We start from the raw sequence: 72,089 nt of genomic DNA on the forward strand, positions 1-72,089 counted from the left end.
ACAGACCCTCAACTCAGCCAGAAGAACTGGAACTGAACCGGAGCAGCTGCAGCCTCAGTACCGAACACACAGCGACCTGCTGGGACACGCTGAGAGGAGAGGGCGCCACCTGCTGGTCGGATCAGCAGGAAGGTACCAAACGCGTAGTTTTAAAGGATTATTCCGCAAAAAAAATACTACTCTTTATCCAATTAGAGATTTAAAGGTTTGTTCAGCACAATACTAGTACTTCCTGTCCAAATACTTATATTTTAATGTTTATTTAGCAGAAAATACGACTTTCTATCCAAATACTTCTAGTTTTAAAGGCTTAATCCGCACAAAAGCACTACTTTTTGTGGATACATGAAGTTTTAAAGGCTTATTTCACCCAAAATACTACTCTTTATCCAAACTCTCGTAGTTTCAAAGATTTATTATACCTAAAATACTACTCCAAATTCTTATAGTTTTAGAGGTTTATTCCATCAAAGTGCTACCTTTTTATCGGATCACTTATAGTTTAAAAGGCTTATTCTCCACAAAATGCTGCTTTCTGTCCAAATTATTAAAATTTTGAGTTTATTCTGCAGAAAATACAACTTTATGTTCAAATATTAATCTTATACAATTTTATTCCACCAAAATACTACTTGCTAGCCAAGTACTTATAAAGTTTTATTTTGCCTGAAGTACTATCTTTTGTCCAATATTCAGTTTTAAAAGACTTTTCTGCCTAAAAATACTGCTTTCTGTCCAAATGCTTATAATTTTAGAGGTTTATTCCACCAAAATACTACATTTTGTCCAAATACTTTTTGTTTTTAAGGTCTATCCTGCACAAAATACTACTTTCTATCCACATTTTAATGGTTTATTCCACCAAAATACTACTTTTTATCCAAATACTTCTAGTTTTAAAGGTTTATTCTGCACAAAATATTATTTTCTCTCCAAGTTGTTATAATTTTAAAGGTTTATTTCACCAAAATACTACATTTTCTCCAAATACTTATAGTTTCAAAGGCTTGTTCTGGACAATAATACTCCTATTTGTCCAAGTACTTTAAGTTTTAAAGTTTTTTTCCCATGCAAATTATTGTTTGGTCCAAATACTTATAAAGCTTTATTCCACCAAAATACTGCTTGCTGTGCAGATATGTATAGTTTTATAGGCATATTGCGCACAAAATGCTTTCTAATGAACAAGTTAGTTTAAAAGCATATTGCAGCCCAAACACTACTTTTTGTCCAAGTACTTATCATTGTAAAGAGTTAATCCACAGAAATAGCACTTTGAAACGACAACACATTAAATAAAATGGTTTATTTTACCCAAAGTTAGCCATTTCTAACACATATTGTGGTTTTAAAGGTTTATTCCACCGCAAATACTACTCTTTATCCAAACTCTCGTAGTTTCAAAGATTTATTATACCTAAAATACTACTCCAAATTCTTATAGTTTTAGAGGTTTATTCCATCAAAGTGCTACCTTTTTATCGGATCACTTATAGTTTAAAAGGCTTATTCTCCACAAAATGCTGCTTTCTGTCCAAATTATTAAAATTTTGAGTTTATTCTGCAGAAAATACAACTTTATGTTCAAATATTAATCTTATACAATTTTATTCCACCAAAATACTACTTGCTAGCCAAGTACTTATAAAGTTTTATTTTGCCTGAAGTACTATCTTTTGTCCAATATTCAGTTTTAAAAGACTTTTCTGCCTAAAAATACTGCTTTCTGTCCAAATGCTTATAATTTTAGAGGTTTATTCCACCAAAATACTACATTTTGTCCAAATACTTTTTGTTTTTAAGGTCTATCCTGCACAAAATACTACTTTCTATCCACATTTTAATGGTTTATTCCACCAAAATACTACTTTTTATCCAAATACTTCTAGTTTTAAAGGTTTATTCTGCACAAAATATTATTTTCTCTCCAAGTTGTTATAATTTTAAAGGTTTATTTCACCAAAATACTACATTTTCTCCAAATACTTATAGTTTCAAAGGCTTGTTCTGGACAATAATACTCCTATTTGTCCAAGTACTTTAAGTTTTAAAGTTTTTTTCCCATGCAAATTATTGTTTGGTCCAAATACTTATAAAGCTTTATTCCACCAAAATACTGCTTGCTGTGCAGATATGTATAGTTTTATAGGCATATTGCGCACAAAATGCTTTCTAATGAACAAGTTAGTTTAAAAGCATATTGCAGCCCAAACACTACTTTTTGTCCAAGTACTTATCATTGTAAAGAGTTAATCCACAGAAATAGCACTTTGAAACGACAACACATTAAATAAAATGGTTTATTTTACCCAAAGTTAGCCATTTCTAACACATATTGTGGTTTTAAAGGTTTATTCCACCGCAAATACTGCTTTCTGTCCAAATACATAGTTTTAAAGGTTTATTTCACCCCAAATTATACGTTGTTTTTTTGCCAGCGTCTGTGGACTCAAAAAGCTTTGGAGTAAAAAAGTGTCTGATATGTTATCTGAACCAAAAAAGGACTTAATAGAAAAGAAGCGTCCTGAAAATGCAGCCTCCTCTGCTGCAGACACACATTTACACAGCTTATTCACACAAACTAAACACAACTGTCTTCTACTGAGACACTTTAAAATAAGGAAAAAGTCCAGTAAAATGATTCTTTTAGTGCTGTTTGAAGGTGAGTAAAGCAGTTGTCACCCAAGAAGAGAGCTAGAATGAAAACTCGTCTGAATTTTGTGTTTTCTTTACATAAAGTTTTTTTTTTTTTTAAATCAGAAATTGACAAAGAAAATGCACGAAGTGAAGAAAGTGTTTGATTAATAAAAAAAAAAAAAACAGGGTCGATATTTCATTTTATTATTAACGTGCTTATTTCTCGGTTTATGTGATCCCAACAGGTTTGGTTGCGATCAGCTGCTGTTTAGAAAAAGAAGCTCTGATCGCAAAATATCGCTCATCAGTATTACTGAAACAAACTAAATAGACCTGAGTGAATTTAGCCTTTCACTCCATGTACTGTTAAAGTCTGCAAAATAACTAAACAAAAACACAATGCTATCAGCTCCTGATTCCTAAAGTCCAGAACTGTGGGCGTCAACTGAAGAACAAAGACTTCACTTCCCACAATCCTCAGCTCTTCAGGGAGGACGCCAGCTTCCTGCGGGCGTCCTTGTGTTTCTTGCGGTACTCCTGTGGAAAAAGATGAGAAAGTAGAACTGTCTTTACTAAACATATTATTCCCAAATCAGTTCATGTCTTCACTGAGTCTGAAGTCAGCAGTAAATAAGTTTAAAAAAAGATAAAAACATCCAAGGAATAGACGAGTCTTATGATGAGTCCATGTGTCTAAAAACATAAACAATACGTGTAAATGTTTGATCACTGAACCCTAAAACCTCCTACATGTTTAAAGGGCATCTTATCTTTAAAAAAACATCCACAGAATTATACTATTAATCAGCCAGAAAGCGTAAAAACAGAGAGAATCGTTGGATTTTTAACTTTCCCAGGGTCTTTCAACTGCTCACTTTATTCTACAGGTCTCATTTATAAATTTTGCCAAAAATAAACAATTTGTTCTAATCAGATTCTGTAAAAAACAAAAAATTCTGAGCTTCTCAACACAACCAAAAAGTTTTGATTGACTGAGTTAAGACCAACAGTCATGTGACAAAAATTCAAAGACTTCACGGCTGAACTGCAGGATGTGTTTACACAGAGCAGAGAGGAGACGTATGGAAACTGGCAAATACTGAAATATTAATGTTTATTTGGCACAAAATATTACTTTCTATCAAAATACATATAGTTATAAAGGTTTTGTCTGCACAAAATACTACTCTCTATTTAAATTCTTATAGTTTTAAAGGTTTATTCCACCAAAATACTACTTTCTGTCCAAATTTTAACAACTTATTCCACCAAAATGCAATTCTTTGTCCAAGTACTTATAGTTTTTGAAGTTTTGAATATCATTTTGTCCAAATACTTGAAATAAACCAAAACAATACTTTCTAACCAAATACTTCTAGTCTTAAAGCTTTATTCCACCAAAATACTACTTTTTGTGTTCATACATATTTTTAAAGGTTTATTACACCTAAAACACTACTTTCTGTCCAAATACTTACAGTTTTAAAGGTCTATCCTGCACAAAATACTACTTTCTGTCAAAATTTTAGCGGTTTCTTCCACCAAAATACTACTTTTTGTCCTAAGACATAAGTTTTAAAGATTTATTACACATAAAATACTACTTTCTGTCCAAGAACTTATATTTTTATAAAAAAAAAGTGGATTAAGTTATGGGTTATGTGGTTGTTCTTGAGGAAGTTCAACCTTCATCCTGAGAAGTCCATCTGCTTCTTATTGAAGCTTCTCAGGTTAAACGTGGATGTTTGTGGCAGGTTGTGAAGGCGTCCAGGTAAACGTACCTGTCTGAGCTCGGTCCTCCTCTCCTCCCACTGCTCCCTCTGATCCTCCAGCTGAGACGTCCGACAGAACAACCTGGGACCCTCTGAAGGACAAAAACCACCCATGAACAGATTCACCCACTTTAAAGACACACAACAATGCTGGGAAAATATTATTACAATCATGACATTATATCTGAAGATTGAACCTGCAGCTGGATAACAGTCAATCCTCTGAACTGTCAATTTCTGCAAAAAACCTGGAAAACATCTCCAGCATTTTTCCAACAGGTGTTACTAATTCTGGAAAAACGTTAACTGAACATACTGCAGATATTTAACTGTTTAAATCTTTACAGCCTCTACAAACTGTTCCTCTCGACTCTGTTCATTAGCTGTAGAAAGATGTTTCACCATGCTGAATGTATCTTCAACAACCTGCTCCTCTGTTCTGTTTTTCTGAGCCATGCCGCATTTATTTTATTCATCCAGTAAGTTTTATTTTCCTCTTTGTCTCTCTGTGGAAACACTGCCTGCAATTCAACCTGAAAACTCTCAGAATTTTTGTCACCCGACTGTTGATCGTAGCCGAGTCACTGATGGTTTCACGGTAGCTGTGAGGAGCACAGAATTTTTAGTTTTTTTTACAGAATACGTTTAGAGCAAACAGTTGATTTTTGGCTAATTTTTAAACGACACTTGTAGATTAAAGTGATTTTGATGAAATATTGCAATTTTAGGCTCAGATTTGGTTATTTACTCCTGAATGCAAAGTGTATGAGTGGTTCAAGGACCATCTGAAAGTTGAAAATCTGACCAATTTTTATGGTTTTACAGTTTCTAGCATTTATAAATTGGTTTATTCTGGTAATTAAAAAAAAAGATAACACCTTCCAAACATACTAGCAAGTTTTGGAGTTCAGAAGACAAACAAAAAGATGTTTTCATATCTCAATGTCAGCGCAAATGGTTTATTTTTTTCTAGAAGCAGCTCTATGTTACAGATGAGTAGTTCAAGGACTGTTGGAAAGTTTTAAAATATGACATTTCTTTGAGTTTTTACAGTTTCTAGTTCTGACAAATTGTGGAATTTTGAAGGATTTCTTCCAGGACAACATTCATTTCAAACCTCCTGGTGACTTTTGAGGTTCAGAGAGTTAAAATAAAAGTTGAAACATTTTTTAACCACAGAGTGCTCAGATCACTAGAGAAACTCAGAGGAAAGTAAAAATTAAATCAGTTTCTTTCTAGAAATCGCCGTCCTACCTGTTAATCTGCTGTCGTTGAGGTGGAAGAAGAATAAATCCATCTTTGAAGGTGTCTCGTCTCTGTGAGCAGCAACACAAAAACACACAAGTGCAGATGGATTCCAAATTGCTCTGTACAAAGCAAACTTTATGTGTTCGATGACCTAAATAATTTTCTAAAACAACCATGAATTTATTATTTCACACATTTTATCTCCAAACTATGTTTTAGTTTATGCATTTTTGCACTTTCTCATTAACAAATGTGTAAAATTGTCAGGATCTGCTGCTTTTCTTTGTTTTAAACTGAATATACCTCAGATTTAGACCAGTTGTTGAATAAAACAAAGGATTCCAAGTCATTTTCAGTCAATTTAAGTCAATTCATATCCTAAACAAAACATGAAGCTGATGCTGACATGCAGCAGTACAAAGAGTTTATTCTGAAGTTTTCTTACTCTGTAGTTTTGGTGATGGGGCTGCTTTGCTCTTCATCCTCCTCCTCTTCCTCCTGCTCGTCTTCATCCTCCTCTGAGCTGCTGTCGTTGAAGCTCAGGTCTTGTTGCCATGACACCTTTGGAGCCTGAATCATCTCCACCTTATATTCTGCTGTTCAGACACACAAACGTTAAAGAAACTGAGCTGCCAGAGACACAACAGAACCCCCTAAATCTCTCTAACCCTAACCCTACAGTAATCAGATTACATTTAAGCAGAACTGTAGAGCTTCTGCTCTGATGTCACATTAAAAACTAAAAGCTTAGATTTACTGTATTGCAAAATTCAGGCCCCATGTAGGAACTCGAGTCCATCTTTCATTACCGAGATTCTAACCTTTGATTTCTTCAATATTTCAGGTCCATCTTTATTCTCAATCCTCTCATGGCCAAAGTTGTTCTGTTGGATTCAAATCAGGACATAAACGTTTTCACTTTGTTCTTGTGTGATTTAGTTCTTTGGATGGTTCTCTTGTTAGAACATTTCTCTTCTTTCAACATTCATCTAGTCAGTGAAGTATCTGATCTGATACTTGGTGCTTATCATATGGAACTTGGGATATGTGGGTCATCACAATGGAATGTGTTATTCTGTTCCAGAAACCCAATGCAGTGTTTAGATAGGCGCTCCCACTCCAGGAGCTTGATGGACGCAGCTCTTTAGGAGCCGTAGAGTTAAGGGGGTTGGTTGAAGATGCTCCCTGCATCTTTATGTAATATGAAACATCCTAGGAACCTGACTACCAAGCTATTATGGAAAAGTATGGACAACCTATCTGGTAGGAAAAATAAGAGTTTTGAGTCTCTACAACTTAAAGTAAATGGATCCATCCTAAACAATAACACAGAGCTAGCATTATATTTTAACCAATATTTTCTTAACTGTGCATTGGATTTGGCAGGCTCATTCTCTCAAATAAGCTGTGTCTCTAAAATTCAGTGTGATGAGTCTTTTTTAAAATTGCACACAGTTGATCAAAGCAATGTTTTAAAATGTATATCTATGCTAAATAGCAGTAAAACTAAGGATATTTTTGGTATAGATACAGTATTTTTAAAAGAACATAAGGAAACTTTCACACCAGTTTTAACCAAAATGATTAACCAGTCTATACTTGAGAGCACCTTTCCCACAGTTTTAAAAACAGCCATAATCAAGCCTATACACAAGTCAGGAGACAAGCTTCAGGTCTCAAACTATCGGCCAATAAGCATTCTTCCCTCAATCTCAAAAGTCTTGGAAAAAGTAGTAGCAGAGCAGCTCATGGATCATCTTAATTCACTGGAGATGTTACACCCACTCCAGTTTGGGTTTAGAAAACAATATTCCACAGAGACTGCCTGCTGCTATCTAACGGAGGAGATCAAGTCCAGACTTGATGGGGGAGGAGTGGTAGGAGCTGTCTTTCTTGACTTGCGTAAGGCATTCGACACCGTTAACCATAAAGTATTAATAAACAAATTATCACAATTTTGCTTACATGAAAATACAATAAACTGGATTCAGTCATATCTCTGCGACAGACAACAGTGTGTCACAGTTAACAATGAAACATCTCCACTGCAAGCCTGCAGCATAGGTGTACCGCAGGGCTCTATTCTTGGGCCACTGCTGTTCACACTATATATTAATGACCTTCCAAACATCTGCAATGCCAAAATAATAATGTATGCCGATGATACTGTAGTGTATACACATGGTGATACTGTGGAAGAGGTGGCTCAAAAACTTACAATAGAGATGAGAAAAGTATCAAACTGGTTAAAAAACTCTTGCCTAACTTTAAATGTTGAAAAAACGGTTTCTATGTTTTTTACAAAAAGTTTTAAACTACAGAATTGTCCTAAAGTCATGATAGAAGGTCAACCTATTCAAAATGTCGAACAATACAAGTATTTAGGTGTAATTCTAGATCCAAACTTAAACTTTAAGAAACATATTAAAAGGTTAACAAATACTTTAAAAGTTAATCTTTCAACCTATCGGTATATTAGAAATTCGTTAACCACTGAAGCATCATATGTGTATTTAAATGCTATGATTTTACCACATTTACGATACTGTATGACAACTTGGTCACAGGCCTGTGTTACTACTCTTAAGCCTCTTGAATCTTTATACAAAACTTCTCTTAAAATTCATGATAAAAAACCACGAATATATCATCATTGCAAAATTCTAACTAAACATGGTATTTTAAGCTTTGAAAATTGTATTAGATATTCTAATCTATGCTTATTGTTTAGGATAATTCATGACACTGTTGCGCCACCGCTAAAGACTTTTATCCCTCTGTGTTCTGAAGTCTCTTCTCGAGACACTCCGACTTCTCTTCGGGGCGAGTGTTATATACGAAAACTCGACTCCGCTTTTGGAAGATCAGCGTTCTCCTATGTTGCAATGAACCAATGGAACAAATTACCCACAGAGCTTTTAAAATGTAAGCACTTCAATGAGTTTTCACGCTTGCTGAAGCGATGGCTGCTCTCGGATCAATCTTGTACCCATTAATGATGATTTTGAAGGTGCTTTGGTGTCAGCACTTTTTTGTAGAGGCTTTGGAGTTTGATCTTATGAATTATTTGTGTTTAATGTTTGAAATGTTTAATCTTGTGTCTTTTTTCTTTTAACATTGATGTAACCCAACACATCTTTGGCCTGCTCTGGGACTACAGGTGGAAATTAGCACTTGTGCTATAACCTGGCATAATGCATCTCTCCCCACGGGGTTAATGTTGTTTGTGCGCTGTCCCATGGATCAAATAAATAAAATAAAAAATAAAAATAAAAAAAAAAAACTAGTGGGGGTCTTTGAGACCCACAGAGCCTAGAGCCTTGATTGGAGGAGGTATCCTGTACTTTGACTTCTAACAGAGACCAGATGTTGTAATTCTATCCTTTACCAGAGGGTATAAAATGACCACCAACCCTTTGTTCAAAGGGGAGATTCATATTGGCTGGGGAACTCTCCACAGGCAAACCACAGTGCCTGATCAGATGCTGTCTTTTTATAGAATAAATTATATCAAGCAACAGTGTCAACGGACATTTTCTTCAACATCTGCACATCCTTGAGGTCTAAGAGAAACTACGACATCAGTTAGTATTTTGGTTTATCCTCAGACATTCATCTATAAATATCATCTCCACAACACATTATATGTTCATGTAGCCTCATTTTATCACCCTCTCACCTCCGTGCTTCACTGTCAGGACTATGCATTCACTGTGGTAGAACTGGTCAGCTTCACACCAAACATGTTGGACTCATCTGAGTCCAACAAATTCATCTTCATCTGACCAAAGAATCCCAACATTTGTCAGTCTTCTTTTCACGTTATTTAGTAAAGTTTACGATGGATGTGTGCAAGCAAGAGTTTAATTAGAATTTCTTGTCCTCCGTCCAGAGAGGTTGATGTTCTGAATTGTCCTTCACTGTCTGAACTTCACAGAATGATTTCCATTGATAACTCCTGTACCAAGTCTGAAACAGCTGCCGTCGGTTTTTCACAGCTAGATTGTGAAAGTAGTTCACTGTCTGTAGAGTCATTTTAGGAGGACGACCACTGCAGCCCTGATTAGTGGTACTATGACTCCTTCTAGACCTCCTGATTACTGCTGACTCTGTGGTTCACTGATGTTTAGTTGATCTCCATGGATCATTTTCCACCTTTGTGAAGTTTTCAGTTCCTCTGTTCAATTCTTTTCCATGTGGAGCCATGATCAAGACATAGATACAGCTCAGAGGTCCAAAACTGAGAAAGTTCTGCTGTTCACAGCTCATTTTAGAACTTATGGACCCCAGGGGTATACAAGTACAGTATATATACTATATAGTTGTCATGTTTTTTATTTACAAATTGGATTTTTCAGTCCCTTTAGGTAGTTTTCACCCACATAGCTGCCATCATATACACCAAAGCTCATTTGATTCCAACCAGGTTTGATAGATAGATAGCTTTATTTGTCATTGCACACTTTCATATACAATGAAATTACATTGAGTTGCCCTGCCAATGACAGCTCTGGCTGCTGCGCAGTGCTGCGCCTTTCTTCAGGAAAAAAAAAGAAAAAAACATGTAGGGATCTGGGTAGGGATAGCAGAGGGTAAAAGAAAAAAAAGGCTCATATCAAATGAAACCTCCAATTATTGGGAAATTCGATTTGAGATTTGTGGTGTATATATATATAGAAAAATCATTTGGGGTCCATGGAGACCCCAGCCAAACCCCAGCCGGACTGTGCATCTTTTATTTATGTATATATGTGTTGCTCTTGTGATGACTGCTTCAGTTGCATTAGGCTTCATTGCAGTTCAGGAGTTCTTAAACTAATACTGTAAGCAATACATGTCAGTGATCATCAATAGTAAATTCATTATTTCTTTCATATTTATATCTACAGATGACACACATTTTAGGAAAATATATATTGAGAGGATATGGACAGGTACAGAAATGTGAAACAGATGAAATACTACTGGGTCCAGCTGGACCCCAAGTGTACAGATGAAGCAGGTTTTGCCACGTGTACTGATGAGGGTTAAAGGAGTTATTGGTTTAGTTTCAGTCATTCCAGCTGGTTTCACTTTTGCTGCTTTCAATAAGAATTTTCAATGTGTTCTTTCTAAAGTATTAGTTTTTTAGGGTTCATCAGAATACCGTTCTGCATCTTCTGTGGTTGTTTTGTGGTTATTTTCTGTCTCTTTGTGGTCGTTTTGTTACTTAATGCGTCCATTTTATGTCTTTTTTTATACTCTATTTTTATATTTATATTTTTGCCTTTACAATACAAAAACAACAAAAATTGTACATTTATCAACAAAAAGATGCGGTCATCATAACAGTCAGGGAGTTCGCCAGCATGTAAAATTAAGCTTGCAGAGGTATAAAACAATATATAAATGGAAAATGAGGTGGGTTACATCAGGATCAGGGTATACAAGACCATGTTTCTTTCAGGTCCTTTCTTTTGAGTCCTCAATGGTCAGTTAAATCCAGAAAAACAAATAACATAGATAAACTAATCAAAATATATTTTAAAAAAGGAGAATGGGTTTTTGTAAACGCGGTTGAGGTAAACCAAAGCAGGAACATCAACATCCCTCCCGGTTGTAATATGACATCCGGTTTTTCCAATATTTTTCTCCCTTTTTGTTGGTGTATCTCAAGGAAAATGTCATTTGTTCCATACTATGGATGTCCTGAATTATTTTTTCCATTCAGTGATCGTTGGAGATTCTTTATTCAGCCATTTTTTAGTGATTGCTTTTTTACTACCAGCCAATAAAATTTGCAATAAATATCTCTCCCCTTTCTTGAGCCCACCTGCTAAATTTCCTAAATATATTACGTCAAAGGTAAAATTGATCTCTGGTGTGATGATAAGTCTAATTGCAGTCACAACATCCATCCAATAGGAGGAAATAACAGGACAATCCCAGAATATATGGAAATGCCCTGCAGAGTTAGCACCACACAATCTCCAACACTGTCCATATTCAGGTTTATTATTTTGTAATTGCTTAATTTTGGGGGTGATAAAGAACCTCAAAATATTTTTCCAAATAAATTCTCTCCACAAATGCAAACTAGAGGTAGTGGACTGTGTTTTACAAATATTTAACCATTCCTCTTCAGTTAACTTTACATTTGCCTCTTTCTCCCATCTGGTTTTAACATACATTGTAGAGAACCCTCTTTCTTGTTGCAGGGATGAGTAGATTCTAGAAATCATTTTTTTTGTTAGTTTTACCATTAATAACATCAACAAAAATATTAAACAGGCATTTTCCTCTCTCCTCAGTATTTTTAATATGTTTGTCAAAGTAAGATCTTAACTGTAGATATCTGTAGAAGTCTTGCTTCTCTAAGTTATAAGTTTTTATAAGTTGTTGAAAAGTCTTCAGATCCCCCTTGTTGGAAATAGTGCAGTAAGACGTGATCCCTCTGCTGATTCATTGCTTAAATCTACTGTCCATTTTAGCTGCTTCAAAATCAGAATCATAAGCAATCCAGCATAATATTTTTGTTGATTCTTCAAATTTTTGATCTTTACATTTTTTATACCAAATGTTTAATGGGACGGTACTCCAATTGGGGAGTTTATGCCATTTTATGTCTTTTGTGGTTATTTTCTGTCATTTTGTGTTAATTTTCTGTCTCTGTGGATGTTTTGTCACTTTGTGGTCACTTTGTGTCTTTTTCTGGTCATTTTGTAGTTATGTGTTTCTTAGTGTTCAATTTCATTGTCTTTGTGGTAATTTTCTGTCTCTTTGTGGTCGTTTATGGTTAGTTTGCCTTATTTTGTGGTCATTTTCTGTCTCGTGGTCGATTTAAATATCTTGTATGAAACCTGGTTCATATAAATTGTTCATACGAGTAAACACTCCACTGTGTAAGTTTGCAGTAATTGCAGTAATCTGATTACTGTATGTATGTTCATACTTTTCACAGGAATGTTCTCATTTCTTTTCTGCACTATACAAGAGATTAAACCCACCGGTCTCTGTTGTCGTCGTTTCTGTGTCGTCTCCAAAGAAGGAGAATTTGAATCCAGATGAATCTTCTTTCTCGGTTTTTGGATCAGCTGATATCGTCGTCTCTTCTTCTTTCTGTTCTTCTTCTTCCACTTGGTCCCAGTTTGTCGTCTCTTCTCCTTCAGTGTCGCCGTCCTTCGTCTGTCCAAACACAGCCTTCAGGTCTCCAGAAACGTCGTAATATATCTCCTTAGAAACCTCTGGAAGCTTCTGAGCCTCCTCCTTCTTCTTCCTCCGGGCAGCTTTACTGTAAAAACAAAACGGAAGATGGTTTAATGAGAACAGGTGCAGCTGAGGAGGTCCACGTCATGAAAGGTTCTCTAGGTAAGGAGGGATTTTCTACATTTTAGCACCAATGTTGGTTCTAAAACACCACAGAGAATTTATTTTATCTCTATTTTTAAAAATCTTTTTTTCTTTCTACTTTATTAAGATCATATGAATCCTGCTCAGACAACAGCAGGATTCATAAGAGAGACAGCTGCACACATTTATACACAACAGCAGTAACTTCATTTAAGTCATTTTTTGTCTTTTTATGGTTGTTTTGTGCATCTTTGTGATAGTTTTGTATCTTTTTGTGGTCTTTTTGCTTCTCTGTGGTTGTTTTGTGTCTCGTGAACGTTTTGTGACTTTTTATAGTCATTCGATGTCTCTTTGTGGTCATTTCTAATTTGTTTTTGATCATTTTATGTCCCTGTGCTTGTTTATTTCATTTTGGAGTTGTGTGTCTATGTGGTCACTTTGTGCGTCTTTGTGATAGTTTCATATCTTTTTGTGGTCTTTTTATTTCTCCCTTTGGTTGTTTTGTGTCCTGTGTGCCTTTTTATAGTCATTTTGTGTCTTTTTGCGGTCGTTTTGTTTAATTTTGTATCCGTTTTGTGTCTACTTGTCTTTGTTTTCGATTTTAAGTGGTCACTTTGGGTCTCTGTGGTTGTTTTGTGTCTCTTGATTGTCACTTTGAATCTTTTTATGATTGTTTTGTGTCTCTTTGTGATCATTTTGAATTCGTTTTTGATCATTTTATGTCTCTATCCTCGTTTTATTTCATTGTGGTAGTTTTGTATCTTTTTGCATCTCTGTGATTGTTTTGTGTCTCTTTGTGGTCATTTTGTGTTTGTGATAATTTTGCATCTCTGTGGTTATTTTGAGTCTTTTTATAGTCGTTTTGTGTCTCTTCATAGTCACTTTGAATCTCTGACCATTTTGTGTATCTTTCTGGATGTTTTTTTCCTTTTTATAGTCATTTTATGTCTCCTTGCGGCCGTTTCATTTCATATTGTATTTGTTTTGTGTCTCGTCCTTATTTTTGACCTTAAGTGGTGATTTTGTGTCTTTTTGTGGTTGCTTTGAGTCTTTCTATGATTGTTTTACATCTTTTAGTGGTTGTTTTGTCACTTTGTGGTCAAACAAGCTCTTTGTTTCCATTCATAGTTGTTTTGTGTCTCTTTCTAGCCTTTAATAGTCATTTTGTGGCTGAATGGTGTATATTTTTGTAGTCGTTTTGCATCTTTTATTGGCCATTTTGTGTCTTTGTGATCATTTTCAGTTTTGTTGAAATCATTTTGCGCGTCTTTAGAATCATTTTATGTCTTTCTGCAATTATTTTGAGTCTCTTTGTAATAGATTTACATCTTTTAGTGGTTGTTTTGTCTGTGATCAGTTTGTATGTCATGTAAACATTTTTTGTCTCTTTGTGGTGGTTTTGCTTCTGTTTTTAGCCATTATGTGTATTTTTGTGGTTGATTTGTGTATTTTTGTAGCCGATTTGTGTACTACATTCTGTCCCATGGAACAGTGTGCCTCCCTCTGGATATTATTATTCCTTCTGCTGAGTTTCGGTGCAGAAACTTGTACCTTTCCTTCTTGGTGTCATCTGTTTTGGTCTCGAACGCAGCGTGTTCTTCTCTGCTGGGGTCGTAATGAAGCGCCGACACGTCTCTGCAAATACATTTTAACATCTTCATTTAGTCTCGTTGAACATCAGAAGAGTCTGATTCAGTTTGCTTGAGTCCTACCTGAACTTCTTGGTTTTGCCGGCCGTCTTGCTGTTGCAGGTTTGTTCAGAGCTGCCGAGGACGCTGTTCAGGATGGACAGGTTCCTCTTCCTCTCCTCCTCCAGAGCTTCGTCTTCCTCCACTGGGCTCTTTTTCGTCTCTGAATCACAGCCAGCGGATTATTTCACCAGTTAGAGAAGCTCACAGGTTCGGCTTCAGTGCAAACAACAGACAAATATCAGGCATGTAATCGTGCTACTGATAAAACCATGTGGAAACGTTGACCAGCGTTTTAAAATCTGTGAGTAAAGTGAGCAAACATAGTGGAAATTTATTGATAAGCTTTCTTAATAATCACAAACTTAAAACTGTGTATAGAAAACTTCTTTTAATTATGCTAAATGTGTATTTTCAGACCTTTTGAAGAAAATTACTTCTCAGACGAAAACAGATGTTTTCAGATCTACAGGAGATTTTCGAGTAGAATAAATGAAAAAAAAAAAAACTTATGTTACCTCTACCTCTTTGAAAACTTTAAAAAACTTTTTTTTTTTTTTTTTTTTTTTTTTAAGTTGATCCTCGTCTCATTTTTCCTGATCATGACGTCATTCTTGTAGTTGCTGTTGTTTGCATACCTCAGTTTACTGTCTGGTCTGAATTCAAATTCCAGGAACTCGTGTCCAAACTTCCCCTTGTGTCCCACATAGTATCTCAAATAAAAGTCACTTGTTGACATATCTAGGCTCCAGAAAGGCCTCTTTCTGGTGAAGTCTGGCGAACAAAACTCAGCTAGCAAGAGCAGCCCTGCAAGCTGTCATCTATAAATAGAAACTAACTCAGATTTATTCCAGATTAGTTGACAAACTGTTTCAACCCTCTAAACTCCAAACAACAGTTTCAGGGTGTTTTTTTAAATTGAGCCTCGTCTCATTTTTCCTCACTGTGGTTAATTTTTCACTGCAATCTAAAGCCCTGCACCTCTATGGAAACTGAACAACCAAGGAGACAGAACTCAGAAATGTCTTCTGTACACAGCTAGAATGACAGAAATCAGACAAAAGTGTGGACCTGGGTTTGAGCCCCACTAAGTTTCTGGACTACTGATCTGAAGTTCAGAGGTTCAAGCCCCGATGCGGTGACTGTAGGGCCCTTGAGCAAGGCCCTTAACCCTTCCTGCTCCAGGGGCGCCGTACCATGGCTGACCCTGTGCTCTGACTCCCCCAATTGGGGGGATATGCGAAAATCTGAATTTCCCCTTGTGGGATTAGTAAGGGATAATAAAATAAAAAAAAGAAAGATTTTGTTGATTATAGTAGTCCAGAATAATTCACAACTTGCCCAAAATGCCTCAAAACTGACTCAGTTTGTCCAAAATGATTTTAAACTTCTCTAAAATTACTCAGAATCTACCTAAAATTACTTAAAAATTTGTGCAAACTGACTTGAAACTAAATATTTCTTTGCATTTTTCTTCACTGTGGGTTAATTTTTCACTGCTATATAAAGTCCTGAACCTCTATGGAAACAGAACAACCATGAAGAAGGAGAGGGAACTAGAATGACAAATCTGAAAAAAAAAGAATTTCTTTAATTATTTATTTTACACAAATAAAAAAAACTTGGAGTCAACATAGTTCTGCTGCTACAGGCCTAGGCTGCTGGAGGACCTCTCTGGATGCACTGAGCCCTTCTCTATCTACCATTATATTTAATATATATACCATTACTGCATTACACTCACTCTGTTTCTCCCTGTGTCCTTTCTCTGAGTGTCCCTGATCCCAGAGCTGGATGCTTCAGATGTGTGGTTGTTCTCCCACCTCCAGCTGCCCATTTCCACCAATCTACTCTGCATCACCCTCACTATACTTGATTTGCTCATCTACATATTTTTGAGTTTACCACCAGCTATATATGTAGTATATTTAATGCCAGAGCCATACACCATAGCAGTAAACTATAATTAGTTTCCATGTTAGTTGTACTTTGCATGTATCATCTGTCTTATCATGCATGTATTAAACTGTGTGTTTTATGGTCCTTGTGTCCCCCCCTCCACCTCTCTATCTCTACCTCTCTACCTCTTCTGTCCCTCTCAACCCACCCGGCCAGCAGCAGATGGTTCCCCCACATAAAGAGCCAGGTTCTGCTCGAGGTTTTTCCCTGTTAAATGGTGTTTTCCTGCCACTGTCTCCTTAGGGCTGCTCTGGAGTTCAGGCATATGGGTTCTGTAAAGCGTCTTGAGACAATTTGACTGTAATTGGTGCTATATAAATAAAATTGAATTGAACTGAACATGTCCAACCACAAGTGTGCTACCAACACTGGAAAAAAAATATGTTGACTCTACATAGGTACATATTTAACAATTTACATTTTTTAATAGTTTCCGTACTTGTCTCCTCTCTTCTCTGTAAAAACACAACCTGCAGTTCAGCCAAAAAAATCCCTGAATTTTTACATCTGTTGGTCGCAGCTGAGTCACTGATGGCTTCGTGGATATGATGAAGACCGCAGAATTTTTAGGTTTTTTTTTTACAGATGAGTAGTTCGGGAACAGGCGGAAAACAGCTGAAAGTCTGAATTTTCACCACATGACTGTTAGTCGCAGCTGAATCACTGACAGCTTCATGGTTGAACAGGGGAGCTCAGAATTTTCAGTTTTTTACAGAATCTGGTTTGAGCACAAAGTATCGTTTTTGGTGCATTATTAAATGATACATCATTTTGGTAAAAAAGAACAAATTTAAGCCCAGATTTAGATTATTTTCCTCCAGAACAGCAGACAGATGAGTAGTTTAAGGACTGAACTCTTAATTTTTTAAGTGAGACATGTAGAATAAAGTGAATTTGATGAAATATTTCAAATTAAAGCTCAGATTTATTTAATTTTTTATTTAATTTTATTATTGTTTTTAACAGAAGAGTAGTTCAGGAACAGTCGCAAAACAGCTGAAACTCTGAGTTTTCACCACAGGACTATTGGTCTCAGATGAGTCAACTGATGGCTTCATGGTTGAACAGAGAAGCTCAGAATTTTTGTTTTTTACAGAACATGGTTAAAGTTTGTTTATTTTTCACAATTTTTTAAAAACGGAAACATATAAAATAAGGCAATTTTAATGAATAATGGCTATTTTTAGGGTTAAATTTGGTTTATTTTCCAGAAGGAACTGAAAGTCACTAATGATTAGTTAATTTTTTGTAACTTGTCTGTTGGTTGCAGCTGAGTCGCTGATGGCTTCACAGTCACACAGAGGAACTCAGAATTTTGAGTTTTTTTCAGAATCTAGTTAAAACAAACTGTATGTTTTTGGTGAATTTTTAAATGAGACATGATTTTAGTGAAACAGAACAACTTCAAGCTCAGATTTGGTTAATTTTCCTCGCAGATTAACAGTCATAGATGAGTAGTTCAAGGACTGCTGGAAATCTGATGATTGTACAGTTTCTGACTGATAAATGGTGTAATTCTGGTGGTTTTTAAAAACATAGCGTGTCTTTTATATCCGTGATGAGTTTGGTGGTTCAGACAGTTAAAGTATAAACCTCAGTTAAAATAAATCTTCCTCACCTGACTCCTCGTCTTCATCTCCGTCCTCCTCCAGGAAGCGAGAGTCCATCTTGAAACGCTCGTCTATCCCAAAGTGACACTGCAGCTCCATCAGCTGAAAAACAAACAAACAAACAAACATACAGAGAGGTTCAGGACTTTAGATTGCAGTGAAGAAAAATGAGACAAAAGCATAAAAAAAGAAGAAAAAGAACACCCAAAAACTTCTTTTAGTTCAAAGAGTTTAGAAAATTATCCAGGAAATTAGTCTGAATATTTTAGGTTTCAAGATATAAAATCTATATATGATGTAGATGATGATATTAAAAAATATAGGTGAACATATCTTTGTGTTGCCTTACTGTAAAAACAGAACATAAGATAGTTTAATGAGAACAGGTACAGCTGAGGAGGTTGTGAGTAGTTTTCTATGTCAGGAGGGATGTTTTCACATTTTTGTGTCTCTTTGTGGTAGTTTTATATCTGTTTGTGGTCTTTTTGTTTCTCTCTGTGGTTGTTTTGTGTCTCCTTGTGAACGTTTTGTGCCTTTTTATAGTCTGTGGTCGTTTTGTTAAATTTTGTTTTTATTTTGTGTCTCGTCTTTGCTTCGACCTTAAGTGATCGTTATGTGTCTCTTCATGATCGTTTAGTGCAGTGGTATTCAACTAAAATTCAAAGAGGTCCAGTCAGAGAAAACGTATTAAAGCAAAGGTCCGGAACATCATAACGTCTAACATCAATTAGTGCGATATATGATGATGTAACCTAGAAGTTTTATTAGCGTGTGAATGTAATCAATAACTGACCATCAAATCAAATAAATTCAGTACGGTTCAAAAACATTTTGACAACATTTATTAACAAATAACTTTTGATATAACTATACATCTTAAAATTAAGTGCAGAACTTGAAAAAATAATGACTAAACAACCCGAATCAGTTTATATACATCGTTAAATACCTAAATCTCAAAAAATGTAAACAATTGAACACTTTTACATTTTTTTTCCTATCTTGTTACTCCCCTTATATCCCTGCTGCTTAATGGGAGAACTGAGCTGCAGTTTGCTCTGCCAGTATTGTTTGAATTGTGTATTTTGAATTGTGGTCTGAATGGTGTCAGGGTCGTTCTCAAACACATCTGGAGCTCATTGGTCAGTCTGGAACCATATTCAGTTTTGTCATGTTTGTTATGTTCATAGTTGAGAAAGGTGCCTCCAGCTGTATGTTGAGCCAAACATGGTCAGCATGTGCAGGACTATTTCCCTCTCAGTGTCGCTTTATTCATTTCCTTTTTTGTCTGTCGCTCACCTCTCAACCGTTTTCTGAACGCAGAGCTGTGATGTTTAGCAGTTGAATGCAGAGACTTCATTGGCTGAGTAGCGTCACGTGGGATGGCTGAACTCGTACGTAATTGGTCTGTGTGTTTCCTGAGCTGCTAACTAATGCTGTAAACACTGGGAAAGCTGTGCCAGTAAAACAGAAGCGACCGGTCAAATTTAAAATCCCGTTACAATTTACTCATTACAGGTCCGGTCTGTATAAGACGGCGTCTGGGTCCTGATCCGGACCGCGGTCCGCCAGTTTGTGACCCCTGGTTTAGTGTCTCTTTATGATAATTTTGTGTCTCTTTGTTGTTGTTTTACATCTTTTTGTAGTCTTTTTGCTTCCCTCTGTGGTTCTTTTGAGTTCTTGTGTTTCTTTATTGTCATTTTGTGTCTTTGTGGCCATTTTGTTTCATTTTTTTGTCTTGTCCTTATTTTTTACCTTTTGTGTCTCTCTGTGGTTGTTGTGTGTCTTTGTGGTCATTTTGTGTCTCTTTGTTGTCATTTTGTGTCACTTTGTGGTCATTTTGTGTCTCTTTATAATTGTTTTGCATCTTTCGGTGGTTGTTTTGTCACCAACACCAATTTCAACTTACAAAATCTATATATGAAATGGATGATAATGTTAAAATATATAAGCGAACGTACATAGAACATACATCTGTATTTTCTTGTAGACACCATGAGCAAAAACACCCAAACAACTACTTGAGGTTCAGGTTACTGTAAACTGTAATGTTCATATAAAAATATCTAACATTCTGTCAATATTGGATTTTTTTCCCTCCATAAACTTCCTAAGAAATGATGCTTGGCTCTCATTCACAGAAATGTTTCCTTTACATATGAATAAAAGATTATAAAATAATAAATGTAAAACCGATCAGTGAATTCGTTTTCTCACCTTCTGCCCTGCTCGACCTTCAAACTGAGGCCTGATGTCAAACCTGTGATCTTCTTCCTCTTCCTCATCCTCGCTGCCATCGAACAGCCGAGGACCTGAACGCCTCGCCTGAAACACACAAACCCTCCGTTAACGTTTATTACCTCCGTTAATTAATGAAGCTCTAGTTCAGTCAGTCAAGCCGTTTTCACTCACCTCCTCCCGATTGGCTGCTGCTGCCTCGTCTCCGGCGTCCTTGGCCTCTGATTGGCCGTCCAGGATCAGACTCTTCCAGGATGCTGTGAGCTCCGAGTTGCTCGGCGGCTTTTCTTCATCATCATCATCAGAGCCAAAGACGATGTGTTTCCCTGTTGCTGCTGCCGGAGCGTCCTGAAGAACAGATTCATAGTTAAAACAAACTGGTGTTTGAAAATGGACCAACATTTTGTGTCTCATTTTTCTAATTTTGTGTTATTTTTACTTTTATTTTTGTAATTTTTTGTCTCTTTACGGCAGTTATGTCTCCTCACCTTTATGTTGTAACCTTATTGGACCAGTTTTAACCATTTTTGGACCAATTTTAATCATTTTTGGACCAGTTTTAACTATTATTGACCAGTTTTAAGTATTTTTGGACGAGTTTTAATCATTTTTGGGGAAGCTGTAATAATTGTGGACCAGTTTTAACCATTTTAGATCAGTTGTAAGCATTTTGATCCAATTTCAATCATTTTAGTTATCTTTTAACCGGTTTTAACTATTCTTGGATCAGTTTTGATAATTTTTGGAACAGTTTTAACCCTTTTTGGACCAGTTTTAATCATTTTTGGACCAGTTTTTAATCATATTGGTTGGATTTTGAGCAACTCTGATTCCATTTCAAGACAATTTGGATGATTTTAAGGTAATTTGGGGTCATGTTAGAGATGTTTTTTGCCACTTTGAACACATTTTAGTCCTTTTGGACAATTATTTAGTCACTCTGGACAAGTTTTGTGTCACTTTGGTCAGATTTTGAGTAATTCTGATAATTCTGAGTCAAATTTTAATCATTTTTGGACGTTTCATGATAATTCGGACTAATTTTGAGTCATTCTTGAAGAATTCCGAGTCATTTTGGACAAGTTGAGACATTGTGGCCAATTTTGAGTAATATTTCACAAGTTTAAAATCTCTGGTAAAAGTTCGAAACATGTTAGAAAAGCTTTTGTTTTTTGTTTGTTGTGTTGTTTTTTTTTTTTTAAATCATTTTTGACAAATTTAGACAAACTTAACATCATTTTGGACAACCTGGTCCCGTTTCAAGATATTTTGAACATATTTTGAGGCATTTGATCAAATTCTTGTCAGTTTGGACAAGTTTCGGTCGTGCTACAATGACTTATGTCATTTTGGGCACATTTTCACTCAATTTAGGACAAGTTTCAAGACATTTTGGATAATTTCAAGTCATTTTTGACAGATTTAAAATCCTCATGGACACGTTTTGAATAATTTCGGACAATTCTGAAACATTTTGGACAAGTTTCCAGACTTTTTCTTGATATAAAAATGTCCTAATGATGTATTTCATTGTGTTAATCTGTTTTTACAGTAACTTTTCCATATCTAGTATTTATGGTGACAGAATTGAACCCACCAGGTTGGATAAAGCTCCCTGGATCAGCTTCTTGTGTTCTTCAGCTTCTTTCTGTCTCTGCTGGACAGCAGCCAGTCGCCTTAAGTTGGCCTTCCTCTGCCGCTCCTCTTCCTCCTCAGCTGCCAGCACGACTTGGACGGGAGGATGATCTTCCTCCTCATCATCATTTTCATCATCATCACTGCTGGACGAAGAGTCAGTCTCTGCTTTCTCTGGGTTCACAGGAGATGTTTTTAAAACTTCAGAAGCAGTTTGGTTCTTCACGACCTCCTCTTCATTCTCTTCTTCATCCTCATTTTCCTCTTCTTCATCATCACCATCACCACTACTAGATGAGGAGCCATTTTCAGCTTTCTCAGGAGTTTTACTTGAAGAAATTTTTAAAAATTTTGGAGCAGTGATGTTGTTTACTACCTCTTCTTCGTTTAATTTATCAGTTTTCTGCTCTTCTTCATTACCTTCCTCTTCCCCCTCCTCATTATCATCATCACTGTGGGATGAGGAGCCACTTTCATCTTTCTCAGAGGTTTTAGTTGAAGACATTTCCAAAACTTTAGCATCACTTATGTCCTTTTCTTCTTCTTCCTCGTTGGTTTCGTCGTCTGCTCCTCTGAGGTTCATCTGTGCAGCTCTAGAGTTCAGTTGTTCTTCTTTCACCTCCTTCTGGTCTCGTTTCTTCTGGTCTCTTTCTGACTCCTCGTTCAGCTCCTTTGTTCCAGTAAAAGCCGGCAGCGTCGTCGTGCCTCCTTTTCTTTTCTTCTTCTTTTTCTTGTCTCGCTCGTCGTCACTGCTGTCATCCTGCAGGAGGGCAGCGAGGATCTCCTCTGGCGTGGTTCCCTTTTTGGTGGGTTTGGTGTCGGGTTCTCGCTCAGTGCTGAGGATTCTGGGAGCTGTAGTCTCCGAGTTCTGCTCAGCATCTTTGGCCAGCTTCTGCAGATCAGCCAGCGAGATCTCCAGATGGGTGACGTTGGAAAACATGGCTTCATAGTCGGAGTCCGAACATGAAGCTGCTGATTCCGACTCCTCGTCTTCATCGTTCTCCTCATCGTCACTGTCTGACACTGGGAGGCGGGGCTTCACCACAGGTACGACCGACAGTTTCTTACCTGGTTTCTGTTTACTGGAGTTTCCTCTTTGGAGTTTGGAGGCGAGATGTTCTTCATCATCATTTGAACTGTCCTCCTCCTCTTCGGCTTTACTCGTCTTCTTCCTCTTTCTGTAGGTGCTGTTTCCTGTTGTGGGCTGAGAAAGTTTCTCCTGAGTCGGAGGAGGTTTTCCTGGAGTCTGAGGAGGTTTTCCTGATGCAAAGATTTCGTCTGTATCTGCAGAATCATAGTCGTCTTCGTCTTTTTCACCTGGAATCACAAAAAAAAACTCGTTCTTGGAAAGATTGTCACATTTTTTACTGGGATTCGTCGTCATTTATTTCTTTAATTAATGAATGTAAGATTTCTTGTGATACTTGAAGAAAGCCTTGTCTTTTACATGCATTCTAGGTTTTTGTTTTTTTTTTTACACACAATTTCTACTAATTAAATTAACCCTCTGAACCCCAAAATCCACCTGCAGGTTTGAAAGGCATGCTAATGTTTGTTTTAAAATGCCAAATTTACACCATTTTTCCCTTAGAAAATGTAAAACAATAAGATTATTCAGCTTCTCCATGGTCCTTGAACTAATCATGTGTGACTTTCAGTTCCTTCTTGAAAATTATCCAGATCTAACCCTAAAAATTGTTCTAGTTCATCAATGTCGCCTTATTATTCTATGTTTTTTTACGTTTCCTTTTAAAAATTGGTGAGAAATAAACATGTAACTTCAACAAAATTCTGAAACAAACAAAAAATTCTGAGCTCTTCGTCACATCCATGAAGTTATCAGTGACTCAGCTGCGACCATCAGTCCTGTGGTGAAAATTCTGAGACTTTCAGCTGTTTTCCGACTGTTCCTGAACTACTCATCTGCAAAGAATTAAACAAATCTGAGCTTTAATTTAAAATATTCATCAAAATCCCTCCATTCTCCATGTCTCATTCAAAAATTCACGAAAAATACACTCTTTGCTCAACCCAGATTCAAAGATCAAGATTCAAGATCAAAATTCTGCATTCTTTTTGACATCTATGAAGCCATCAGTGAGTCAGCTGCAACCAACAGACGTGATGAAAATTCTGAGAGTTTCTGGCTGAACTGCAGGAAGTGTTTTAACACAGAGCAGAGAGGAGACATAAATCTGTTTATACAGTTACACAGCAGGGACTCAGTAACTCCACAACTCCTTTTATTTACCAAAGCAACACAATTATTAATATTCTAACAGTAAATCAGAAAGAATCATCACATTTTCAAATTTCTGACTGTCCTTGAATGACACACCTGTGACAAATTAACCAAATCTGAGCTTAAAATTTAAATATTACTGAAAAACCATCTTACTCTAGGTGTCTCATTTAAAAATTTGCAAAAAATAAACTGTTTAGTGGAACTAGATTTTTTTAAAAACTAAAAATTCCGAGTTTCTTGGTGCATCTGTGAAGCCATCAGTGACTGAGCTGAGACCAACAGTCGTGTCAAAAATTCAGAGTTTTCAGCTGAACTGTGGGTTGAGTTTATACAGACCAGAGAGGAGACAAGTATGGAAACTAATTGTTCAAAATCAACTTTATGTCAAGCTTTTATTTTTTCCACTTAGAAAAATGTTGGACATGTTGATTTCAAGCTTTTAAAAATTTTAGTAAAATACATAGTCAAAGAAATTCGACTCATTTTTCATCTTTTTTTCTGATTTGTGTCATTTTAACTGAGTCGCTGCACACTTTTGTTCATGTTGATCACAGCTGATGGCTTCATGGGTGACGAAGAGCTCCCAATTATTACTTTTTTATACAATCTGGACCACTTTCATGTAATTTTGGACAAGTTCAAAATCATTTTGGATAAACTGAGTCAGTTTTAACAAATTTTGAGGCATTTTTTGGAGGAATTTTGGGCAAATTGTGAAATCTTTCTTTTATCAGATTTCTGTCATTCTGTGTCACAGAAGACATTTCTGGTTCCATAGAGACTTTAGATTGCAGTGAAAAACGAACCACAGTGACAAATAAAAACCTGCTGGTACCTTTGTGTCCACACTTCTCCAGGTAGTCGAGTCCGACCACCTCCAGACTGTCGTCCTGCTGCAGTGCATCGTGGGAGGTTTGCTGATTGGCCACCAGCCTGCGGATCTCCTCGTCTGAATCGACGTCGCTGTCACGTCTCCACGTCCTTTGAGCTGGTCGAGGTTGGAATCCGTTGGTGACGTGGCGAGCTTCAGTTTGATGTACAGAGTTAACAGGATGCTCAGATCTGAGAGGAGACGGAGTGGAAATATTCAGGATGATATTGAGGCCAAAACTCTGTTAATTATCACAAATTAATTACTAAATACACATATGACAGTATTAACTAAAGAAAAGTTTATCAGATCTAACATCAGACGTTACTTTTTGATAACATGAATCACAGAAATATTTAAATTAAAGCAACTGGTGCAAGAATTTTTTCATCATTTAAAGGTGAAAGTCCATTTTTCTTGTGTTTTGTTTATCTTGAAAACTTAACCTTTAGCCTCCGACAACTAAACAGCCTCCATCAGAACTTTATTCAGTTTCTACGTAGAAACGAAGGAACCAGATACTACTAAAACCTTTTGGGAATTATGAAGGCTGTGGAAAATTTGCATCATTTTAATTCCACTGAGATCACCTTTTATTCTTACAAATTAGAATTAATCTTCAGATTAGGGCTGCAGCTGTCGATTATTTTAATAATTGAGTGTTTCTATCGATTATTCTGGTGAGTAACTGAGTAATTTTGCATTCCACGGTTGGCATCAGTAATTTAGGGTTAGTAAGTAGAAGTGAGCGCGCTGTGCAACAGAAATAACCGTCCTGGTGGAACACGGGTGGACATCAACGCTGTATTGTGCATAGACACTCACTGGCCACTTCATTTGCTAGTAAAAGGTTGGATCCCCTTTTCCTTCAGAATTGCCCTATTTCTTGGTGTCATATTATCAACAAGGTGGTGGAAACATTCCTCAGAGATTTTGGTGAATATTGACATGATAGCATCATGCAGTTGCTGCAGATTTGTTGGCTGAACATCCATGATGTGAATCTCCCGTTCCACCACATCCCAAAGGTTCTATTGGACTGAGATCTGGTAACTGTGGAGGCCATTGGAGTGCAGTGAACTCATCGTCATGTTCAAGAGACCAGTTTGAAATGATTTGAGCTTTGTGACATGATGCATTATCCTGCTGGAAGTAGCATCAGAAGATGGCTCACTGTGGTCATAAAGGGATGGACATGGTTAGCAACAACAGGAAGGTTGTGGCGTTTAAATGATGCTCAGTTGGTACTAAGAAAATCTCCCCCACACCATTACACCACCACCAGCAGCCTGATCCATTGATACAAGGCAGGATAGATCCATGCTTTATGATATGTCAATTTTTTTTGTCATTTTCACTCTTTTTGTTTTTTCGTTGTCTCATTTTGTCATTTTCAGTCTCTTTGTTGTTTTTTTTTTGTAAATTTTTTTGGTCAATTTCAATCCTGTTAAGTGTTTTTTTTGTCTAATTTTTTTCATTTTCAGTCTCTTTGTTGTTCTTTTTGTAAATGTTTTTGGTCAATTTCAAGCCTGTTAAGTGTTTTTTTGTCTAATTTTTTTCATTTTCAATTTTTTGGTTGTTTTGTCTCAATTTTTTGTCATTTTCAATCTTTTTGGTGTTTTTGTGATTTTTTTGTCATCTTCAATCTCAGTTTTCTTGTCTCATTTTTGTCATGAACAATCTCTTTTTGTTGTTTCTTTTTTCAATTTTTCTGTCATTTTCAATCTTTTGTTGTTTTTTGTCAAATTTTTCTTATGTTATGGATCCATGCTTTCATGTTGTTTACGCTAAATTCTGACTATCTAAATGTCACAGCTGAAATGGAGACTCATCAGACCAGGCAACATTTTTCCAGTCTTCTATTGTCCATTTTTGGTGAGTCTGGGTGAATTGTAGCCTCAGTTTCCTGTTCTTAGCTGACAGGAGTGACACCTGGTGTGGTCTTCTGCTGCTGTAGAACATCTTCTTCAAGGCTGGATGTGTTGTGGTTGTCAAGTGTTCTCCCACTTTCAATGATGCGTGAATATCATTGAGGATTTTTGAGGGTTTGTGTGCAGTTTCCCCACTTGAAAAAGGATGTTTCATCTACCCAGGTTATGAGCTGGACTCCACTCATGAGTCAAACAGTTGCTTTCTTTTCTTCCTCTTTTATTTTGCAATGGTTGCAAGGTCATGGAATACAACGATGGCAACTTCGGTGACAGGTTTAGTTGATAGGGTAAGTTGATAGGGTTAGCTGATGGGTTTAGGTGAAAAACCTTTAAAACACAAAAGAACAATGTTCACAATATTGCATTCGGCAGATAGTAACAGCCATTCCCCTCGTACAATTTTACCTCATAAGTAAATGCCACTCAATTTACCTGCATTTTAATCACATTTTAACAAATTTTGCTCTTAACATTTCTATCAGACTTTTTAAATTATTTTTATAGTTTTTAATTCATATTCTTAAAATTATTTAAAGTGCATAAAGTGACTTTTAAAGTGCAATCCGTTCCAGATCCAATAAATAAATAAATAGAATAAAGTGCATAGTACAAAGCCACCATTACAAACAGAATTAAATAACTGTTTTTTTAACCTTAGCTGGAAAACCTCTAATTAGCACCAATTAGCCTGCAATCTTATTTTCAACTGAGCAATTACAAACACAGCAATAAATGGCATACAGACATAAGAAAGTTAACAACCAGGCACTCGTGGCTGACGCTGATCTCCGTGGCTAATGCTAAAGCTAACATGTTCTGCAGGTTAAACAGTCTCCCAGATCTTTCATGGTTCTGCTCTTACCGGCTGCTACCTGGATTTCTGTAGATGAAGCAGTCCTGCACAGTTTGCCGCAGATCCTCACGCTCACAGCCACTTTGTTTGAGCGAGGTCATTCATTCTCCTTCCCTCTCAGTGCTGCGTGTGTCCCTTTTTATGCTGCAGGTAGCAAACCTGCAGCCGCAGATTGGTTCCGCCCCAGCTGAGTGTAGCACCTGTGTGAATGCTTCTTCTTTCTATGACGTTTCAGCTTCTCCCAGTTTGACTTGACAGTGGTTCAGAGATGGTATTCTGCATTCCTTGGTTGTAACCAGTGGTTATTTGAGTTACTGCTGTCTTTCCATCATTTCCAACAAGTCTGCCCATTCTCCTCTGACTTCTCACATAAATAAGGCATTCTGGTCCACACAGCTCACTGGATATTTTCTCTTTTCAGACCGTTCTCTGTAAACTCTAGACATGGTTGTGCATGAAAATCCCAGTAGATCAGCAGTTTCTGAAATACTCAGACCAGCCCGTCTGGCACCAACAACCATGCCACGTTTGAAGTCACTTAAATCCTCTTTCTTCCCCATTCTGATGCTTGGTTTGAACTTCAGCAAGTTGTCTTGACCACGTCTACATTTTTATGTGCACCTAATAAGGAGGCTGGTGAGGGTATAACATAGTATATAATGGATTAAACGAAGCGTCGAGGCATTAGAGTAATCGTTTCAGAACCCATCAGCAGCTTTAAGTAAAGTTCAGGGACCCTGAAGAATCAACCCTCACAGATACCTGGTTTTTCCTGCTGCATCGTGGGAGTTGACCTCGTCCGTCCGGATCTTCTTCCGTTGAGGCAGCTCGTATGGCGGGAACTCGCCCCGCCTCCTCTTGCTGATGTCATCGTGCCCCCCCTGCACCTGCCAGGTGAGCTGGGTGACCGGCGTGGACCCGTCTACTTCCTGGCGGTCCAGCCGGCGGATGTTGTGACAGTATTTGGACGGGTCGTACTTCAGTGTTCGAGCTCTGCTGCCTTTCTGGCTCCGGAGTTGCAGGACGGGAAGAACTCGACCGAACTTACTGACCACCCAGTCCTGGAAACAGAGAAGACGGTCAACACCTCCCGCCTGATCCATGGTTCTCTACATCAGATAAAGACAAAATCCTAACCCTAACGCTCACATTTAGGTAGGGAGATACTTTACCGATACTGAGGGAGAGTCAAGAAACCAGCAGCATATTAAACATACAGAACATACAGAAATACAGATAACAGATAAACAGATTAGATTTACAAAAATCAACAAATTTACACCATTTATCAAACCCAGAAAAGATGGGAAAAAAAACAGAAAGAATCATCAGATCTTCAACTTTTTGACGGTCTTTGAACTAATCACGTGTGATCGGTTAATTTCTGTCTGTCCCATCTGAAAATCTGAGCATAAAACTGATTTTCCATCAAAATCACTTTATTCTACATGTTGTGTTTAAAAATTCACTTAAAATAAACCATTTGCTCAAAACAGATTCTGTAAAAAAGAAAAACTTCGAAGCCTTTTGTTACATCCATGAAGCCATCAGTGACTCAGCTGTGACCGAAAGGCATGTGACTACAATTTTCCAGGTCTTATTTAAAAACTCTCTAAAAATACATTCTATGTTTGATACAGATTCTACAAAAAACTAAAAATTCTGAGCTCCTCGATGCAACCATGAAGCTATCAGTGACTCAGCTACGACCAACAGTAAGGGGACAAAAATTCAGAGAGTTTTCGGCTGAACTGCAGGATGTGTTTCAAACTTTAAATAGTTAAATATCTAGAGTAAAGTAGAGCCTTAAATTTTTGTGTTGGTAATGTCTATGGACACTTGGACAAATGTTGGACATGTTGATTCCGTTTCTTTAGCTATCTGTAATATAAATAATTAAAGAGCTCCAGTTTTGGTTTTTCCTTTTTGTACTATTTTTGTCATTCTAACTGGATAATGCTTTAATGGCTTCATGTTCATAAAGAGAAGTGCAGATTTTTTTGTTTTTAACACAATCTGGTTTGAACAATGATTTATTTTTTGGCAAAGTTTTAAATGAGACATGTAGAATAAAGTGATTTTGATGAAATATCACAACTTTATGCTCACATTTGATTCAGTTGGAGAAGAAGAACAGTAGTTTAAAGACCGTCAGAAAGTTGAAACTCTGGAAGGGGTGTCAAACATGCGGCCCGCGGGCCAAAACCGGCCCTCTAGAGAGTCCAATCCAGTCCGCAGGATGACTTTGTAAAGTGTAAAAATTCCAGAGAATACATTAACTGCTGATTGTAAATTTGTAAAACTAAAAATTTAAAAGAATTTCTAGACCATGACAAGTTGTTTGGATCAGAAAGTAATACTAGATTGCTCATTGTTGTTCTATCCTTTTGTGCCTAATTTTTGCAATATTTTGTCTTGTTTTTATTGTTTTTGTCTTTTTTTGTCTGACTTTTGTCGTTTGTCTCATGTTTTTGTCAGTTTGTTTTTTCCTTTTGTCTCGCTTGTGTTTTTTGTTATATTTTTGTCATTTTGTGTTTTGCTTTATTCGCTGTTTTGTGTTGTTTTTGTCATTTTGTGTTTTTTTCCTCACTTGTGTTGTCCATTTTTTGTTGCTTTGAAACTTTGTCTAATTTTTTGTCTTTTTGCTTTTTGTGTTGTTTGTCTTATTTTTTGTCATTTTGTTTCTCGTTTTTGTAATGTTTTGTCTTGTTTTTGTTGGTTTTTTTTGTCTGACTTTTGTCGTTTTGATCGTAAAACACTATATCGTTAATTTCCAGATAGCTGTGACTAAATGTTTTGGGCCTTTGTAGAAACACTGTGATCTGTAAGTTGTGATGTGTAAATGATAAACTGAGGCATAATGTTGTTGAAATTGAACTTATTTTTCTGATTGTTCATAATGTTTTGTAAAAAGACAATTCCTTAAATATGACCATTTACAGAATGTACTTTATTTGCACTAAAACAAAGGAAACATTTGGAGTTGTGGTTATTTATAGGTTATTATGCTCTGATTTCACTGGTCCGGCCCACTGGAGATCAAACTGGGCTGAATGTAGAACCTGAACTAAAATGAGTTTGACACCACTGATCTATGGACTCGTTCTGACTCTGATAAAAGATGTAATTTTGGTGACTTCTTTTCATCTCTAACCTGCTGGTTGTTCCTCACAGTAAAGCTGATTATGTCTATTATCTGGACTTTTCTCCCTGCTGTGTGACTGTATAAACAGATTCAGACTGGACCTTGTGTCCTGGTATTTCAGTTCCTGGTACTGCAGCCTTCATGGTGAAGTTTTCCACTCCGACTTTGCTCAGTGACTCCAGCAGCTTCTGTTTCTGGTCGTCAGCTGCCGGCTGATAGAGACGCTGATCTGCTGCTGCCTGACGCTCCTGAGACAATCTGAGACACAAACACGTCAAACATCATTGTTCTGTAAGTTAACCCCAAAGATTCAGGCTCTGGAGCTCATAGGAACCTGAAATATGAATTTTAAACCAAATACCAAGTCTTCTGATAAGACGACTCAACAGACTCCGCAAAAATTCAACTAAACCTGAAAAAATTCTATCTAACCTCCTCAGAATCAGCTGCTTTTAAATCCACAGTAACTTTTGTCTATTTACTGAAGGCGTGTTTTACCTTCATAGTATGAATATTTTAGAGTTACAGGCGGTAGAAGTGCATAGAGCTGGGTCCAGATTTGAGCCTCAGAACTTCATCAGTTCTGTTAAAAACTGCAACCAGATCAGTTTTACATCCATCCAGGTGTCAAAATCTAAAGACTAAATCTGTTTTTTTGGTCATTTTTTCTCTATAACCAACTTTGAGCATCAGTATTATGGGATGTATCATAGTTTCAGCAGTTTAATGTCTATGAGTCCTTGAAACAATCAGTGGTATCCTGGATGTGTTTCTGTTTGGTTTGACCAAAATAGATAAAAAATTTGTTCAAAGTGAGTCAGAGATTGTCTAAAAAAAGCTCAAACTCATTCAAACTGCCTTAAAACCTTCATAAAACGGTAAAAACTTGCCCAAAATGACTCAAAATGTGTCCAAGATGACTTAAAAATTCTCAAAAATATCTAAACCTTATTCAAAATGCTTTGAAATGTTTCCTAAATGACTCAAAAACCATCCAAAATAAATCAACATCTGCCTTAAACGAGTTAAAAATGAACGAACACGACCAAAAAATGTCAAAAATTACATCAAAATTGTCCACATTTAAAAAAAACTATCTGACCACCTTAAACATACCCAGAATGCTCAAAACCTTTCCAATCAGTTTTAAAGCCAACTTTGAGAAACAGTATTACGGGATGTATCGTAGTTTCACCAGTTTAATGTTGACGAGTCCTAGAAACAATCAGTGGCATCCTTCTGTTTAGTTTGTCCACAATGAGCCAAAAAATTTACCAAAATACCTCCAACTTCTCCAAAATTTCTCCAAAGTTTCCCCTAGTGACAAAAACAATACTCAAAATGACAATTAAATTGTCCAAAATACTGAAAACCGTTTTGAAATTTAACAAAAAGTGTCAAAATTGAGTTGAAAATGGACTAAAACGACATAAAACTGTCCAAAATTATTCTAAATTTGTAAAATTGTAAAATTGTTCAGAATTATTTTTTAAGAAGTCCAGAATGACTCAAAAATGACCCAGTCAATTTTATAACCAACTTTGAGCATTAATATTATGGGATGTATCATAGTTTGAACAGTAAAACTGCAGCAGTTTAATGTCCATGAGTCCTAGAAACAATCACTGGTATCCTGAATGTTTTTCTGTTTAGTTTGACCAAAATACATTTTAAAAAATTGTTCAAAGAGAGTCAAAGATGAAGTAAAATTGCTCAAACTCATCTACACTGCCTTAAAAATTTCACAGAACGGCAAAAAAAAAACAATCAATCAATCAAGGCTCATATCAGCATGTGTGATATGTGGTTGGTTGGAATAAGTTAGAAATAATGAAAGGATCATTTTTACACACATTCTGATCATTTTTGAGAAGTTTTTGTCATTTGGGGAAAAATTGAGTAATATAGGAGATGTTTCTGTCCATTTTGGCTGAATTTTGGGAGTATTTTGAGTCATTTTGTGCAATTTTTGAGTCATTCTAGACAAGTTTTGGGGAAAAACGTGCATTCTGGGTAAACTTTGTAGGCACATATCAGCATGTGTGATAGGTGCTTGGTCAGAACAAGTAGGAGACAACAACACAGAAGATAAAAAAAAAACATCTAATAGACATGATTCACTCTGATAAAATAATTTTCTAATATAATCATATTGTGACACTTAGTATTTCAATTACTCTATGCCGTAGACGTTATACTGCTGCAGATTTGCTGTTCAAGCTGTGATTCATCCCATAATATTGGAGTTAGCTATAAGACAAATGAACATAAACCAGATTTAGTGTTTAGATTCTGATAGCTTTAGTGGATGTAAAGCTGATTTAGTTGCAGTTTTTAACAGAACTCAAATGTGTTTTTCCATGTGAGAAGCTCTGACTGATGCTTCTGGACCTCATATATATATTAATATAAACTACATTATAATCTGACCTCTAATAAATCTGTTCAAACTGTGACCCTCTACAGGCACAAGAGTTAAACAAGCTGCAGGTTATTCTGAGGTTCCAGTTAAACTCAGATGAACTGACTTGTTTCTGCTCACATGAGGCGTTCATGGTCTGTACCTGTGAAGGAAACTCTCTTTGGCTGGTTCAATCTGTAGAGTTCCTCCTTTCCACTTGGATTTGTTCAGCACCGTTAAACCTACACAGAAACACAGACTGATGATACAATGAAGCCGAGCAGGTTCCAGTAACCTGAACCTGCTCTGAGGCCACAAAAAGAGAAAATATTTACATTATCAACAGTTTATGGGACATAAAAATGTGTTTTTTTTAACCCTCCGAGCTCAGAAACCTTTTGGTTGGTTTTATATAAACGTAATTTTGAAAAATTTTGACAAAATTCCTTCATTTATCAGCTTAAAACTGTAAAAACAGAAAAAAAAAGTTTGGTTTTACAATTTTCTGACAGTCCTTGAACTACTCATCTGTGACACGCTGTTCGGTTGGGAAACCTAATACCTTTCTTCTACGTGTCTCTTTTAAACATTCACCAAGAACAAACTGTTTGCTTTAACCAGATTCTGTAAAAAAACAAAGAATCTCCTCGAGGTAACAGTGAAGCTACTAATGACTCAGCTGTGATCAACAGTCACATGATAAAAATTCAGAGACTGCAGGCGGTGTTTAAATAGTGCAGAGAGGAGACTAATATAGAAACTACAGCTGTCAAAATTAGCGCGTTAAGGCGGATTAATCCATCATCATGATTAATCTGATCAAACATTTTAATGCAATTAACACATCTGCAGCGCAAAAGTCCCTGAAACGTCTCTGAAAACGCATTTCGGGCAGTTTGTCCAAGTAGACTTGCCGTTGCAAATGGACACTTGATCCCATTATAGTCCTTTTCAAAATAATCGTCATTGGCAGGAGTTTTGCCAATTAGAGGCCGATATATTCTTAATTTCTCATAAAACAATAAATGCTGTTAAGTGTCAGAGTCACGCAGAATGATGTCCTTGCACTGTTTGTCCAATACATGGAGCTCTGACTCAGTGAAGTACAGGAGTAAGCTACAGCCAGGAAACATTACAGGAGTGGGCGGAGCCGACAGGTAAGTTTAAAACGACGTTGTGAAATTAACAATGACTCAACATGTCTCCTGTTTCAGTTAAAAAAAAGAGTTCAAGTTCAAATGTTTAACATTACTGTTACTACCATTATAGATTTAAAATGCTGTCAAAGATGACCTGTTTTACATCTGAGAAAGGCGTCTCTGGTTTTTATTTTGGTTCATATGAGTCCTGACTTCATGGCAAAGAAAATAATGGAGTAGAGAAAATGTAATTTAATGTTAAAGGACATTAGAGGGCTGCAGAAATAATGTTTATCTATTAACTCCCTCTAATTTGCAGCAACAAGAAGTACCAGACCAGATGTATTTCATAACTCATTTATAGATTGACTCTTTTTAAGGTAAAATAATTTCCTAGATGTTAAATGCTATGTTGCATGTTTTTGTACTTGAAAATTCCTCTTTGTTGTAAAGTTAAATAAATACTAAAGGACAGAGTATTGTAAAACAGTAAAATGATCTTGCAGTAATTTATATCTTTGTTGTTGCAGCATTAAGGAACCAAAAAAGAAGTTATTTTATTCATTATATACATTTTAAATTAATCGGCCGATTAATCAGTTATCGGAATTTTTTTCTGCCAAATATTGGAATCAAATCAAAAAATCCAAATTGGTCGGGCCCTACGAAACAGCACATTGGGCCGCTCAGTGGGAAATTTAAATACAAAAAAACCCAAGACAGAACAGTCGTCCAACATCCAGTAATATGCACATTCTGCAGGAAGGAGTTTTCTTTTCACTGAAGCACTTCCAGCTTAAAATCCCACATTAACACAAAGCATGTGTTAGTCTGGGATTCTAACATGAACCTTTATAGGTGTTTAATAAACACCTAAAGTGCAGATATATTCTCTTCTTTCTTGAGTGTTTAGGCATGCAAAATGAAACGCAATTAATTTAAAAATGAATATTTAACTGTGATGAATTGAAATTAATCCACAGCATCCCTGTGATTAATCTGATTAAAAATTGTAATCATTTGACAGCACTAATAGAAACTAATTAAAAGCACATTAAAAGTGCAAATACTTAAATATTTACAGGATTTAATGTGTCAGTTTTCCAGTTTTGGTAAAAAGATGAATGTTGGATGTGTTGAGATAAAGACGACGAAGGAGCAGATCTGGTCACTTACATTTCTTCAGGTCGGCGTCTGAAATGTTGATGTTGATGTAGCCAAAGGTTTTGTACGGAACTCCTGCAGAAGAGAAGCATGAAGGAAACGGAACAAACCATGAAATGATTTATAGGTGATGGAAACACAGCAGCTGATCTCTGTTCACCACACAGATGATAAGTAATAATTCTAACAAACCTGTCAACTAAATACACTGAAAAAAAGTCGCTCTGATATTTCATTGGACCACCTTTAGCTCTGAGAACGACACTCATTCACTGTGGCATCGTTTACATAAGCTTCTGCAATGTCACAGCATTTATTTCTGTCCAGAGTTGGATTAATTTTCTACCAAGATCTTCTATTGATGATGGGAGAATCAGACAAAGTCTTCTCCAGAACATCCCAAAGGTTCTCAGTGGGGCTGAGGTCTGGACTCTGTGGAGGACAATCCATCTCCTGCTCCCTGATCCACTCATTCTCAACGTGACCCCATGAATCCTGACATCGTCATCTTGGAACATGAAGAAAACCTCCACTGATGGAAAGACCTGGTCATTCAGTATCTTCAGGTAGTCAGCTGACCTCATTCTTTGGGAACATAACGTTGCTGAACCTGACCAACCCCAGATCATAACCCTAACCCCCACTAGCCATGATGAGGGCATCACTTTATCCACCTCTCTTCTTACCCTGATGCCCACATCACTCTGGAACAGGGTAAATCTGGACTCATCAGACCACATGACCTTCTTCCATTGCTCCAGAGTCCAATCTTTATGCTACCTAGCAAACTGAAGCCTTTTTTTCTGATTATCCTCACTGATCAGGGGTTTTCTTAAAGCTACAGCTGTGTAGTTCCAATCCTTTGAGGTCCCTTCATGTGGAAATACTCTTACTTTCACTAAACATAGCAGTGAGTTTTACTGTTGATTTCCTTCAATCATCTAAGAGTTTGTTCCGACCACATTTGTTCCTCGAAGATGATGGTTCTCCACTATCCTTCCAGGTTTTAATAATGCGTTGGACGGTTCTTAACCTGATTTTAGTAATTTCAGAAATCTTCTTAGTCGTTTTCTTTGCTTGATGCAGACCAATATTTTGACCCTTCTGAAACTGATTAACATCCTTTCCATGACCACAGGATATGTCTTCCAACATGGTTGTTTAAGAAATGAGAAGCTCCTCACTGCATCAGCTAGGGTTAAAGAAGTTGTTGCAGCTGAAACATATTCATCACTGCAGTAATTATCCAATGGAAGGCTTTTTACTTTTTTGCTCATTTAAATCCAACTGGTGACTTTTTTTGGACAGGCAGTGTATTCATATACGGTAAACGTTTTCTGTATTCATCATCAGTTTTTAGCTTTTTCTCTTAACAGACTTCAAAGTTGTTGCAGAGCTATAATCCATCACAGTGATGCTGCTGTTATTTAATAATTAGATTTCTGCAGGTTTTATTCCTCACCGTCCTCATCCTTCCTCGTTCGCAGCTCCACGTCCTCCACGTCTCCAAACTTTCCAAATCGATCCTTCAGGTCCTTCTGAGTCACCGTGTGGCTCAAACCGCCGACATACAGCCGCCGCATCGCTGTGTATCCACGACGACACCGTTACTGTGGAGACAACAAACATAAGCGTCAGGAATATTTTATGTGTGTAGACTCATCAGTTCATACATTTTATATTTTTAAAAACATTAACAAAGCACACACACATCTCTGGAAACAAATACGTACAAAAACAAACAGAGTTTTGCCCAGAGATGCACTATAAAAGTGATATTTTGTATTCTGTGATATAAAGAATTAATCTTTCTGAAGTGATGCATTTTGAATTTTATTGTCTAGCACCGACATATACGTCACTACATGTTTTATGTCTCAACGCTTTGAGGTGTGTAACTGGTGACAAGCTGTACAGCAGAATTTACTCATATTCTGTGTTGATTCAACTTATTTTTTCTAGAATAGATTTTGCTACCATTTGCTTATTTATATGAATGACAGTTGATTAAATATCAAAACCACAGCCTCCATAATGACCATGTAGTTGGACCAACATCTGTCTAAAACAATAAACAAACACTGAACATCAGAACCTCCTGAGGATTCATATGTATTGCTCTATTATCTGAGCTGTAGCTGCGTGGATTCAGCAAAAAGAGTAAACATCATGGTGTTATTTTATAGCAGTTAACCTTCCAGAATGATCAGACGGCGCTGACACAAAATGTGACTTTTTAATTCCAGTGAATTCTGTGTTAATTCGTGTTTTATTAAACTTAAACGTCTTCATCAGTTCCGCCTGAAGCTCCTCACGTCTAAAAACAGAAACACACAGAATCTAAATGAACTCAAATATCTACAGAAATCTACATTTAACTGATCCAATCTCTTGTTATCGTTAAATTACCGGTTTAATTAATGGGGATAGAAAAAAGTCACAGTAGTTACCGCACATGTATCCAGCCGGTGTTACTGTGATTACTGGCCGGGTCCGGTTGCAGTCCTGCTCATATTTCCTTCCGCACTTGTTTCCACATGATTGAAGCGTTCCGAAGTGATTTGATTTACAGTAGACTTAACAATAAGCTTCATAAAAACTCAAGTAAGTGTAGATGTTTATGTAAATATAGCTATAGAACTATTTAGGCTAATAAATAAACTAGTATAAGGTTGGCTTGATCAGCTCTTAATTAACTACAGCCGCTACTTCCTGTGACCTACTTTGTAGCGGGGGACTCTCACTGATTGTGCTCCGTTAGCTTTAAAAAAAATGCCTTTTGTGTAAAAAATAAAGCACTAATATTAGTTTTTAAACTAGATTTACATTAACATTTGCTGTATTTTTGCCCACAGAGGGACATTTTCAGTTACAATCGTCTTCGTAGAAACAATTGTTCCCCCCTCCGACTCCAGACAAGTGGTAGAGTCCAGAGGGCGGGAGGCTCCAAACTGTGTTGGTTAAACGGACATTGAACAGTAAAAAAAAACAAAAAACAAAACAAACAAAAAAAAAACAACACGCCAAATTGTATCAATAAAACAGAATAGCATGCTTTTAAATATATGAATTTAGGATTATAAAGTAACGTCTGTTTGAACTTCGTCATTTAAGGAAAACGAACACGGAAAATTAACTTTTCACGTGTCAGTTTGCCGAAGTGTTTTGCCAGTGTTATAGTTGTTTAGCTTGTTGGATGTTATTGTTGTAAATGACAGGAAGCGAAGTTTGACAGCGAGTTTATTTAATAATTTAGATAATGATGGCGGATAGAGGCTTTGTGGAAGCTTCAACACTTCTTTCAAAACATGGTTCATTACTGGAGGCTTCAATGAGACAGTGCTCGAGTAGGACATCTTGTGGTCAATAAAATGAAATGCAACCGAGACGTGGTAATTGGTTCATGGATTATTTTGGATTTGATTCGCCAAGCACACATTCCTGTTCGACTACACGAGATGATTGTGTGGGTTCTAGTAGATACAATAATAATAATATTACTAGCAGTAATGATGACAATAACTACTGAAGAGCATGTTTCTTATTTGCCATGTCTGTTCATCACTTATATTCTGTGTCATGAAACATTTAAACAGTGCTGCTACATTCATGAGATGTGCTCTATAAATACAGACTGATGTCATTTTTACATGGCACTGGTGCAAATATAGATTATATTGTGGATTTTGGCAAAGTATGTCTTGGGGTTCATTGGTAAAGAGGTCAGTAAAGAGGGTGTGATTGAAAACAGGGCAGTGGGTGTGCTTGTGTAACTGGTTATGACTTTTTATTGAGAAATAACAATTTATCAACCGTTTTGGGACTCAAGCGGTTCCATCTTTTACAGACTATCTCCCTAGCCTTGGAAAAAAAATGTTCACAGGGCACAGATGAGGCTGGGGTACACAAGAAATGTTTCGCTACACTGTACAAGTGTGCATAAATGGCTTTGTGGGTGGCCCAGTAAGCCAGTGGGTCTGCCGTTCTTTCCAGGGGAGGATAAGCCAGGTAACAGTTAACTTCTACAACTGCCCTGGCTGTGGTGCTTTGCATTTGCCAGGCTCTACTTGCGTCTTCGTCCAAAAGGCTCCACAGTTGAACTGAAAAATATTTAAGATCATCATCACCAGAAATGTCATTAGTCATTCCTTATTCAGAATTACAAGAAAAAAATAAATATCTGTGGCAGGTGCTGCTGGTGGTGGAGGACGAGGCTATGGTGGTACTTGTGACGTAGATGACTGCTGCTGGGCATTCTTTATCTTGATAACTGTTGTGCATTCTGTTATTAAACATTCTTTGACACTGGCTGCCACTCTCTGACTGGTGAATCCAAAAGTTTTGAACCGTGGATCCACAAGTGTAGCGACTGCCAGTGAACTGTTTTTTTCTTTATCTTGTAATCTGGCAGCTGAGCACCTGACAAGGTTCAGTGCCCGGTGTTGTACCATGGGGGTGATGAGCTGGGAATACAGTTGTTCAGTCGTGTGTCTTAAAACATGGTATAAGGGGATAACCTTCGATCCTGACGCTCTTCTCTCCTCTGACAAGTCCACAGTCGCCACCTGGAATGCGGCCAGCAGCTGAAATGACAGGAAAGTCCATATTATCTGAATGCATAGATTGTGTGGTGAAGTTGATTTCATTGTTCAGTCTAGTGTGATGCTCCGAGTGAGTTAACCCTTCTGCAGTGACTATGCAATAAACCAGCTAGACCGTTTGGATTCTACCATCATATTTTCTGTGGTTCTCTATTACATACCTTGATGCATTCCCCTGTGACTTCATGCTGCTGGTTGGTCAGAGGAGTCAGGTCTGTGTTTAGTGATGACAGAGCTAATGCAACTGCATCTTTCTCCTCACAGACGCACTGAAGCATATCAAGGGTGCTATTCCAGCGTGTGTCCACTTCCAATTTGAGTTTCTTGATATTGCGACCCAGTTGCTGCTGCATGTGGCTCAGCCTTTCTTTTGCAGTTGTGCTTGTTTTAAAGTAACTTACAATGCTCCTACTCATCGCTCTAATGTCATCCACGCTAGGAGTGGCTTCAAAGGAGTTCTTTACTACAAGGTTCAAGCAATGTGCAATGTGCATTTAGATTGCCTCAAATTCAGGTTATTGGCTAGTTAGCAATCTTATTGCTCGTGAATCAGTCACAATGCATCTAATTTTATTCGCTAGACCCCACTCTGCTATCAGTGATGCAATTTCTGCAGCAATGTAGGCTGCTGTGTCGGTCCTTGGAAAAGGCTTAGCTGCTAGAAGAAGAGTGGACAGCAGGTCATTCCGATTGACATAGTGGCAGGTGACAGCCAGATATGCATCCATGTTGATGGAGGTCCACATATCCGATGTGAGGCTCATGGTCTCAACACCCTGGATCTCTGCCTTCTCCCTCTCCTCCTGATATTTTGCAACCACCATGTCCTTGAGAGCCTTTCTTGTTGGAAGAGTATATGTGGGGTCCAGTTTTGCCACAAGCTCTTTGAATCCAACATCCTCCACTACAGAGAACGGCTGAGAATCCTTGATGATGAAGTTTACGAGAGCATCGTCAAGGTCTCGCTTTTTATTGCCTGAAACATTTCATGTAGACAATACAATGCATTAAGCTACATCAAAAATACTAAGTGTTATTGAAATGTACCACAGGGTAATATAAACCAAACTTACAAGGCATAAGTAATTCTTTGTAAATGTCATGAATAGGCCTACCTGAGTTACAGGCAACAGCCGGCTGCTGCCTGTTCTCCAGCACCAGTTCCCTCTCTCTCCCATGCTTGGCCCTTAAATGCCTCAGCATGGACGAGGTGTTGTTGCTGTATGACAGCCTGGTATCACTCAGCATACACTGGACCTGTGAAACGAACAGTTACCAAAGTCAATCATGATTTGAATGCATTCATGTAATTTTCCATTCCATTGAAATTGGACATTGGCTCCAACAGGCATGCACATCAAAGACAACAGTTGTGTAAATATATTTTCTATAGCGACAGCATTGTACATGAGGGCTTGCACTGAGTTTTCCAATGTAAATACAGGTGAAATAAAAATAACACTCATAGTTACCTTATTATCCAGCAGCAACTGATAATCATCCCATGCACCGGACCTTTTTCTGGTTGGCTCCTGCTGCGGCTCCATCTATCTAGATATATATAGCTATATATCTAGCTAGATAGCTTATCTATCTCTCCCTCTATCTATATATCTTATCTCTCTCTCTCAATATATATATATATATGTCTTATCTATATATATCTACCTATTTATATCTAACGTTAATGAGGACTATCTATCTGTCTGTCTGTCTGTCTATTCTCTACGAAATACGCAATCTGATAGACTACTAACTCTCAAAGCAACTAACAGCAACAAAACCAACCCACTCTGTAAAAAACTATTCAAATGAACAACACTAAATAGGGATCTCCTATCCTGGAACACACTTGATCCCGCCAAGAGATTCACATGACAAACCGAACCAATCAAGTTATTTGAAGCAGTTGAGTGCTTCAAACGTCACTCAAGTGAGTCAAATGTCACGAGTCACGTGACCAAACCACGCGTCGGCAGAGGGGCTCAATACGTTTGCTTCATGTGCTACCGCGCATGTGTCGGAGCCTCAGGTGTCAGAGGACCATCACTAAATTTAGACTATTAGCGACTCTTTAAGTGCATCTGTACTTTTAACAGTGTGAGAAAACTTTAAGTCAATGTTGGATGTTCTCATATTCAGTTTTAACTCAGAAAGTCAATTTCTCATCATGTCTTTTTTCAGGTTTTACAGTCAGCATTTCAGTTTTATAGGTCACAGATGGTGAAAAAAATCCTGCTTCATTGTGGCTACCTTGTCTTAAAGACTTGGAGGTATGAAAGAAAAGCTGTGACTTACTGCTACTATTCCTCTAACCCTTCTCACAACCAGTCAGATGTGTTTTGGATTGTAGTTTTTTTCTTCTTACGAGAAATCTGTAGCTGAAGACCTGTTCATGTTTGGTTATCTGGTGCTGGCAGAGTGTATGAGGGCTGAGCGATGTCGTGATTTCTGACGTAATTTTTTCAAACTCAGTCCTCAGTTCAATATTCACTGAGTAATAGATGTAAACATGTAATGTAGCGTTACTGTGTGAGGTACCATCCTTAACCATGTTGTAAACACTACAGGCCACACATTTGGAAGCAACTTCAAGTTTCTGTTCTCAACGCCTTTCTTAAAAAGGTAAAAAAAAAAAAAAAAAACCAGTACGAACTGGATTCTGGGATGTATTTACTGCATGATCAGATTTTGATTTCACCATTTTTCTCAGTTTACCTTTAGGTATACATTGATGTTACCAGACAACTGCTGAATAAATGTTAACAAAAGAAAAGAAATGCTCAGTTTTAAAGTTGAGAAGATTTCCAAGAGCCACAACTTCAGTGCAAAAGTTAAAAAAAAACAAATCAAAGTTTGCATTATTCACTTCAGCTCCTTGGCTTTTGAGAATTTGCAGACAAAAATCCCATAAACTTCAGCTGTGTCCACCATCTCTCTCTCTCTCTCTCTCTCTCTCTCTCTCTCTCTCTATCTCTCATTTTTCACAATTTTGGGTCGTTTTGGAGAAATTTTTGTCTTTTGGGCAAAATTGAGCAATTTAGGAGACGTTTCTGATCATTTTGGGTGAGCTTTTGGGGTATTTTGGACATCTTTTGAGTCATTTTGCAGAACTGTTGTGTCATTCTAGACACATTTAGGGGGAAAAAGGTGCATTCTGGGTAAACTTTCAAGGCTCATACCATCATGTGTGATAAGCGGTTGGTCAAATTCTAGACAATGAAAGGAGCATTTTTATTTGATACCAGGATCATTTTGTGGGCATGACTCTTAGCTAAAATTAGTTTTTCATCCCTGAAAATGTCATCATGTGTCTATCTGCTGTACTGGTGAAATTCTGAGGCTCAGAAATGACGGTAAAAGAATTAAAAAGAGCAAATTTTGGGGCCAGCATTTTCATAATATGAAGGTTAAACTTTGCACGTTTTCATTAAATATACAGAAGTTATCGTAGATAAAGAATCAACTGAATGTTCATGAAGGATGAATGTGTTTTTAGCCAGCAGAGGGTGGCAAAGTTCAATGGTTTCCTGCAGAGTTTGGATTGAAGCAGCTTCTTCAGATCTCAGTACACTTCCTGGTAGTTGAATCCTCCACTCAGACATCAGCATAAACTGTGGTTTAAACCTCAGAGGGACAAACTGTGTCCAGCAGCATTAAGTCATGTCTGTGCTGCTGACAACAGTAACCTCTGAGGTTTTCTGGGTGATCTCTTTAAAATAACAGCATTTTTTTTCAAGTATTTTATATTCTATGATCATTTACACCAAATGAAAATTCAGACGAGAGAATTATTTAGATTTAACGTGGCGCCTTTTATTGTTTAGTACCAAAAAATCTGACAAAGTCTCTTCTAAGTACATATATATGTACATTTGATTTTATTATTTTATTATTTAATGTTGATATTTTATTACTTATTGCTTGTTGTTATGCACTGTCCAGTGGAAGCTATTTATATTTTCGTCATGCCATGTATGATGGCAATAAAGCCATTCTAATTCTAATTCTAAGTACGAGAGAGTGATCAACATGGAGATCTGAGGAAATAGATTTATCCATTTTAGTGCTGATTTGGTGTCTGTAACTTACGTTGAGACTGTGTTTGTTTTTTGGTTTTTTTTTTTTTTGGTTCACCCCTTTAACCCCAAAACCCACCAGCAGGTTTGAAAGGCATGTTGTAGTTAAAATAAAATCACCAAAATAAAAGCATCATTTAATCATTTGTGAGGCACCGTTCCATTAGAAAGACTATAATCGATTATATTTCACTTCTATCAACACATGTTACTTAAAGATTTCCCAAAGTAAACAGTTTGCTCTAATCAGATTATGTAAAGTGGTGCAAAATGACCAGAAAGTGGTTAAAAAAAAATAAAATCACTAGAGAATGATGCAAAATGACTGGAAAGGGGTGCAAAATGACTAAAAAATGTAAAACAATCAGAACATGGTGCAAAATGACCAAAAAGTGGTACAATATGACCAGAAAATTATGCAAATTGACCAGAAAGTGATGCAAAATGTCCAGAAAATGATGAAAATTTACCAGAAAACGATGCAAAATGATTAGAAAATGATGCAAAATGATCAGAAAATGATGCAAAATGAACAGAAAGTGGTAAAAAAAATCACCAGAAAGTGACGCAAAATATTCAAAAAGTGATGAAAAATTTTGCATATATATATATATATGTATGTACATACATTAGTGCTAGATTCTGCAATTAATTGTTGAGCATAAAATTAAGTAACAAATTTAAAAGTAGTGTATTCTGCACTTTTATTTTAAAAGTACTGCTAGCTATATGAACAAAAATGCATTCACATTTGATTCGCAAAAACTTTAAACAAATAACGTGTTTTTTTTTTTTACAAAAGTATTTCCTTCACACAGCAGCAGTTAAATATTTCTTGTAAATCTCAACCTAAACATTGATGAAATCAAATGTCTTATGCTACAAGCGCACCAAACGACTCTTCAAGCAGTAATGCAAAACTGTTTCAAAATCTAATTATGGGAAACTTGGAGTTCACTAACAGCACTCCTTCTCACTCATTCTCAGCTCTGTATTCTTGGCCTCTGTTGAGCTTGCAGAGTCACTGTCACTCTTGAGCTCAATTTAAAATCAGTTTTCCTCCACAGATACATTGCCTCAGATTGTCTGACAGAAAAAAAACACGTGATGTCTTCATGCCTTTCACAAGACAACATAGCACACAAAGCCACTGGTTTTCCAAAATGTATTATAGATGTATACCTTCCTGATGATGGATATGTTTAACCACTCCACTACATATGCTGACATGTAGGACATAACATTACATATTTGAGAAAACAATCTGAGGTTTAGAGATTTACATCAATCTCTGTTCTTGTGCCTGCTATAAACATGAAAAGTTTTAAACATTAGATATGATAACTAGGGATTATTCAGATGATGTAATATCTGGCCACTGTATTCCTGACTGAGAGTAATAAAAGGTTTTGAGAACCATCTCTTAACTCTAATTACTGGCTTTACTTAGCCAACTTCATTCTGTGTCCACATTCTGTTATATTAATTCTGACCTGAATGGACGACAACATGGAATCATTGTGATCTAAAGTTTTTAACTAGAGAAGCAAACGTGACATTTTATCTTTAAATATTAATTACTTCATTTAAAATTTCTTGTGGAGCTTGGGGATCCACTTTTTAATGTTAACAAAGGTCACTCACTGCTTGTGCCAAACTCGATCCTCCAGTCAATTTGCAAAGCGGCACAAGTCTGTTTTATGCAAATACAAGAAGTGTGGGAAAATTCTGGAGAACAGAGATGACTGGGAATGACACAGACTCCACCAACAGACACTTAATTCTCCAAAGAGAATTGGCACACTTCAGGAAGCTGCTGTCCCCCCAGGAATCCTCCCACCCTCAAAGCTGAAATGTGGAACCAGCTGATGGTCACAAATCAGTCATGATTACAACCACAGGTTTAAAATGTATATTGATTGTAAATGAAAAACAGAACAGGCCAGATCATTTTGATTTTATTTCAAGACAAAATAACCACAACAGATTCAAAATTTTAAAATCGTCAGCCAGCCAATGGCATCGTTTCCCTCCAGATGGGGGGTGATGTAATGCTCCGTTTCTATAACAACACACAGCCAGCATCTGTCACACAAGTCCCTTTGTTGTTCATTGACCACAGCACAGGGAGTCAGTGTGGGAAACTCAGATCAACCTCCTACTCACACTGACGACAAAGACTCGACTGCATCTGGACAGCAGCAGGATTATTGTCTGAAGTTGTTTTACAAGCTGTCAATGGCCACTCAACTCTGCCATCTTATACAAGGTTTTCATAAAATTGTGTTGTCAGTGAACCCAAATTTATCAGAAATGATGCAGCTGTTTAAAATTAAACAGCTGAATAAAGTGATTTAAAACTCACTGATTACATCTTAGATTTTAAGTCATGAATCCATAGAAGTAAGTACAAATATCATATCACGTCAATCTTACTTTTACATCTAATGTCTACAGTACATTAAATTGTAAATGTTATTCCCTGATTTGTGTGAAGGGACGATACATTTGTGCTTGATCTGATCTCTCCACAGGGTCACCACTTTCTCAGATCCACATAGAGTTCCCCTCCATCTCCCCCAGTCCTCCACCTGTTCCCCTGAGATCTAACTATTGTCTCCTGCTAATGTGACCACTGAGCATGTGGCAGGACAGATCTCCTTTTTCTCTTCTCTGATTGGCTCACACTGTGGGAAACTTCAACCAGACCAAGACCCACACATTCATATGGAGATGTGGGACTATAAATAGGAGGGATGAAACCACAACAGATCACATTCTCTCTACAGAGACCTCTACAGCTCACAACCATGGTGCCTACAACCACTGCAGCAACGACCGGTTCTCAGGAGCATCTGACTCTGACCCACAAGGTAAATTGGAGATTCATGGACACTTTAACATCTTTTATGAGAGCTTGTGTATGCTGAACACTATGCAGTCCTGAACAGCTTCACTAATGACTTTGTTCTTCTCTCTGCAGCTCAGAAAACCTCTGGTGGAGAAGCTCTGCAGAGAGCGAATCAACAGCAGCACTGAGCAGCTCAAGTCTCTCCTGGGTCCAGAGTTCCTCAAACAGCAGCCAGACTCCAGGATGGAGAAAGCAGACATCCTGGAGATGACAGTTTGCTTCCCGACACACAGCAGCAGCAGATGAACCAGCAGCAGAGAACACTGTTCAACCACTTCAACAAGCTGCAGCCATTCTCTGATAACAACCTGACAGAGGCTGACTTCTCTCCTCTCAGCTCCACAGTCCAGACCAGCATCACCAAAGACAAGAGTCCAGTCAACAGCGCCCCCTGGAGGCCGTGGTAGACACCTGCACACTGGAGTTACTACCAGACATCATTTAAATGACCACATTGGTCAAAGATTACTGGACTGAACTCTAGGAAATATTATGGACATGTTCTTCTGTATGTACAGAAGGTTGATCTGTGTTTTGTTTTTTGTACAAGACAACATTTCCTGAGGAAATGACAGCAACAATACCTTTCAAATTAAGAAAGAAAAAATCTTGTCATGCATGTTGCATGAACCAAATCTGATTGCATTTGCAATTACTAGCTCCTGCCTTATTTCATTCACTGGTTATTATATGGTGACATTTGCCATCTTTTAATAGCTATTGATCGTTGTGATAAAACATTTTCTTTCTGTTGGAAGGACACTGTCAAAATGAACAAAAAGCTGTTCTATTGTAAGAGCCACATACTTATCCTTTTATTCTAAAAGGTTTGCTTCATGTCAAAATGTCCCTACTTTTGTGCTTTGCTGTGCATTATACTGTTGGGATATTTCTTAACTCTTGCTAAATATTGATCACAGTGATCAAAACACATTATTGTCTTTTTAATCAGTTCTTGAAACTTTTCCTATTGTATGGGATGAGAAAATGATCTGTTTTAAGATCAGCATTTTAATCCAGTTCCTGTGAAAGGTTAGTTTAATGTTGAACTGTCACAGTTATGCAGTGACAATGGATTTTTTTTTACATTTTAAAATTCAACTAAAATTTGTGGCTATTGAGAATGATGACCTGTTTTAGGGTCAGTCTTAAGTTTACTTCTGTTGCTCAATAAGAGCTTTTTTTTCTTCTCCATTTTGGAAAAAATGTCAAAGGACAGGGAGTTCTGTCCCCAAATACTGTACGTTGTTTGTCTTTTATAAAGACAGTTGTTCCTTTACTCTGTATGAGTACATGTGTCTTGTAGAAATCTACAAGTTCTGCCTGTGATGTATCATCACCTCTTGTTGGAGCTTCATCCATGAAGTGGCTCATTGAGTCTTGTTGAATAAACAATGTCAGCTGAAAAATGTCTGTTCTCATGTCATTATATTTTGTAGTTACCCTCTCTATAATGATGAAAAAAAGTTCATTTTCAGAATCAGAAAAAACTTCATGTATCCCCGAGGGCTATTAGGTGGGAAAGAGCAGCACATTAAAAAAGCAAGAGAAAGAAAAAACACAGCAAAGGTGGGTGGACGAAAGCAACAGATTATGTGCAGTGGCAGGCCTGCTGCCAGTAACAGTATGAGTGGTTGCTGCTGAGGAAGTAAATAATCAGTTAATTAGTCAACTGATTTACATCTCCATCATTATTCTTATATGTAATTGAGATATAATTACAAAATGTTCATATTTTTGCATACAATTATACATGTTTAGTGTTAAACAAAGCACAGTAACATGGTTCGATTAAGGTTTTTGAAGAATAAGCATTATCAGTGTTATCACTCTGTTCATATGGAGTAAGTCATCTCATCAAAGACTCCGTTACTGTTCAGTGATTTTGGTACAATTCTTAGTTTCAGGTGCTTCTATTGGAAAAATGTCAAAGTTAATCATCCCCCTCCCTAAAAGAACTCACACATTGGATTTAATGTGATGCATAATGAGGCACACTTCTATTGTCCCTGCAGTGAAAGCAGTGGAAGGACAGAGTGTGGGAAACCAGATTAAACTCACTCACAGAGCCCCTGTGGAACAATACATGCAGACCTTTGCCCTGAAGGGACAGAGGTTTAGAAGGAACCCAACTCCAAAAACTTCTTCTCAATCATGCTGTTGGTTCCTCCATCATTAAAAAAAAAACAAAACATTATCGCTTTTTTTAGAACAGTGACAATGCATCTTTTAAACCTAGAACCATTATCTCTAGTATCGGATGTTTGAGAATATTTCATTTGTGGATTTAAGTCAAAGACATGATCTGAAGATATGAGAAGAAGAAAGGTCATGAGAGAGAAAAAGACATTTCTTCAAAAGAGTGGAAACCTTCAAAAGTTTCACATTCAGTATTTTTATATAACTAGTCATAATTTTTATTTCTCTCTTATTTTCCAAGAGGAAGAGATCTAGTGGATTAAAAACTATGTATTGTAGGTCGGAGCCTAAAGAAAGGAGCTTTTCTGTCACACAGGTCAGTTAGAAACTATCTGTGAATTCAGTCCAGAGTGAACAATACAAGATCCTCTCACTCTTCAAGCATTCATGCAGAACTATTTTCAGACATAATTGTGGGAAACTTAAGAGTTTACCAACAGCTTTTCTTCTAAGTCATCCTCAGGTCTGATTTCTTGGCCTCTGTTCACTGTTGCTCCTGACCTCATTTCAAACTTAGCTCTAACTCACAGGAATTTCGGTCGAACAGCTCTGAAACAGAGAAATTAAACACAAAACATATAAAATATTGTCTTCATGCATTTCACGGGGAAGAATTTTGCACACAAAGTCAAGACTTTTCCAAAATGTCTAATAGACAGAGATTTTTGATGATTGATATCGGTAACAGTGACATATTATCCTATTTGATGTATTAAAACATAAGAATTAAAATTATGAGATTTTCATAAATTTTTGTCTTATGCCTGTTGTTTAAATAAACAGTATAACATTTTACCCCACATCCATCCATTATCTATACACTGCTTCATCCTCACTGGGGTCGTGGGAGGTTGGAGTCTATCCCAGCTAACTTAGGGTGAAGGCAGGGGACACCTGGACAGGTAACAGTCTATCACAGGTTCACCTGGACAGGTAACAGTCTATCACAGGTTCACCTGGACATGTAACAGTCTATCACAGGTTCACCTGGACAGGTAACAGTCTATCACAGGTTCACCTGGACAGGTAACAGTCTATCACAGGTTCACCTGGACAGGTAACAGTCTATCACAGGTTCACCTGGACAGGTAACAGTCTATCACAGGTTCACCTGGACAGGTAACAGTCTATCACAGGTTCACCTGGACATGTAACAGTCTATCACAGGTTCACCTGGACAGGTAACAGTCTATCACAGGTTCACCTGGACAGGTAACAGTCTATCACAGGTTCACCTGGACAGGTAACAGTCTATCACAGGTTCACCTGGACAGGTAACAGTCTATCACAGGTTCACCTGGACAGGTAACAGTCTATCACAGGTTCACCTGGACAGGTAACAGTCTATCACAGGTTCTCCTGGACAGGTAACAGTCTATCACAGGTTCACCTGGACAGGTAACAGTCTGTCACAGGGCTACACAGAGACAAACAATCACATTCACACCTACAGGCAATTTAGAATCATCAATGGACTATGGGAGGAAGCCGGAGAACCTGGAGAAAACCCACACATGAAGAGGGATAACACACAAACTCCATGTAGAAAGATCCCAGGCCTAGGCTGGGACGCGAACCGGGGATCTTCTATCTGGGAATGCTAAACACCGAGCCACTATGCAGCCCTACAACTACTGGATAATACTAAACTAGATTTTTCTGAGTTAGTCCAAAGTGGATGGAAAAATTGCATTGACAACCTGCACCTGACCATCATTTGCCATTAACCTGCAAGGTGTTGGTATCACTGCTGCTTTAGTTCCTCAATGATTACAACTGCCGAGTCCAAAATGCTGTATATCTTCAGATGTTAAAATATCTGGCCTCTGTACTCCTGACTTTGAGAAAAGACCTGTGTTTACGTTCACTTCCACTTTATATTTTGGGCTGAAAATAGGAAACGGAATTCTGCTATAGAGTGATGCCGGTTGTCCTTCTCCTGAAACGCTTTCAATCTTAATCTGACAGAATCGTGTAACCAAACATCTAGCTTGAAGCACATTGTAAATTGTTTTATTTTAATTTTCACAAAAAACTTATGTATACAAATTTGAATTTAATAGTAAAATACTTTCAAGAGGTTGCTCACGCTGCCTGTGCCAAACTCGATCCTCCAGTCAATTTGCAAAGCGGCACAAGTCTGTTTTATGCAAATACAAGAAGTGTGGGAAAATTCTGGAGAACAGAGATGACTGGGAATGACACAGACTCCACCAACAGACACTTAATTCTCCAAAGAGAATTGGCACACTTCAGGAAGCTGCTGTCCCCCCAGGAATCCTCCCACCCTCAAAGCTGAAATGTGGAACCAGCTGATGGTCACAAATCAGTCATGATTACAACCACAGGTTTAAAATGTATATTGATTGTAAATGAAAAACAGAACAGGCCAGATCATTTTGATTTTATTTCAAGACAAAATAACCACAACAGATTCAAAATTTTAAAATCGTCAGCCAGCCAATGGCATCGTTTCCCTCCAGATGGGGGGTGATGTAATGCTCCGTTTCTATAACAACACACAGCCAGCATCTGTCACACAAGTCCCTTTGTTGTTCATTGACCACAGCACAGGGAGTCAGTGTGGGAAACTCAGATCAACCTCCTACTCACACTGACGACAAAGACTCGACTGCATCTGGACAGCAGCAGGATTATTGTCTGAAGTTGTTTTACAAGCTGTCAATGGCCACTCAACTCTGCCATCTTATACAAGGTTTTCATAAAATTGTGTTTTCAGTGAACCCAAATTTATCAGAAATGATGCAGCTGTTTAAAATTAAACAGCTGAATAAAGTGATTTAAAACTCACTGATTACATCTTAGATTTTAAGTCATGAATCCATAGAAGTAAGTACAAATATCATATCACGTCAATCTTACTTCTACATCTAATGTCTACAGTACATTAAATTGTAAATGTTATTCCCTGATTTGTGTGAAGGGACGATACATTTGTGCTTGATCTGATCTCTCCACAGGGTCACCACTTTCTCAGATCCACATAGAGTTCCCCTCCATCTCCCCCAGTCCTCCACCTGTTCCCCTGAGATCTAACTATTGTCTCCTGCTAATGTGACCACTGAGCATGTGGCAGGACAGATCTCCTTTTTCTCTTCTCTGATTGGCTCACACTGTGGGAAACTTCAACCAGACCAAGACCCACACATTCATATGGAGATGTGGGACTATAAATAGGAGGGATGAAACCACAACAGATCACATTCTCTCTACAGAGACCTCTACAGCTCACAACCATGGTGCCTACAACCACTGCAGCAATCACCAATTCTCAGGAGCATCTGACTCTGACCCACAAGGTAAATTGGAGATTCATGGACACTTTAACATCTTTTATGAGAGCTTGTGTATGCTGAACACTATGCAGTCCTGAACAGCTTCGCTAATGACTTTGTTCTTCTCTCTGCAGCTCAGAAAACCTCTGGTGGAGAAGCTCTGCAGAGAGCGAATCAACAGCAGCACTGAGCAGCTCAAGTCTCTCCTGGGTCCAGAGTTCCTCAAACAGCAGCCAGACTCCAGGATGGAGAAAGCAGACATCCTGGAGATGACAGTTTGCTTCCTGACACACAGCAGCAGCAGATGAACCAGCAGCAGAGAACACTGTTCAACCACTTCAACAAGCTGCAGCCATTCTCTGATAACAACCTGACAGAGGCTGACTTCTCTCCTCTCAGCTCCACAGTCCAGACCAGCATCACCAAAGACTAGAGTCCAGTCAACAGCGCCCCCTGGAGGCCGTGGTAGACACCTGCACACTGGAGTTACTACCAGACATCATTTAAATGACCACATTGGTCAAAGATTACTGGACTGAACTCTAGGAAATATTATGGACATGTTCTTCTGTATGTACAGAAGGTTTTTTGTTTTTGTGTTAGACAAAGTTTCTGGAGGAAATGACAGCAACAATATCTTTCAACTTAAGAAACAGGCAACAGAAAACCTGAATTGACCACATTGGTTAAAGATTACCATAACTGAATTCTATAAAACTGAATAACTTGTTCTTCTGTATGTACAGAAGGTTGATCTGTGTTTTGTTTTTTGTACAAGACAACATTTCCTGAGGAAATGACGGCAACAATACCTTTCAAATTAAGAAAGAAAAAATCTTGTCATGCATGTTGCATGAACCAAATCTGATTGCATTTGCAATTACTAGCTCCTGCCTTATTTCATTCACTGGTTATTATATGGTGACATTTGCCATCTTTTAATAGCTATTGATCGTTGTGATAAAACATTTTCTTTCTGTTGGAAGGACACATTGTCAAAATGAACAAAAAGCTGTTCTATTGTAAGAGCCACATACTTATCCTTTTATTCTAAAAGGTTTGCTTCATGTCAAAATGTCCCTACTTTTGTGCTTTGCTGTGCATTATACTGTTGGGATATTTCTTAACTCTTGCTAAATATTGATCACAGTGATCAAAACACATTATTGTCTTTTTAATCAGTTCTTGAAACTTTTCCTATTGTATGGGATGAGAAAATGATCTGTTTTAAGATCAGCATTTTAATCCAGTTCCTGTGAAAGGTTAGTTTAATGTTGAACTGTCACAGTTATGCAGTGACAATGGATTTTTTTTTTACATTTTAAAATTCAACTAAAATTTGTGGCTATTGAGAATGATGACCTGTTTTAGGGTCAGTCTTAAGTTTACTTCTGTTGCTCAATAAGAGCTTTTTTTTCTTCTCCATTTTGGAAAAAATGTCAAAGGACAGGGAGTTCTGTCCCCAAATACTGTACGTTGTTTGTCTTTTATAAAGACAGTTGTTCCTTTACTCTGTATGAGTACATGTGTCTTGTAGAAATCTACAAGTTCTGCCTGTGATGTATCATCACCTCTTGTTGGAGCTTCATCCATGAAGTGGCTCATTGAGTCTTGTTGAATAAACAATGTCAGCTGAAAAATGTCTGTTCTCATGTCATTATATTTTGTAGTTACCCTCTCTATAATGATGAAAAAAAGTTCATTTTCAGAATCAGAAAAAACTTCATGTATCCCCGAGGGCTATTAGGTGGGAAAGAGCAGCACATTAAAAAAGCAAGAGAAAGAAAAAACACAGCAAAGGTGGGTGGACGAAAGCAACAGATTATGTGCAGTGGCAGGCCTGCTGCCAGTAACAGTATGAGTGGTTGCTGCTGAGGAAGTAAATAATCAGTTAATTAGTCAACTGATTTACATCTCCATCATTATTCTTATATGTAATTGAGATATAATTACAAAATGTTCATATTTTTGCATACAATTATACATGTTTAGTGTTAAACAAAGCACAGTAACATGGTTCGATTAAGGTTTTTGAAGAATAAGCATTATCAGTGTTATCACTCTGTTCATATGGAGTAAGTCATCTCATCAAAGACTCCGTTACTGTTCAGTGATTTTGGTACAATTCTTAGTTTCAGGTGCTTCTATTGGAAAAATGTCAAAGTTAATCATCCCCCTCCCTAAAAGAACTCACACATTGGATTTAATGTGATGCATAATGAGGCACACTTCTATTGTCCCTGCAGTGAAAGCAGTGGAAGGACAGAGTGTGGGAAACCAGATTAAACTCACTCACAGAGCCCCTGTGGAACAATACATGCAGACCTTTGCCCTGAAGGGACAGAGGTTTAGAAGGAACCCAACTCCAAAAACTTCTTCTCAATCATGCTGTTGGTTCCTCCATCATTAAAAAAAAACAAAACATTATCGCTTTTTTTAGAACAGTGACAATGCATCTTTTAAACCTAGAACCATTATCTCTAGTATCGGATGTTTGAGAATATTTCATTTGTGGATTTAAGTCAAAGACATGATCTGAAGATATGAGAAGAAGAAAGGTCACGAGAGAGAAAAAGACATTTCTTCAAAAGAGTGGAAACCTTCAAAAGTTTCACATTCAGTATTTTTATATAACTAGTCATAATTTTTATTTCTCTCTTATTTTCCAAGAGGAAGAGATCTAGTGGATTAAAAACTATGTATTGTAGGTCGGAGCCTAAAGAAAGGAGCTTTTCTGTCACACAGGTCAGTTAGAAACTATCTGTGAATTCAGTCCAGAGTGAACAATACAAGATCCTCTCACTCTTCAAGCATTCATGCAGAACTATTTTCAGACATAATTGTGGGAAACTTAAGAGTTTACCAACAGCTTTTCTTCTAAGTCATCCTCAGGTCTGATTTCTTGGCCTCTGTTCACTGTTGCTCCTGACCTCATTTCAAACTTAGCTCTAACTCACAGGAATTTCGGTCAAACAGCTCTGAAACAGAGAAATTAAACACAAAACATATAAAATATTGTCTTCATGCATTTCACGGGGAAGAATTTTGCACACAAAGTCAAGACTTTTCCAAAATGTCGAATAGACAGAGATTTTTGATGATTGATATCGGTAACAGTGACATATTATCCTATTTGATGTATTAAAACATAAGAATTAAAATTATGAGATTTTCATAAATTTTTGTCTTATGCCTGTTGTTTAAATAAACAGTATAACATTTTACCCCACATCCATCCATTATCTATACACTGCTTCATCCTCACTGGGGTCGTGGGAGGTTGGAGTCTATCCCAGCTAACTTAGGGTGAAGGCAGGGGACACCTGGACAGGTAACAGTCTATCACAGGTTCACCTGGACAGGTAACAGTCTATCACAGGTTCACCTGGACATGTAACAGTCTATCACAGGTTCACCTGGACAGGTAACAGTCTATCACAGGTTCACCTGGACAGGTAACAGTCTATCACAGGTTCACCTGGACAGGTAACAGTCTGTCACAGGGCTACACAGAGACAAACAATCACATTCACACCTACAGGCAATTTAGAATCATCAATGGACTATGGGAGGAAGCCGGAGAACCTGGAGAAAACCCACACATGAAGAGGGATAACACACAAACTCCATGTAGAAAGATCCCAGGCCTAGGCTGGGACGCGAACCGGGGATCTTCTATCTGGGAATGCTAAACACCGAGCCACTATGCAGCCCTACAACTACTGGATAATACTAAACTAGATTTTTCTGAGTTAGTCCAAAGTGGATGGAAAAATTGCATTGACAACCTGCACCTGACCATCATTTGCCATTAACCTGCAAGGTGTTGGTATCACTGCTGCTTTAGTTCCTCAATGATTACAACTGCCGAGTCCAAAATGCTGTATATCTTCAGATGTTAAAATATCTGGCCTCTGTACTCCTGACTTTGAGAAAAGACCTGTGTTTACGTTCACTTCCACTTTATATTTCGGGCTGAAAATAGGAAACGGAATTCTGCTATAGAGTGATGCCGGTTGTCCTTCTCCTGAAACGCTTTCAATCTTAATCTGACAGAATCGTGTAACCAAACATCTAGCTTGAAGCACATTGTAAATTGTTTTATTTTAATTTTCACAAAAAACTTATGTATACAAATTTGAATTTAATAGTAAAATACTTTCAAGAGGTTGCTCACGCTGCCTGTGCCAAACTCGATCCTCCAGTCAATTTGCAAAGCGGCACAAGTCTGTTTTATGCAAATACAAGAAGTGTGGGAAAATTCTGGAGAACAGAGATGACTGGGAATGACACAGACTCCACCAACAGACACTTAATTCTCCAAAGAGAATTGGCACACTTCAGGAAGCTGCTGTCCCCCCAGGAATCCTCCCACCCTCAAAGCTGAAATGTGGAACCAGCTGATGGTCACAAATCAGTCATGATTACAACCACAGGTTTAAAATGTATATTGATTGTAAATGAAAAACAGAACAGGCCAGATCATTTTGATTTTATTTCAAGACAAAATAACCACAACAGATTCAAAATTTTAAAATCGTCAGCCAGCCAATGGCATCGTTTCCCTCCAGATGGGGGGTGATGTAATGCTCCGTTTCTATAACAACACACAGCCAGCATCTGTCACACAAGTCCCTTTGTTGTTCATTGACCACAGCACAGGGAGTCAGTGTGGGAAACTCAGATCAACCTCCTACTCACACTGACGACAAAGACTCGACTGCATCTGGACAGCAGCAGGATTATTGTCTGAAGTTGTTTTACAAGCTGTCAATGGCCACTCAACTCTGCCATCTTATACAAGGTTTTCATAAAATTGTGTTTTCAGTGAACCCAAATTTATCAGAAATGATGCAGCTGTTTAAAATTAAACAGCTGAATAAAGTGATTTAAAACTCACTGATTACATCTTAGATTTTAAGTCATGAATCCATAGAAGTAAGTACAAATATCATATCACGTCAATCTTACTTCTACATCTAATGTCTACAGTACATTAAATTGTAAATGTTATTCCCTGATTTGTGTGAAGGGACGATACATTTGTGCTTGATCTGATCTCTCCACAGGGTCACCACTTTCTCAGATCCACATAGAGTTCCCCTCCATCTCCCCCAGTCCTCCACCTGTTCTCCTGAGATCTAACTATTGTCTCCTGCTAATGTGACCACTGAGCATGTGGCAGGACAGATCTCCTTTTTCTCTTCTCTGATTGGCTCACACTGTGGGAAACTTCAACCAGACCAAGACCCACACATTCATATGGAGATGTGGGACTATAAATAGGAGGGATGAAACCACAACAGATCACATTCTCTCTACAGAGACCTCTACAGCTCACAACCATGGTGCCTACAACCACTGCAGCAATCACCAATTCTCAGGAGCATCTGACTCTGACCCACAAGGTAAATTGGAGATTCATGGACACTTTAACATCTTTTATGAGAGCTTGTGTATGCTGAACACTATGCAGTCCTGAACAGCTTCACTAATGACTTTGTTCTTCTCTCTGCAGCTCAGAAAACCTCTGGTGGAGAAGCTCTGCAGAGAGCGAATCAACAGCAGCACTGAGCAGCTCAAGTCTCTCCTGGGTCCAGAGTTCCTCAAACAGCAGCCAGACTCCAGGATGGAGAAAGCAGACATCCTGGAGATGACAGTTTGCTTCCTGACACACAGCAGCAGCAGATGAACCAGCAGCAGAGAACACTGTTCAACCACTTCAACAAGCTGCAGCCATTCTCTGATAACAACCTGACAGAGGCTGACTTCTCTCCTCTCAGCTTCACAGTATAGACCAGCATCACCAAAGACTAGAGTCCAGTCAACAGCGCCCCCTGGAGGCCGTGGTAGACACCTGCACACTGGAGTTACTACCAGACATCATTTAAATGACCACATTGGTCAAAGATTACTGGACTGAACTCTAGGAAATATTATGGACTTGTTCTTCTGTATGTACAGAAGGTTGATCTGTGTTTTGTTTTTTGTACAAGACAACATTTCCTGAGGAAATGACAGCAACAATACCTTTCAAATTAAGAAAGAAAAAATCTTGTCATGCATGTTGCATGAACCAAATCTGATTGCATCTGCAATTACTAGTTCTTACCATACTTCATGTACTCATAATTAAATGGTAACATGTATTATCTTTTCATTAATTTTGATCATTGTGATCAAGTTTATGTCTGTTTTATGAGCAAATTCCCAAAATGAACAAAAAGCTGAATCTGTTGTAAGATGCAGCCGTTTATCTTTTAATCCCTTCATACTAAAAGGTTTGCTTCATAAGACAATGTTCTTACTTTTATGTTTCCCTGTGCATTATTCTATGCATTTCTTAACAATTGCTTAATATTGATCACTTTGATCTCACATCTTAAATGTCATTTTTACGGACATTTTGTCACAACTTAACTCACTTTCTGTGATTTCTATACAATGATCTGCTTTAAGATCTATATTTTATCCCATAAAAAGTTTAAGTTTAATGTTGTTTTGTCACAGCTTTGAAGTGACATTTTTTTTTACCTTTTGAAAATCTGTTGAATTTTTGTGGTTGTTTAGAATGATGACCTGTTGTAAGGTAATTTCTTTTTGTTTTTAACTACTGAGAAAAAAATGTCAAAGGACAGTGAGGTTTGTCCTTAATATTTTAAGCTGTTTGTCTTTCATAAAGACAGTTGTTCCTTTACTCTGTGTGAGTACACTGTGTCTTGTAGAAATCTACAAGTTCTGCTTGTGATGTATCATCACCTCTTGTTGGAGCTTCATCCCTGAAGTGGCTCATTGTGCCTTGTTGAATAAACAAACAATGCCAGCTCAAAACTGTCTCTCCTGTTGTCATATGTTGAAGTTATTCTCATTATAATGATGACTGGCGTTCTCCATTTTCTTTCATTTTCACTTAATTGATAAGAACATGGTTCAATTAAGATGTTTGATTAATATGGGTTATCAATATTATGTCACTCTGTTCACATGAAGCAAGTCATAAAATATTTTGTTTGAAGACCCTATTGCTGCTCAGTGGTTTCGGTATAATTATCATTTTAAAGTTTGGTGGGGTGTTTTTGTTTTTGTTTTTTATGTTTTTTTATTGTAAAGGTTCTAAAGTTAACAATTCCCTCCCAAAAGAGGTCACACATTGCATCTAATTTGATGCATAATGAGGCACACTTCTATTGTTCCTGCAGAGAAAGTCGTGGAATGTGTGAAACCAGATTAAACTCACTCACAGAGCCCTGTGGAACAATCATAGACTGTCTATGGGAACAATACAGCCAGACCATTACCCCAAAGGGACAGAGTTTTGAAGGAACTCACCTCACAAAATCTTTTAACTCATACTGTTGGTTGTTCCCTCCATTTTATAAAGAAGCATAACTTTTTTAGAACCTCGTCATTTCATCCTGTTAACTTTGAACCAGTACTTTCAGCATAAGGTGTTAGACAACATTTCAGACTGGGATCAACGACGAGACCTGAAGAGGTGTTCGAACACAATTGAATTGTATCTTGATAAAAAATCAAATTTCTTGTCACAATAGGCAATCACTTCATCCATCAAGTTTGCTTAAAAAAAGAAATATGACAGTCACCAAAAAACATTAATTGCTCTGTCTTATTCTCAATAAATTCAACAGAAATGCCTGCTCTGAAATTGAGTATTGCATGTGTGGCGAGCAGAGGAGTCGGGGATAAACTAACGTGCTACAATTACTGAATGTAGACACCGGCCAGACAACGCCACCCTGGGACTTTCACCCAGGGAATTATAACCACCACTAATGAGAAGGCAACTCAGGTTCGTTCCACTGATGAGGCAGGAGACATGATTCCAGTGCAGGCAAAAGTATACAAATTTTATTTAATACTAAAAATACTCAGTTTAAAACCAATAAAAGAAAAAAAAAAAAACAACCATTCACACGAGATTGTTAAATGACGGGTTTGGGGACTAATCAGAGCTGGGGGCTCTGGTGGAGGTTTGGGCCAACGGACAACACAAGGGAGCCCAGGAGAAATCACCCCACTCACACGTGAACATGCACGCACGCACACACACACACACACACACACACACACACACACACACACACACACACACACACACACACACACACACACACACACACACACACACACACACACACACACACACACACACAACTGAGTGAAGAAATAAAAAAAACACAACCAAGGGATGAGCAGCACGCCACACAGGAAGGGGTTCCCACCACCTGAAGACACCAGTTCCCACCACCGGAGGCCCACAGCTTCTGCAAACCACAAAGGGAAGGGAACAGTCATTAACGGGGTTCCATAAATTAATTGACAAAATAACAATTACCAGCACTTAAGAAAACTACTTAACATAATAAGAAAAAGCAAGTTTATCAAAACTGAAACATTCAAATAACAAACTGATGAATAAACATTAACTTATACTTAAACAAAATCCACTAAATACAAAACGGCTAATCAAGTGCAGTCATGTGACACAAATCCTAAAATCAGACAAAGAAAATACCCAACAAACACAAATGGCCACGTGACTGCAGTAAATACTCAAAAAAAACAAGGAGAAAAGAGAGAAAATTAAACCCTATTTTCACACATGCACTCTGGACGTTAAAAGAAGCAGCATGTACAACGGTTGGTCAGCAGCCACAGAGACAAGCTGGAAGCAGCCCAGCACCCACAGCGCCAACACAAAAGCAGATAACAGACTGGAAGAAGACGAAGCCGACCAGCAAGTGTGGGCAACACAGACCCGCGTCTGCGAGACAAACCCACGGAGACAAAACAGCAGCGTCTCCTACGTTTGGGACCCTGTGTAGCCAGCACAGCTCCAGACAAACGGCGGCCCGCCAATCAGTAAATTTTGTCCGCCACGAGGGAACGGGGAGCTACCGGCAGCCACGGTAACAGCCGAAAATGACAAGCTGTTACACACATGCAACATAAACACATTATGGGATCGCAAGCGAGGAAACCTACCAGTAACGGCTCGCGAGCGGCTCACGGCTCGAATGGACGTACAGCAGCCAGCGAGCGGCTCAGCTTTCTGGCTATGGGCACCCAACAGTGACCCTATAAAAATAAACAGCCTCTATAACCACTAGAAATGAACACAGCCTTAAAGAAAGGGTAAACAATGCAGCAACTGCTACCATACCTGTTAGCAACGGTAAACAGGAAGTGAGGTAAACAGGAAGTGAGGCAAACGGGAAGCGGGGCGTGCCCCTGACGTTGCAGCAAGCAAACAGTGAGCAACCCTAGCCCAGCTTTATAGTGCATCCTCCTGCCATGATTGGTCAAAACAAGGCACGGTCATTATGTCACAGGAACATAACACAGCCAACCCAAGGAGAGTACAGCATTCATCCTGCTACACATGCTTCTGAAATGATTTCAGTTGTTACTTTGAAAGAATGTGGATATCTGAAAACATCTGCTATAGTCTCATGACATGCAAAAAACCAAAAGATCAAATGTCCACTTTACTGACTGATGTACTTGCATGAGATTAGCCATTCAGAGTTCACCATTACACTCTTGTCTAAAGGAATCAGTTACATTAATCATATACAAGTGACAAACACATGCTCCACCAATGTTCTTTAGAACTTTTCCATAACTTCAAAGGTGTAGATAAGTTTCTATGGTAGTCTTTCTTGAGGGCAAAAAGCAAGGCTATTACTGAAGCAATGGTGCTTGGGAGGCCCAGCTGAAAATTAGCTGCAGTCGACAGTCTTGTCCAAAAGTGATTTTGAACAATCCAGCAAAACATAAAATTCATAAAGATTGTGAACACTGTCCACCATCAATGTTCATAAGGAGCATCTAAATGACTTCCAAGATGTACCGAAGTTTCTATCGATAGTCTATGTTGATAGCAAACAGAAGACCCTTCAGCATGGGAATGGTGCTTGGGGAGTCCTTTGAGATCACAGAGGATTACTGCCTAAAGGACACATGACATATCAATGATATCTTCTCCGTCTTTCACCATCACAGTGCCAACTTCCAACCCAATTGGTAAGCACTAACTCATCATCCGTTGCCTATTCAAAGAAATAAAAATAGCATTCACCATCTTTGTTCAAAGAATGGTAGAATCAACAAGGTATGCTTGAGAAAGTCTGGGATTTGATCCCATATTTACAGCATGAACTTTTAACAAAAACACTTTTCTGTAAATTGTATATTGTCTTAATGATTAAAACATTTATTTCTTTAACTGCATTTTTTATTTTTACATATCCATCACAAAGTTATGTAATATCCCTTGTACTTTGGAATTCATATCTATCAAATCTAATGTCATACTGTTGCCTCTGGGTGATGGTGTGAACCAAATTGTGAAATTTTGTCATGAGGAGAATATTTATCTCTGTTGATGTTATATCCATGATTTTGTGTTTTCTTTTATGCATTTGTTTTTATTGTGACATATTAACTATGTACAGAAGTACTAATTGGGGTGCAATTCTAGTTTTGAAAAGCAAACAGGATTACAAATTAGCAATCTGTTCAGTAGATGGACAGAACAGCATTGGGAGGAATACATTTAAAGAGCATGCTACATGCTGTGACGACAATAGTGACGACGACAATAGCGACGACAATTAGAGCAACAACGATGATGATGATGATGATGATGACAATAGCTACGAAAGCGGCTACAATGACAGCAATACCAACAGCGATGAGGAGAACCAGCAACAGCAACAAGAGCAACAGCAAAAACAGAAACACATACCAATCCCCGATGCTGCTGCGGAGCTGCCGATGTTCCACAAAGTGGCCTGGACATGCTACTGGAGGGCTCGGTTGTCGATCGTCCACAAGGTAATGGTGTTGAGCTGGGACAAGCTAATGGTTTTGATTGCAGTGGAAGGAGACTACCTTCGAGCCAAGGCCGTTGCGTACAAGATCTTCGACTCTCCCTCGCTGCACCCTCAGTATTCCAAAAATTTGGTGAAGCTGACCTGTGCGCCCAAGCCAGGAGCACTCTAGGCATGGCCGCAGGGGAACCCCGTCCAAAGCCTTTCGAACAGTCACTGCTCATGGACCTGACCGAAGAGCAGCTGGACCTGTGTTTCTTGGGGGAGATCGCAGGCGACCTCGAGCTCAAAGTCAAGGTCAAAGCCCAGGAGTGCTGCCCGGAGGGAAACAGGCGCGCTCTGGATCAGGATGTCGTGGACATGACCAACACAGGCAAAGCTATGCAAAATCACATATGGTACATGCTCACGACGATGACTGAGAGCCGATTTGACCCGTTTGACAGCAACGAGGAGAGCGGAGACGAGAGCGACTTGGTCCAAGAAGAAGGAGGAGGAGGAAATGAAAAGGAAGAAGAAGATGAAGAAAAAGAACAACAACAAGAACAGAAAAAAGGACCCTGGGGGCGGGGCGGTGGGTGTTCAGGTGGAGTCACTGTTTACGGTGACAAGTTGTGTTTGACATGTTTTCAGCCAATGTGAGTGTAACCCTCTTTTTAAAGAGGTGTCAACTTACAACTTACCTTTACCAAAGTTGAATGTGAATGGTTGTAAATGATTGGGCCAGATGGTTCGACTACTCACAGGAAGAGTGAAATGAATGAGACTCAGACAAAGGCTCAAAATAATACAAATGCCAGCTTGTATTTCTTTTTTTTTAGAAAAAATCATATAGAAAAATAAATAAATTAATTTCTGAAAGAGGAAAAAAACAGTATATCTTTTTGGTACCAACAGTTTCTCAGTAAGGACCGTCTGTTTCCACAATCACAGTGTCACATCAAATCTTACCTGGGTGCACCCTTCTAATCACATATTCCAAGTTAAAGTTCAGTGTAATTCACAGTTTCAAAAGCAAAATCAAACAGAAATTGCATGACTCACAATAGATCAGTGTCCTACAACAAAACCCTCATTTGAAGGAGTGGTTCCCACAATTCCACTCCAAGTCCACTTCCTGCATGTGAAGATGTGTCAAGTCCATATGAGTCCAGGTAAGTAACCGACCAAAAGTTCCAAGGGAGTGTGTGTGTGTGTGTGTGGTTTTTGGGAAAAAGGCAGCAAGTGTGAAATGGTGTGGATGGGTTTTATTGCAGTTGGCCTACCACACTGCACCATGCAGCAGAGGGATGAATCAAGCAGTTCTTCCAGAGGTTTGGCTCGCCATCAACAACAGGTCCACTGTACATAATAAAAAAACTGACCTGCCAACAACAGTGTCATAAAACACTATAAGTCTACAAATTATCATATTTCACAATATATCTACATGTGAACACGTCAATTGTAACATTAACCATGTTTACAATTCGAATTACAACAGTGAAAAACGTAATATTAGCATTGTTGTCTAATGCATTCTTTTCACTCACTGTAAATCTTTACATGAAATCACATTCACACATCATAACAGCAGAATAAAATATTACTCCAATAAACACATCGTGAATAATTTTAAGAGACCACTTAATGAACATTTTTTAAGATGAGAACATAACCAGTGCATACTAAATCTAAAAACTGAAAACTGATTTTCTCACCGATCTCACGAGGACAACGTAGGAGCACGTAATGGCGCCGCTTCAAAGCCTTGACCGTCTACATACCACAAGTACGAAACGGACCAAAACCAATTAAATCTTGAACTATATGAATCGTCTTCGATGTATAAATGCATAAAATTACATTAAACATGAATAAATTACCGTCAACTCTTCAGTCCGTACCGGTTTTGTACCCGTTTCTGTAGTTCTCCGTCACGGTTTTGCTAGCTTGTGTAGCGCTCACATCACAGGCAGAAAGAGCTTCACTACCGGAGACGGAAGGAGTAGGCGGGTCAATGCGCCACTTTGTAGCAGCTCATTGGCTAAGAGCAATCTGTCAATCATCCCAGAGGAGTTAACCCTTTAATCGCTGACAGTACCATTTATTTATTATAACAAAGTACAACAGCTAAAACTAATCTTATCACGTTTGTGGGCTTCAGATCACATTTATTACAGCCATAATTAAATATGGGCTACATGAGCAACTAAAACAAAATAAAACAACAACTGTATGTGACCACCACACCAGAGTACGTCTATGATTATTGCCTTTTGTCTTTTTTGAGTGTGTGTGTGTGTGTGTGTGTGCCTGGTCGGTCGGGCTAAACGAAAACCAAACCACCGAGAAAAAAAAGCAAGACCCGATCAGTCGGGAGGAAGAAAGCCCATCGGTCTGGCTAAATGAAAACCAAACCAAACCACCAAAAAAACAAAAACAAAAGCAAGACCCAGTCGGTCGGGAGGAAGAAAGCCCGTCTGTAGGGCTAAATGAAAACCAAACCAAACCACCAACAAAAAATACAAAAACAAAAGCAAGATCCGGTCAGTCGGGAGGAAGAAAGCCCGTCGGTCAGGCTAAATGAAAACCAAACCAAACCACCAACCAAAAAACAAAAGCAAGACCCGGTATTTGGGAGGAAGAAAGCCCGTCAGTCAGGCTAAACAAAAACCAAACCAAACCATCAAAAAAACCCAAATAAAAGCAAGACCTGGTCAGTCGGGAGGAAGAAAGCTCGACCGACGGGCTAAACAAAAACCAACCCAAACCACTACTGCTTCTGCTACTGCACAACAGTAACAGCACCACCAACAAGAACAAGAACAAGAACCACCTCAGAGTCCTAGAACTGAAACGGCCTCCTCTGGCCCTTCAGAGTCAGATGAAGGACCCACCGACGTGCGATGGACACCACTCTAGCAGCTCGATCCCCAGGACAAGAGGGGACGAGCCCGATGAGGAGCACAACTGAGCCCAAGGAGAACACCCGGCGACGGTGACAGTGAAGCCCAGTGCCCAGGTCGCCCGGGGGCAAATGACGATGACGACGAAGATGGCGATGACGACGATCTTCACCTCCACCCAGCTCCGGGACCCACGGCCTTTGCCAAAGACGTGGCCAAAGACATAGTCTCCACGTTCCTGGCATTCATTCACCCAGACATCCAGGACACGGTGATCAAAATGACCAATCTCGAGGTGGAGGGTAGAGTGCGAGCTTCGGACGGATGGAGAAGGATGGACAGGACGTGGTTTCGAGCGTACCTGGGCTTGCTCATTCTCTCCGGCATCTACAGGTCCAGAGGCGAAGCCTGCAAGAGTCTCTGGGATCCCGATACCGGACGACCGCTATTGCGGTCCGGCATGTCGCTAAAGACGTTCAGAGCGTATTCTAGCGCGCTACGGTTTGACAACCGAAGGACCAGAGTCAAGGCGATGCCTCGGTTCGGACGAGTTGGCTGCCGCGAGACACGTGTAGGACCTGTGGTGAACCAGGTGGCCGGAAATGTACGTCCTAGGCCCCAATGTCACCGTAGACAAGAGGGTAGGTCCCGTTCAGAGGTAAGGTTTTTTTTTTGTGTGTGTGTGTATGTGTGTGTGTGTGTTACAGTTGCATCTTTGGTAACTCATAATGAAATTATTATTATTAACAACGATGATAATAATAACAATAATAATAACAATAATCACTCCCTTTTTCTTTTCTTTTATCTCCTCCCCTCTTTCTTTGCTCACCAAACAACAACAACAACACAGGCCAATGTCCATTCAGGCAGTACATGCCCAACAAACCAGCCAGGTACAGGCTCAAGATATGGGTCGCCTGTGACACAAGGTCCAGCTACGCGTGGCAGATGCAAATGTACCTTGGAAAATCCGACAAATGAGGTCCACTGGAGAAGAACCTGGCTTGTCGCGTCATCATGGACCTGACGAGGGGGCTGGGTTTGGGTAGGACCGTGACGTGCAACAACTTTTTCACCTCGCGCCAGCTAGCGGTCCACCTCTTCAGGGAACGAGGACTCGCCATCCTTGGCACCCTTCAATGCAACAGACCCGAAATCTCGCTGGAAATGCTCGATTGCAAGGGCAGGGCGGTGTCCTCCTTGATGGCTGTGACTGCCACGGAGCCGGGAGGAGGAGGCCCTTGGCTCGGACTGATCTCGTACGTGGCCAAGAAGAACAAAAACGTCCTCATTCTCACCATGGATCAGAGCGTCATCGTCGCCGCCGCCACCACCGCCGCTGCTGCTGTTGTGTCAAAATGTCTTCACAACTTGGGGTTTCTTCAGTTCTAGCTCTAAGTTCTGATTTTCTAAAGAGTTTGCAGATTCAAAAATAATAGCTGCCTAAGTCTCACCAATGCAGGCAGTGAAGAGTCTAGGAGTCAGTCTTCAGATTCAAAGAAGATGTGTTTATTCCTCAAAGTACAGGCCAAACACACTGAGAGATGCCCCGGGGCGTGTCTGAAGACCCCACCTGATGCACTGGCTTTTATACTGTTTAGTCCTGGTGGTTTTCCACGCCCCAGGCCCATCCTTCTTTTATGACAGGCCTCCTACATTTGACACCATTATATCACTAGTTTCGATTCTAGTGGAGCCAGGTAGAGGTTGCCCCCCTCCTTCTGGTTCCACTCCCATCCTCATCAAACCACTTTATTCATCTTTTTACAGTACATCATCCTTTCTTAGGTACATTGGGTCACACTGACCCAGGTCACATTGACCCAGGAGCACATCATCACGGTGCATCAGACTTCTAGCAGGGCATCTCTCGGTCACAGTCTTACATCATACCATTTTAATGAGAAAAACAGAAACTTGTGTATACCGATTGAGGCACTGCTAGGCACCATAATGACCACAACACCTGTTAAGCACTTATGTAAGCAAAACAACACATGCCAAGCTGGCACAGGTCACAGTGACCTGGACGTCTGTGTACACAGGTGTTCGTGTGCTTAGTGCTCAAAGGCTATCCATTACTATTAATGTGATTATTGATTACTGATTATAGTTTATTTATTATTGATCATTGATTATTGGAACTTTACCACTACACTGCCACTGCCGCTGATCCACCTGGGCTTCAGGAGGACAATTAGGAGAAGGAGGAGGAGGAGGAGGAGGAGGAGGAGGAGGAGGAGGAGGAGGGAAACCCGTTGCCATTCTCAAGTACAATCGTATCAACGTAGGGGCGGACAACCTTGACAAGGTCGCGGCCACCTACAGCTGTAGAAGAAAAACGCATCATTGGCCCATGGCCTTATTCCACAACATAGTGGACGTCTCGGCCTACAACGCATTTGTCGTTTGGCGCAAACTTCACCCCGAATGGATGAGTGGAAAACTCAACAAGCGAAGGTTGTTCCTGAAACAGCTGGGCAGAGCCCTGATTGAGCCCGTGTCAGGCGCGACGAGACCATCTACTGTCCCCAGGGCGCCACAACAAGTTTGCTGCTGCTGCTGCTGCCAGGACGCCTCCGCCGGAGCATGCGGTACACCACAAAGACCACCGCGAAGACCACGAAGATGAAGACCGCGTACGTCTTCTGGTCAGTCTTAGGAAAAAAAGGAAACAATGCCTGGTCTGCCCCAGGAGCAAATACGTCAAGACAAACACAGTATGCCATCGGTGTCTGATTCAAGTGTGTTCTGGCTGCATGATTTGCTACTGTCCCAAAGAAGCAGCAGCAGCAGCAGCAAAGAAGCTGACTCCACACTGCCCCCACCCAGGGAGGTCCAGAACAACCCCCGCTACCCCCTAAGAAACAAAGACCCCGACTGACCCCCTTCCTTCTGTCTCCTCCTCTGGTAAAAAGCTACTAAGCACTTTTTTTCGATACTGAAAGTAGTTATCGAACCAGACATGTAATGGCTGGCTCACTGGCTTCTGCCTCTCTCCCTCTGGCTGGCTGGTGATCAGCGCAGAGGGAGAGCAGCTGAGGCAATCCACACCTGTGGGTAACCCTAACCCTAGACCCCGGCTTGAGTTGCCTCCGGCTGAGGAACAGCACTTGGCCCTCCAGATAGAGGACGTGCCCCCATTCAAATCATGCATTTATGTAATTACTACCTTCTTACACTTGTATATATTTCATCGTGCAATTTATGTATAAAAACAGTATAATCAAGCTAATGTGTTTAAACCAACTACGCTTAATCAGCATGAACTATGAAAATAAATCATGTCAACTGTTTTACACTTGATGGGTGACACAGTTGACATGTAACACAGTTGACATTTCCTCCATTTTTGGACTTTCTCCAGTACATCTTTTTTTCAACAACTGCTGTAAAGATGTGAGAATAGGTACATACATAAATGTACGTTCTGATGACTCAATAAGATACTCTACTGGTTTAACAAATGGAAAGTTCTCTTCAAAATATGATTTTCTTCTCTTAGCTGTTGACAGGGGTCCTTCAGATGTAACTGATTTATGCAAAACGTTACTATCTGAGACACTCTGGACAACCTCATTCACAAGCGTGTCAGTGACTGTACAGCCATGTTTTTCCAGTATCTAGATTACAGATTGTCTGACAACAGGTTCTGAGAGTGAAAACAACTGATCATTATGCTCAATGATCTCCTGTGTTGCTCTCTGTGAAACATGGAGAATGGTTTGCATTTTCAAGAAAATGCAGCAAGATTATGCTGTAACTGCTCTTCTAGTCCCTCAGTGCTACTGCTTCCTATTGGGTCAGTTTGATTTTCATCTGCAAACTGTATTGGATCAGGTTCAATCTCACTATCCTGGGGTATATTTGTTACACTTTGCACTACAACTCCTACATCATAGTCTGATGTATTTTCATGCTCTCTGCATTTGTGTGCATTATACGTAGAGTACACGTTTGTCATAAACTTGCAGGCCCTGAACGGACATGGCACCATTTCCTTCCGTCTTAAATGCCCTCTTAAATGAACAAACATGTCCCTCTCAACAAATGGCTGCTTAAAATCACACACAGGGCAATGAAAGGCCCGATCAAATGTCAAATCACGACTCTGTCCACTGACCATTCTGTCCTCAGAGTGTACTCTTGACAAATGTACCTTTAGTGAATTAAAAGTACTAAATGTACACTTACATCTGTTGTAAAGGCATGGCAAAGGTGAAACTGTGGAATACTGGCCATGATAGAGTCGATAATGTCTCAATAACTGTATTTTTACAGCACTGGAATAAACACACAGTTTACATGTCCACATGATTTGTCCCCTTTGAAAACGGCTGACATTAGATTTAATCGTTTGTCAAAGCCTAAAGCAGTTCGTTATGAATATCTGTTTAACTCATGGATTGAATTTACTATCGCTCTTACCTTTGATCCCAAGGAACAATGTGGCTGAAAGCGCCAAGTGGGCTGCGGCTTCTCCAATCAAATACCTTGACGTTCGTTAACTGAAAGAGAATAGAACACGTGACTCAAGTTTGAATTGTCTAGAAGTGTTTGCTACCCAGCTAATGAAATAACAAGTAAGGAATATAACATTTAACTGAGGTTTTTTTAGTTTCTGCTTTACTTCATCTGACAAGTCCAACAATAACTCTGAACTGTGAAATGGAAGCACTTCAAGCTAACATCGTCTGCTCCACACGCAGCTAGCAAGGTTCTGCCTTCACAGTGTGTTCTATAAACTAGTTCAAATAGCACAACGCAGTAACAAAATAATAGGAGCAGCTAACCTGGAACAACAAAACGTAGGGTCCCCGTGTCCCGAGTGAGGAAAATAAATCTGTTGCACCACATTTACGGCGGTGAGTAGGTGCGTCTCCTCTGCTAATTCCGCTGGTGCGCTGCCGTCACGGCGAGCTAGCGTCCATTAAGCGTGGCAAAAGATGCATTTCATACCTATCGCGATAAAACGTGAAGCAGACTGAAGCGGAAGAACTTTTAAGTTTAGATGTTTTAACAACACTTCATTAATTAAAAAAACATTTTTGGCGAGAATGTAACCATGCAGCTTACTAATATGTGTTCACTTTAGCCATAAAATGCCTAAATAAAAAGTTTGCTCTGGCAATTCGGAGATGCCGTGTTGCAATATAAACAAGCTTCCTGTCGTTGTCAGAATTCAGAAAAAAGCTCATTACCTAACGACGACAAAAAATACATGACCGGTATATAAATATATATATATATATATATATATATATTTTTTTTTTTTTTTTAAAAACAGAATGTTTAATATCGATGGCCAAATGTAGCGAACTTCACTGACTGGAAGGGTTAGCATTGAACAAATGAATTTTTGGGTCCCCTGTTGCCAAAATGTCAGCCCAT

At 38.5% G+C, this 72,089-nt stretch overlaps 1 protein-coding gene, 1 long non-coding RNA gene and 2 pseudogenes across 6 annotated transcripts; 2 read left to right on the plus strand and 2 right to left on the minus strand.

The window, feature by feature from the left end:
• Positions 1 to 2,820: 2,820 nt before the first annotated feature.
• On the minus strand, positions 2,821 to 41,880 carry nol8 (nucleolar protein 8). Of its 4 annotated transcripts, XM_023264012.3 has the most exons (21): positions 41,582 to 41,879; positions 40,628 to 41,442; positions 40,383 to 40,448; positions 38,316 to 39,965; positions 37,328 to 37,475; positions 35,878 to 35,940; positions 33,726 to 33,804; positions 31,263 to 31,419; positions 28,779 to 29,077; positions 25,197 to 25,423; positions 22,079 to 23,433; positions 20,656 to 20,829; positions 20,461 to 20,568; positions 18,252 to 18,345; positions 14,699 to 14,837; positions 14,538 to 14,621; positions 12,644 to 12,927; positions 6,103 to 6,253; positions 5,664 to 5,725; positions 4,419 to 4,501; positions 2,821 to 3,174 (listed from the first exon to the last, which is right to left on the minus strand). In XM_023264012.3, the coding sequence occupies exons 5-21, from the start codon at positions 37,446 to 37,448 to the stop codon at positions 3,115 to 3,117; spliced, it is 3,540 nt and encodes a 1,179-aa protein (XP_023119780.2). In that variant the 5' UTR covers positions 37,449 to 37,475; positions 38,316 to 39,965; positions 40,383 to 40,448; positions 40,628 to 41,442; positions 41,582 to 41,879; the 3' UTR covers positions 2,821 to 3,114. The 4 variants fall into 4 exon arrangements, with proteins under 4 accessions (XP_023119780.2, XP_023119781.2, XP_023119784.2 ...); XM_023264013.3 differs by having other exon boundaries at positions 38,321 to 40,448; positions 41,582 to 41,880; XM_023264016.3 differs by having other exon boundaries at positions 6,103 to 6,250; positions 38,316 to 40,448.
• A 10,996-nt stretch (positions 41,881 to 52,876) lies between these two features.
• On the plus strand, positions 52,877 to 54,591 carry LOC129348930 (transcription factor HES-5-like; annotated as a pseudogene).
• Positions 54,592 to 58,260: 3,669 nt separating this feature from the next.
• LOC111564439 (transcription factor HES-5-like) lies at positions 58,261 to 59,781 on the plus strand (annotated as a pseudogene).
• A 1,011-nt stretch (positions 59,782 to 60,792) lies between these two features.
• Positions 60,793 to 69,486, minus strand: LOC118469874 (uncharacterized). 2 transcript variants are annotated; one of them, XR_008601698.1, is made up of 4 exons: positions 65,673 to 69,486; positions 62,136 to 65,565; positions 61,958 to 62,050; positions 60,793 to 61,236 (listed from the first exon to the last, which is right to left on the minus strand). It is a non-coding gene; the product is annotated as an uncharacterized LOC118469874 (long non-coding RNA). The 2 variants fall into 2 exon arrangements; XR_004846850.2 differs by having other exon boundaries at positions 62,136 to 69,457.
• Positions 69,487 to 72,089: the final 2,603 nt, after the last annotated feature.

This window comes from Amphiprion ocellaris, chromosome 5, assembly GCF_022539595.1.
Source record: "Amphiprion ocellaris isolate individual 3 ecotype Okinawa chromosome 5, ASM2253959v1, whole genome shotgun sequence".
NCBI lineage: Eukaryota > Metazoa > Chordata > Actinopteri > Pomacentridae > Amphiprion > Amphiprion ocellaris.

Bases quoted from the DNA above. Each gene is read 5' to 3' on its own strand.
- nol8 (XM_023264013.3), bottom strand. From the start codon at position 37,448: ATGCGGCGGCTGTATGTCGGCGGTTTGAGCCACACGGTGACTCAGAAG. The intron at 14,838-18,251 runs GTGAGGAAGATT...GCTGTGATTCAG, and splicing joins AGATGAAGACGAGGAGTCAG to AGACGAAAAAGAGCCCAGTG. The intron at 5,726-6,102 runs GTAAGAAAACTT...TGCTGCTCACAG, and splicing joins CCCATCACCAAAACTACAGA to AGACGAGACACCTTCAAAGA.